This window comes from Oncorhynchus gorbuscha, linkage group LG15, assembly GCF_021184085.1.
Source record: "Oncorhynchus gorbuscha isolate QuinsamMale2020 ecotype Even-year linkage group LG15, OgorEven_v1.0, whole genome shotgun sequence".
NCBI classification, from domain to species: Eukaryota; Metazoa; Chordata; class Actinopteri; order Salmoniformes; family Salmonidae; genus Oncorhynchus; species Oncorhynchus gorbuscha.
In genome coordinates, this window is record NC_060187.1 from 45,183,415 (window position 1) to 45,255,503 (window position 72,089).

Sequence of the window (72,089 nt, forward strand, 5' to 3'; positions counted from 1 at the left end):
ACACAGTCTCTCATTAACTATGTACAAATAAGCACAATGTGTTTTATGTACTAATTAATAGAACACACTCATGACGCATCTCGCTCACAACTGTAACACCGAAGACCTCTGATGCCACGCCCATTCTGAATTTCTTTAAACTTGATGCGAGTTTGTGCTATTAGTACAAATAAACATAACTGCTTATTTGGATGTAGCTCGCTATTTTACTGTTAGAACGCAAGGTTCGCCATCGGACAAGAATTGAGCCGTAATATAGCATTTTCTGTATTTCGAACCGTATAACTCTAAACTTTTATTTCAACTAGTTACGCGGATTGGTTCACCTTGTAGACAAGTGATATTTATTCACTCTGGCCAACCGTATCTTGTATGCTAACGGTAGCTTTTTGGTTTAAAGTGAACATTTGGGGCTTTTTAGCTAGCTACTCGCTGTTATTAATTATGTAAAAAGACAATAATATCAATTGTTTAAGCACATGGAAATCATTGTTTTGTGAATTAATTGAGTTATTTATTTCATGACTTAAAAGTGGCGGGCTGTGAGTGACGGATTGTGAAACTCAATCTCCCGCGATTCCGTAGTACCGGAACTTACTATCATCATTTGTACCGGAACTGATAGTGTTGTGTTCGTTGTTATTACATTTCAGTGGTTGTGTGGAATACTTCACCCAACTTAAAATAATAAATGACTCTGCATATAATACATACCATATAATAAACATAATAAACTATTTTAATTAGATATTTGATGGTGTACTGTAGCTAGTTTATTGCCTGTATTTTTTATTTATTTTACAAGGCAAGTCAGTTAAGAACATATTCTTATTTTCAATGACGGCCTGGGAACAGTGGGTTAACTGCCTGTTCAGGGGCAGAACGACAGATTTGTACCTTGTCAGCTCGGGGGTTTGAACTCGCAACCGTTGCTAGTCCAACGCTCTAACCACTAGGCTACGCTGCCTAGTGTGTGTGTCCCATATAACTGATTCCATAGTTACACTGGTGTCTGCACATTTAAAACTGTAAACTAAGTCCCTTTTTGCTGCCTGTATATCAATTGTGCAAATGTGAATATACAAACATAGTTCATAAATAATAATACCAGGATTGCTCACACCTAATATTTGAGTGAATTAAAGCAGATCAATAAAAAAAATGAGTGTTAACTGTGGAGGCTTTTGCTTTTACACAATATAATGAAATCCCACAATAAGAAAATTCACCTATCTCCACAATAACGAATCCTTTTCCTTGTTGACTTAATTTTTATTTTAACCCAATAAGGGTTAAAACAAAAATGTAAAATGTGGTTGGGAAACCCTGCACTAAAGAAACTCCAAGAGAGATGCCAAGAGCGAGTTCTCCCTTGCGGGATTTCTTAACAGACTTATCAAGGCTAGTGTCGTTCAACTGTCAGGCAGCATGACTACCTTGTTAGGACATTTATAACGACTACTAAATGCTGTTGCAAAATACTAATGATTTTTTTGCTGGCTCACTGGCTTTTATTTCAATGTGGTATTAAATAGTAGTGATATAAAATGTTCAAATGCTCGGACCGATTGACTGTAACCTAAGCCTCTCTTGCAGGCATGAACTCTTAGGTATGTATTAAAAATAGATTAAAAATGTTATATCACTCCCAAAATAAGAGGAGCCATAGCTACGGTAAATTAAAACCATATAGTCATGGACTTGTAATTGAATGACATATGTATCTAATATAATGACCTTCAGTTTATATCATCATTTGATGACATATATCTGTCAAAGTGGATTCCTATCTCGTCACCCAAAAAACTCAGTTATACTAATGCATTACATTACATTACATTTAAGTCATTTAGCAGACGCTCTTATCCAGAGCGACTTACAAATGCCTTTAAGTTATTATTATTATATAAATAACACCATTTTTATTTAATAGTTTTCAGTACCAGTACCCATCCTCCTGCAGTACCCATGCTCTTGCACCTATCCCCACAAGATACAGGTACAGTATGCTAGAATGCCAAACATATGCATGCCAAACTTTTATAAAGTTAATACAGCCAAGCTATTCTTTTCATCAATTCTGTCATTACATTTTTATACTTTAAAAAAAAATCTCCACAAGACTCCCTGATGCAGGACCTAGAGCAGGTGCTGGGGAGTTTCACAGGGCCAGATTGTATGTAACCTCAAAGGTGACTTGGGCAGAGAGGCAGACCTTGTGGGCACAAAAGTGGGGGGAAAAGAGAGACAATGGTCGACAGCATGCTCTCTGCTGAAGGTACTGTATTGGGCCAGTGTCAGTTTGAAGGGTTTTATTGCCCCTTGTCCCCAAACAACCTTAATTCATCAGGATGATGAGGGGTCCCTTACCTTCCAGGAGCAAGGTGTGTGTTTATTTTTTAAGTGTTTCAATCTAATCTCTTAAATCTGATAGCACCTCCTTCGATACCCACTTTTACATCATGCTGCACAATTTTCAAATCATAAGTATCTACAGTCCAAATACACTGCTCAAAGAAATAAAGGGAACACTAAAATAACACATCCTAGATCTGAATGAATGAAATATTCTTATTAAATACTTTTTTCTTTACATAGTTGAATGTTCTGACATCAAAATCACACAAAAATGATCAATGGAAATCAAATTTATCAACCCATGGAGGTCTGGATTTGGAGTCACACTCAAAATTAAAGTGGAAAACCACACTACAGGCCGATCCAACTTTGATGTAATGTCCTTAAAACAAGTCAAAATGTGGCTCAGTAGTGTGTTTGGTCTCCACGTGCCTGTATGACCTCCCTACAATGCCTGGGCATGCTCCTGATGAGGTGGCGGATGGTCTCCTGAGGGATCTCCTCCCAGACCTGGACTAAAGCATCCGCCAACTCCTGGACAGTCTGTGGTGCAACGTGGCGTTGGTGGATGGAGCGAGTCATGATGTCCCAGATGTGCTCAATTGGATTCAGGTCTGGGGAACGGGCGGGCCAGTCCATAGCATCAATGCCTTCCTCTTGCAGGAACTGCTGACACACTCCAGCCACATGAGGTCTAGCATTGTCTTGCATTAGGAGGAACCCAGGGCCAACCGCACCAGCATATGGTCTCACAAGGGGGTCTGAGGATCTCATCTCGGTACCTAATGGCAGTCAGGCTACCTCTGGCGAGCAAATGGAGGGCTGTGCGGCCCCCCAAAGAAATGCCACCCCACACCATGACTGACCCACCGCCAAACCGGTCATGCTGGAAGATGTTGCAGGCAGCAGAACATTCTCCACGGCATCTCCAGACTCTGTCACGTCTGTCACGTGCTTAGTGTGAACCTGCTTTCATCTGTGAAGAGCACAGGGCGCCAGTGGCGAATTTGCCAATCTTGGTGTTCTCTGGCAAATGCCAAACGTCCTGCACGGTGATGGGCTGTAAGCACAACCCCCACCTGTGGACGCCGGGCCCTCATACCACCCTCATGGAGTCTGTTTCTGACTGTTTGAGCAGACACATGCACATTTGTGGCCTGCTGGAGGTCATTTTGCAGGGCTCTGGCAGTGCTCCTCCTTGCACCAAGGCGGAGGTAGCGGTCCTGCTGCTGGGTTGTTGCCCTCCTACGGCCTCCTCCACGTCTCCTGATGTACTGACCTATCTCCTGGTAGTGCTTCCATGCTCTGGACACTACGCTGACAGACACAGCAAACTTTCTTGCCACAGCTCGCATTGATGTACCATCCTGGATGAGCTGCACTATCTGAGCCACTTGTGTAGGTTGTAGACTCCGTCTCATGCTACCACTAGAGTGAAATTCACCGCCAGCATTCAAATGGTGACCAAAACATCAGCCAGGAAGCATAGGAACTGAGAAGTGGTCTGTGGTCACCACTCGCAGAATCACTCCGTTATTGGGGGTGTCTTGCTAATTGCCTATAATTTCCACCTGTTGTCTATTCCATTTGCACAACAGCATGTGAAATGTATTGTCAATCAGTGTTGCTTCCTAAGTGGACAGTTTGATTTCACAGAAATGTGATTGACTTGGAGTTACATTGTGTTGTTTAAGTGTTCCCTTAATATTTTTTCTCAAGGCTCCAATATCGATATAACAACGTTTTTTATAAGCATTTACATACATACACTTCTTTTCTGCCATGAAGCTCTATACACCACTAGGAAACGTTATATTTTAACAAGCCATGTCTGGTCATGGAATCCCCCCCAAAATGTTGTTTTGTTTTTTTGTAGCTCAGACTTGTGGCTTGGCATAAAATATATTTGGGATGAATCAAACATATTTGTGAAATCTCATACCCCTGCTGGCTATGGGGTGCAATGTAGTGCCCCCAAAGGTGCAATTTATCCAAACTTTAATGATTTGTAAGTCAAGAACAGATGAACATATCCAAACATTATTTGACATGAAGGTTTACTAAGGACCCTAATTAAATTATGAGGCTCCAATATTTAAAGCTTAAATATTAATGACAGAAAAACACATTTTAAAAAGTGCCCCAGTTCAAACATTGAGTTGGTATGTGCTGATACAGCATTATGTAGATTTTAATGGAGGTACATATGAATTTGCACGCATATTAGAATGATACTGGCAAAGATATTGATAAGCATCCGGTTAGGATTAGAAAAATAAACTACAAAATGGCAGCATATTTGTAGTTCAGAATTTATCTGGTTTAGGGAAGAAAATGTGTCATTATTTTTCCATAAATGATTTAATAAAGAGCCGATGGTGGAAGTAAAAATGAATGGGGGACACACCCAAAAAAAGATTTTCAAGTGTCTGTCCAATATCTAGGAGATATACGAAAGCTCAGGAAATATATATTTTTTGGACACATTTAATCCCTTATTTTTGTTGACACAAAATTGCCTCCATACTTCCAATTTATATATATTTTTGATATAATTTTTTAAACCCCTTTTTCTCCTCAATTGGTAGTTACAGTCCTGTCCCATCACTGCATCTCCCATATGGACTCAGGAGAGGCGAAGGTCGAGAGCTGTGCGTCCTCTGAAACACAACCGAGCCAAGCCGCACTGTTTCTTGACACAACGGCCGCTTAACCCGGAAACCAGCCGCACGCAGCGTGCATTGCGCCTTGTCCGTCACAGGAGTCTCTAGTGCGCGATGGGATAGGAACATCCCTGCCGTCCATACCTTCCCCTAACCCGGACGACACTTGGCCAATCGTGTGCTGCCTCATGGATCTCCCGGGCGACAGAGCCTGGACTCAAACAAGGTTCTCTAGTGGCACAGCTAGCACTGCAATGCAGTGCCTTAGACCACTGAGCCACTCGGGAGGCCCATTCTTCCATTTGTGTTTATGGGTTACCTTTAGAGGAGTCCTGTGACACTTGTGGGGGTTGTAGAGAAAACAGAGAACACCATCGTGTTCGTGAGAGTCTCCCATTTCCATAGAGTGGTCATAAAAGTTAGCACGGTCACGAACCGTTCGGACGCTACAGACATGAGAAGACCGATTTCCGGGATGTCTCATGGTCAGATAAACATCGCTGTAGCATGCCCACCTTCCACCGCAGATGCAAAAGGCCGACGGTGGATTGCAATGCAGCCCGTGAAAAAAACACAATATCTCTAGTTTAAACGGATACATTTTGATGGTGCGTCAATATACTCTTAATTAATCTGGTGTATCTTCAGCCATAGTGTAAATCTAAAGATAGATTTCTCAGGTGCTTGGTTAAATGAACAGTTAGAAAACAGAAAAAAATCTGCAAACTAATGCTCCCCAAAGAGTTTCATATTAATAAATTGACATTCTGATATCTATATATTTTTTAATAAGATGGGAACTACAGTAAGGTCTGGAATTATTGACACCCTTGATAAAGATGAGCAAAAATGACTGTACAAAATAAATTATTAAAATACTGAGCTATATGCTGTATGCTCAAAGAGATTTAGTTGAACAAGTATTACTTTTTTTCTCATTTACAATCAGTCTTGATATGCTACATTCCTTTCCATATCCTGTTTCTCTCGCTCCTAGACCCAACTATTATGCTCTCTTAAAAGGTGTACTTCTATCCTGAACGTCATTGTAAATAATAGATCCGTTTCATTTAATGTGTACGTACAGAACTAAAGTCTACATCCAAGACTAAAGTCTTCTCTATCTAGACTAAAAAGGGGCAGCTTTTTACCATTTTTCGTTTCACCACTAGCTGCTAATGTAGCATTAGCATGTGTGATATTCTTGACAAGTAAGATATGTGTGTGAACATAGAGATGTGTTCTATTGAATTATACGATTGTGAGGTACTCTCTCTTCTCATTTCTTAAACCTCTACGGGATTGGTGTCCCCCCCGGCGGGACGGTTGAGCTAAAGTGCGCTAATGTGGTTGGCATGGTGTAGCTCAGTTGGTAGAGCATGGCGCTTGTAACGCCAGGGTAGTGGGTTCGATCCCCGGGACCACCCATAAGTAGAATGTATGCACGCATGACTGTAAGTCGCTTTGGATAAAAGCGTCTGCTAAATGGCATATATTATTATTATTATATTATTGTAAGTAACAAGACAATTTCCCAGGACAGTTAGTTATGTACTTGAACATGTATCAATTGAACAAATCGGCACATTTGGGCAGACTTGATACAACATTTTGAACAGTAAGGCAATTGTTCATTGGATCAGTTTAAAACTTTGCACATACACTGCTGCCATCTAGTGGTCAAAATCTAAATTGTGCCAAGACTCCTAAGTTTTATAATGGCCTTTCTCTTGCATTTCAAAGATCATGGAACAAAAAATAAAATAAAAATGTTTTGCTATTGTATTGTGTTTTTTCTTTGTATGTTTTTTCTTTGTATTATCTTTTACCAGATCTTATGTGTTTTATTTTCCTACATTAATTTCACATTTCCATAAACTTCAAAGTGTTTGCTTTCAAATGGTATCAAGAATATGCATATCCTTGCTTCAGTTCCTGAGCTACAGGCAGTTAGATTTGGGTATGTCATTTTAGGCGAAAATGGAAAAAAGGGTCTGATCTTTAAGAGGTTTTAACTGTCTCTCATGCAGGCTACAGCGTGAAGGCTACAATAAATAAAATATGAGTGAACTGAATGAAGGTCATATACAGTATGAAAGTGGCTGATGTAACAAAGAAATCACTATGATGAATATAAGGAAAATGGTTTTCTAATACTATTTATGAGTATTTCTGTCACGTATACTCCCTCTCCGGCCTCTAGGTCATCAGGCTGCTGATTATCCCGCACACCTGTCACCATCGTCTCGCGCACCTGCGCCTCACCATTATCTTCCCTATATCTGTCACTCCCCTTGGTTCTTTCCTTAGGTGTTATTGGCTCTGTTTTCATGTCGGTGCATTGTTTGTGTTTCGTGTTCATTGTTTCTTTTATTAAACCACTCACTCTCCGAACTTGCTTCCTGACTCTCAGCGCACTCGTTACAGAGTTTAATTTTTTTTTATGTCAGAGTAATGACATCTGGTCCGGGAACTGCTACAGGCTCTTATGCCTCAGCCGGATCGCCAGGCCCCCCTGCCTCAGCCGATCTGTCAAGTTACCGCGCCCCAGCTGACTCGACAGGTTCCCGTACCTCTGCTGGCGTGACAGGTTCTCACGCATCAGCAAGTGTGACCGGTCCGCTCCTGAGCCCCGGGTTCGTCTCCTTTGACGGCGTCCAGCGGCTGGAACCGCGCGTCAAGGAGGGGGTACTGTCACGTATACTCCCTCTCCGGCCTCTAGGTCATCAGGCTGCTAATTATCCCGCACACCTGTCACCTGTCACCTGCACCTCATGACACTCAGCTGGACTCCATCATCTACTTCCCTATATCTGTCACTCCCCTTGGTTCTTTCCTCAGGTGTTATTAACTCTGTTTTCATATTGGTGCGTTGTTTGTGTTTTGTGTTCATTGTTTCTTTTATTTAAAAAAGCACTCACTCCCTGAACTTGCTTCCTGACTCTCAGCACACTCGTTACAATTTCAACAATAACATAGCATACAAAGCATCCAATGAGTACGACCCTGTGTGAGGCAGGGTCGTACTGTACATGTATGCATGTACAGTATACAAAAATACAAGTTTACATTACATTACATTACATTTAAGTCATTTAGCAGACGCTCTTATCCAGAGCGACTTACAAATTGGTGCATTCACCTTATGACATCCAGTAGAACAGTCACTTTACAATAGTGCATCTAAATCTTAAGGGGGGGGGGTGAGAAGGATTACTTATCCTATCCTAGGTATTCCTTAAAGAGGTGGGGTTTCAGGTGTCTCCGGAAGGTGGTGATTGACTCCGCTGTCCTGGCGTTGTGAGTGAGTTTGTTCCAGCATTGGGGGGCCAGAGCAGCGAACAGTTTTGACTGGGCTGAGCGGGAACTGTACTTCCTCAGTGGTAGGGAGGCGAGCAGGCCAGAGGTGGATGAACGCAGTGCCCTTGTTTGGGTGTAGGGCCTGATCAGAGCCTGGAGGTACTGAGGTGCCGTTCCCCTCACAGCTCCATAGGCAAGCACCATGGTCTTGTAGCGGATGCGAGCTTCAACTGGAAGCCAGTGGCCAGTGGAGAGAGTGGAGGAGCGGGGTGACGTGAGAGAACTTGGGAAGGTTGAACACCAGACGGGCTGCGGCGTTCTGGATGAGTTGTAGGGGTTTAATGGCACAGGCAGGGAGCCCAGCCAACAGCGAGTTGCAGTAATCCAGACGGGAGATGACAAGTGCCTAGATTAGGACCTGCGCCGCTTCCTGTGTGAGGCAGGGTCGTACTCTGCGGATGTTGTAGAGCATGAACCTACAGGAACGGGCCACTGACTTGATGTTAGTTGAGAACGACAGGGTGTTGTCCAGGATCACGCCAAGGTTCTTAGCGCTCTGGGAGGAGGACACAATGGAGTTGTCAACCGTGATGGCGAGATCATGGAACGGGCAGTCCTTCCCCGGGAGGAAGAGCAGCTCCGTCTTGCCGAGGTTCAGCTTGAGGTGGTGATCCGTCATCCACACTGATATGTCTGCCAGACATGCAGAGATGCGATTCGCCACCTGGTCATCAGAAGGGGGGAAGGAGAAGATTAATTGTGTGTCGTCTGCATAGCAATGATAGGGGAGACCATGTGAGGTTATGACAGAGCCAAGTGACTTGGTGTATAGCGAGAATAGGAGAGGGCCTAGAACAGAGCCCTGGGGGACACCAGTGGTGAGAGCGCGTGGTGAGGAGACAAATTCTCGCCACACCACCTGGTAGGAGCGACCTGTCAGGTAGGACGCAATCCAAGCGTGGGCCGCGCCGGAGATGCCCAACTCGGAGAGGGTGGAGAGGAGGATCTGATGGTTCACAGTATCGAAGGCAGCCGATAGGTCTAGAAGGATGAGAGCAGAGGAGAGAGAGTTAGCTTTAGCAGTGCGGAGCGCCTCCGTGATACAGAGAAGAGCAGTCTCAGTTGAATGACTAGTCTTGAAACCTGACTGATTTGGATCAAGAAGGTCATTCAGAGAGAGATAGCGGGAGAGCTGGCCAAGGACGGCACGTTCAAGAGTTTTGGAGAGAAAAGAAAGAAGGGATACTGGTCTGTAGTTGTTGACATCGGAGGGATCGAGTGTAGGTTTTTTCAGAAGGGGTACAACTCTCACTCTCTTGAAGACGGAAGGGACGTAGCCAGCGGTCAGGGATGAGTTGATGAGCGAGGTGAGGTAAGGGAGAAGGTCTCCGGAAATGGTCTGGAGAAGAGGGGAGGGGATAGGGTCAAGCGGGCAGGTTGTTGGGCGGCCGGCCGTCACAAGACGCGAGATTTCATCTGGAGAGAGAGGGGAGAAAGAGGTCAGAGCACAGGGTAGGGCAGTGTGAGCAGAACCAGCGGTGCCGTTTGACTTAGCAAACGAGGATCGGATGTCGTCGACCTTCTTTTCAAAATGGTTGACGAAGTCATCTGCAGAGAGGGAGGAGGGGGGGAGGAGGATTCAGGAGGGAGGAGAAGGTGGCAAAGAGCTTCCTAGGGTTAGAGGCAGATGCTTGGAATTTAGAGTGGTAGAAAGTGGCTTTAGCAGCAGAGACAGAGGAGGAAAATGTAGAGAGGAGGGAGTGAAAGGATGCCAGGTCCGCAGGGAGGCGAGTTTTCCTCCATTTCCGCTCGGCTGCCCGGAGCCCTGTTCTGTGAGCTCGCAATGAGTCATCGAGCCACGGAGCGGGAGGGGAGGACCGAGCCGGCCTGGAGGATAGGGGACATAGAGAGTCAAAGGATGCAGAAAGGGAGGAGAGGAGGGTTGAGGAGGCAGAATCAGGAGATAGGTTGGAGAAGGTTTGAGCAGAGGGAAGAGATGATAGGATGGAAGAGGAGAGAGTAGCGGGGGAGAGAAGGTTGGGACGGCGCGATACCATCCGAGTAGGGGCAGTGTGGGAGGTGTTGGATGAGAGCGAGAGGGAAAAGGATACAAGGTAGTGGTCGGAGACATTTACATTACATTTAAGTCATTTAGCAGACGCTCTTATCCAGAGCGACTTACAAATTGGTGCATTCACCTTATGACATCCAGTGGGACAGTCACTTAACAATAGTGCATCTAAAACTTAGGGGGGTGGGGTGAGAGGGATTACTTAACCTATCCTAGGTATTCCTTAAAGAGGTGGGGTTTCAGGTGTCTCCGGAAGGTGGTGATTGACTCCGCTGTCCTGGCGTCGTGAGGGAGTTTGTTCCACCATTGGGGGGCCAGGGCAGCGAACAGTTTTGACTGGGCTGAGCGGAAGCTGTACTTCCTCAGTGGTAGGGAGGCGAGCAGGCCAGAGGTGGATGAACGCAGTGCCCTTGTTTGGGTGTAGGGCCTGATCAGAGCCTGGAGGTACTGAGGTGCCGTTCCCCTCACAGCTCCGTAGGCAAGCACCATGGTCTTGTAGCGGATGCGAGCTTCAACTGGAAGCCAGTGGAGAGAACAGAGGAGCGGGGTGACGTGAGAGAACTTGGGAAGGTTGAACACCAGACGGGCTGCGGCGTTCTGGATGAGTTGAAGGGGTTTAATGGCACAGGCAGGGAGCCCAGCCAACAGCGAGTTGCAGTAATCCAGACGGGAGATGACAAGTGCCTGGATTAGGACCTGCGCCGCTTCCTGTGTGAGGCAGGGTCGTACTCTGCGGATGTTGTAGAGCATGAACCTACAGGAACGGGCCACCGCCTTGATGTTAGTTGAGAACGACAGGGTGTTGTCCAGGATCACGCCAAGGTTCTTGGCGCTCTGGGAGGAGGACACAATGGAGTTGTCAACCGTGATGGCGAGATCATGGAACGGGCAGTCCTTCCCCGGGAGGAAGAGCAGCTCCGTCTTGCCGAGGTTCAGCTTGAGGTGGTGATCCGTCATCCACACTGATATGTCTGCCAGACATGCAGAGATGCGATTCGCCACCTGGTCATCAGAAGGGGAAAGGAGAAGATTAATTGTGTGTCGTCTGCATAGCAATGATAAGAGAGACCATGTGAGGTTATGACAGAGCCAAGTGACTTGGTGTATAGCGAGAATAGGAGAGGGCCAAGAACAGAGCCCTGGGGGACACCAGTGGTGAGAGCGCGTGGTGAGGAGACAGATTCTCGCCACGCCACCTGGTAGGAGCGACCTGTCAGGTAGGACGCAATCCAAGCGTGGGCCGCGCCGGAGATGCCCAACTCGGAGAGGGTGGAGAGGAGGATCTGATGGTTCACAGTATCGAAGGCAGCCGATAGATCTAGAAGGATGAGAGCAGAGGAGAGAGAGTTAGCTTTAGCAGTGCGGAGCGCCTCCGTGATACAGAGGAGAGCAGTCTCAGTTGAATGACTAGTCTTGAAACCTGACTGATTTGGATCAAGAAGGTCATTCAGAGAGAGATAGCGGGAGAGCTGGCCAAGGACGGCACGTTCAAGAGTTTTGGAGAGAAAAGAAAGAAGGGATACTGGTCTGTAATTGTTGACATCGGAGGGATCGAGTGTAGGTTTTTTCAGAAGGGGTGCAACTCTCGCTCTCTTGAAGACGGAAGGGACGTAGCCAACGGTCAGGGATGAGTTGATGAGCGAGGTGAGGTAAGGGAGAAGGTCTCCGGAAATGGTCTGGAGAAGAGAGGAGGGGATAGGGTCAAGCGGGCAGGTTGTTGGGCGGCCGGCCGTCACAAGACGCGAGATTTCATCTGGAGAGAGAGGGGAGAAAGAGGTCAGAGCACAGGGTAGGGCAGTGTGAGCAGAACCAGCGGTGTCGTTTGACTTAGCAAACGAGGATCGGATGTCGTCGACCTTCTTTTCAAAATGGTTGACGAAGTCATCTGCAGAGAGGGAGGAGGGGGGGGGAGGGGGCGGAGGATTCAGGAGGGAGGAGAAGGTGGCAAAGAGCTTCCTAGGGTTAGAGGCAGATGCTTGGAATTTAGCGTGGTAGAAAGTGGCTTTAGCAGCAGAGACAGAGGAGGAAAATGTAGAGAGGAGGGAGTGAAAGGATGCCAGGTCCGCAGGGAGGCGAGTTTTCCTCCATTTCCGCTCGGCTGCCCGGAGCCCTGTTCTGTGAGCTCGCAATGAGTCATCGAGCCACGGAGCGGGAGGGAGGACCGAGCCGGCCTGGAGGATAGGGGACATAGAGAGTCAAGGGATGCAGAGAGGGAGGAGAGGAGGGTTGAGGAGGCAGAATCAGGAGATAGGTGGGAGAAGGTTTGAGCGGAGGGAAGAGATGATAGGATGGAAGAGGAGAGAGTAGCGGGGAGAGAGAGCGAAGGTTGGGACGGCGCGATACCATCCGAGTAGGGGCAGTGTGGGAGGTGTTGGATGAGAGCGAGAGGGAAAAGGATACAAGGCAGTGGTCGGAGACTTGGAGGGGAGTTGCAATGAGGTTAGTGGAAGAACAGCATCTAGTAAAGATGAGGTCGAGCGTATTGCCTGCCTTGTGAGTAGGGGGGAAGGTGAGAGGGTGAGGTCAAAAGAGGAGAGGAGTGGAAAGAAGGAGGCAGAGAGGAAAGAGTCAAAGGTAGACGTGGGGAGGTTAAAGTCGCCCAGAACTGTGAGAGGTGAGCCGTCCTCAGGAAAGGAGCTTATCAAGGCATCAAGCTCATTGATGAACTCTCCGAGGGAACCTGGAGGGCGATAAATGATAAGGATGTTAAGCTTGAAAGGGCTAGTAACTGTGACAGCATGGAATTCAAAGGAGGCGATAGACAGATGGGTAAGGGGAGAAAGAGAGAATGACCACTTGGGAGAGATGAGGATCCCGGTGCCACCACCCCGCTGACCAGACGCTCTCGGGGTGTGCGAGAACACGTGGGCGGACGAAGAGAGAGCAGTAGGAGTAGCAGTGTTGTCTGTGGTGATCCATGTTTCCGTCAGTGCCAAGAAGTCGAGGGACTGGAGGGAGGCATAGGCTGAGATGAACTCTGCCTTGTTGACCGCAGATTGGCAGTTCCAGAGGCTACCGGAGACCTGGAACTCCACGTGGGTCGTGCGCGCTGGGACCACCAGAGTAGGGTGGCCGCGGCCACGCGGTGAGGAGCGTTTGTATGGTCTGTGCAGAGAGGAGAGAACAGGGATAAACAGACACATAGTTGACAGGCTACAGAAGAGGCTACGCTAATGCAAAGGAGATTGGAATGACAAGTGGACTACACGTCTCGAATGTTCAGAAAGTTGAGCTACGTAGCAAGAATCTTATTGACTAAAATGATTAAAATGATACAGTACTGCTGAAGTAGGCCAGCTGGCAGTGGGTGCGTTGTTGACACTACACTACACCTTGTGAGTAGGGGGGGAAGGTGAGAGGGTGAGGTCAAAAGAGGAGAGGAGTGGAAAGAAGGAGGCAGAGAGGAATGAGTCAAAGGTAGACGTGGGGAGGTTAAAGTCGCCCAGCACTGTGAGAGGTGAGCCTTCCTCAGGAAAGGAGCTTATCAAGGCATCAAGCTCATTGATGAACTCTCCGAGGGAACCTGGAGGGCGATAAATGATAAGGATGTTAAGCTTGAAAGGGCTGGTAACTGTGACAGCATGGAATTCAAAGGAGGCGATAGACAGATGGGTAAGGGGAGAAAGAGAGAATGACCACTTGGGAGAGATGAGGATCCCGGTGCCACCACCCCGCTGACCAGAAGCTCTCGGGGTGTGCGAGAACACGTGGGCGGACGAAGAGAGAGCAGTAGGAGTAGCAGTGTTGTCTGTGGTGATCCACGTTTCCGTCAGTGCCAAGAAGTCGAGGGACTGGAGGGAGGCATAGGCTGAGATGAACTCTGCCTTGTTGGCCGCAGATCGGCAGTTCCAGAGGCTACCGGAGACCTGGAACTCCACGTGGGTCGTGCGCGCTGGGACCACCAGATTAGGGTGGCCGCGGCCACGCGGTGTGGAGCGTTTGTATGGTCTGTGCAGAGAGGAGAGAACAGGGATAGACAGACACATAGTTGACAGGCTACAGAAGAGGCTACGCTAATGCAAAGGAGATTGGAATGACAAGTGGACTACACGTCTCGAATGTTCAGAAAGTTAAGCTTACGTAGCAAGAATCTTATTGACTAAAATGATTAAAATGATACAGTACTGCTGAAGTAGGCTAGCTGGCAGTGGCTGCGTTGTTGACTTTGTAGGCTAGCTGGCAGTGGCTGCATTGTTGACACTACACTAATCAAGTCGTTCCGTTGAGTGTAATAGTTTCTGCAGTGCTGCTATTCGGGGGCTAGCTGGCTAGCTAGCAGTGTTGTTTACGTTACGTTGCGTTAAAAGAACGACAATAGCTGGCTAGCTAACCTAGAAAATCGCTCTAGACTACACAATTATCTTTGATACAAAGACGGCTATGTAGCTAGCTATGTAGCTAGCTACGATCAAACAAATCAAACCGTTGTACTGTAATGAAATGAAATGAAAATGTGATACTACCTGTGAATGCGACCGGGTTGTTGAGTCCTATTCGGTAGACGTTGGCTAGCTGTTGGCTAGCTAGCAGAGTCTCCTACGTTAAGGACGACAAATAGCTGGCTAGCTAACCTCGGTAAATTAAGATAATCACTCTAAGACTACACACTCTAAACTACACAATTATCTTGGATACGAAGACAGCAAAGACAGCTATGTAGCTAGCTAACACTACACTAATCAAGTCGTTCAGTTGAGTGTAATAGTTACTACAGTGCTGCTAATCGGTGGGCGTTTGCTAGCTGGCTAGCTGGCTAGCTGCTGGGCAAATAGCAGTGAAGACTACGTTAGGACGATGAAATACGATAATTATGCAATTATCTTTGATACAAAGACGGCTATGTAGCTAGCTAAGAAGAAATTGCTAAGATTAGACAAATCAAACCGTTGTACTACAATGAAATGTAATGAAATGTAATGAAAAAGTTATACTACCTGAGGAGCGAATGTTCTTCTGTGTGACCAGCTCAGTTTTTTATTAATATATGGCTGCTGCCCTCTTATTACGAACGGACAGGATATGGTGGCTCAGAGCCTTGATAATCTTGTCCAGGCGAGGTTTGAGCATGGCTTGGCAATGGAACCAATAATCATACCAGGCCCCAGACTGGCTCAGTGGGCAACAATACATTGCATCAGTGGTGATCAGGTGGCTTCCAACGCGCTTGTATACATAGAGCTTGTAGTCCCGCAGAGGGCAGCGTTCTGGATCATCGGCCAGGCCGTGCATCCGTACGTGCCACTGGTCTGGGAAATGAATATTGTTCCACTCCAGGTATTCCAGTTTTCCCCCATCGCCTGACCACAAGTGGGTCTCCATGGTCATGTGGAAGTTAGAGATATGCCCGAGCCAGACTCCCTGAAGGTAGAACTTCCCAAAGGCTTTGAGATTGTTGAGCAGGACCAAGTTGAGCAGCCCGTCCGGTGTGGCTCTAGACAGGAACCTTGCCTGCCTTAGTGTCGCCTCCTCTTCTCTCCTCAAGCTCTGGATCACCCGGATGGCTCTGTCCCACTCCCTCTGCTTCAAGTGCTGACAGCAGTTATTCAGTTCCCTAATGGTGTTCGTGAACTCATCTGACTTCCAGATACTGAAGCTGCACCCATGTTCTGTAGATCACGATCCAGCATAAGGGGGCGTAAGTTGTAAGGGTGTTCCTGCTCAGGAACTCCTCCCACACGTACTGGAAAAAGGGGACCAATAACCTGTCTAGGTCGGCGATAGAAAGGCTGCCTGGGCAACGGGCCCCTGGATGGTTTTGAGAGTTTAGTCGTGGGACAAAGCTCATGATATTGCCCAGGTTGGGATTCACTTTATTTGGTCCGCCTGAAGAAAACATCACACATTACATACCTTGCCCACATACCATTTATATTGAAAGTAATAGTCATTGTGAGTAACTATAACCTACACAATTATAAACTCGGCAAAAAAAGGAATGTCCCGTTTTCAGGACCCTGTCTTTCAAAGATAATTCGTAAAAATACAAATAACTTCACAGATATTCAACACCGTTTCCCATGCTTGTTCAATGAACCATAAACAATTGATGAACATGCACCTGCGGGATGGTCGTTAAGACACTAACAGCTTACAGACGGTAGGCAATTAAGGTCACAGTTATGAAAACTTAGGACACTAAAGAGGCCTTTCTTCTGACTGAAAAACACCAAAAGAAAGATGCCCACGGTCCCTGCTCATCTGCGTGAACGTGCCTTAGGCATGCTGCAAGGGGGCATGAGGACTGCATATGTGGCCAGGGCAATAAATTGTGATGTCCGTACTGTGAGACATCTAAGACAGCGCAACAGGGAGACAGGACGGACAGCTAATCGTCCTCGCAGTGGTAGACCACGTTTAACAACACCTGCACAGGATTGGTACATCCGAACATCACACCTGCGGGAAAGGTAAAGGATGGCAACAACACCTGCCCGAATTACACCAGGAACGCACAATCCCTCCATCAGTGATCAGACTGTCCGTAATAGGCTGAGAGAGGCTGAACTGAGGGCTTGTAGGCCTGTTGTAGTAAGGCAGGTCCTCACCAGACATCACCGGCAGCAACGTTGCCTAAAGGCACAAACCCACCGTCGTTTGACTAGACAGGACTGGCAAAAAGTGCTCTTCACTGACAAGTCGCGGTTTTGTCTCACCAGGGGTGATGGTCGGATTCGCGTTTATCGTCGAAGGAATGAGCGTTACACCAAGGCCTGTACTCTGGAGCGGGATCGATTTGGAGGTGGAGGGTCCATCATGGTCTGGGGCGGTGTGTCACAACATCATCGGACTGAGGCAGGCAATCTCAACGCTGTGCGTTACAGGGAAGCCATCCTCCTCCCTCATGTGGTACCCTTCCTGCAGGCTCATCCTGACATGACCCTCCAGCATGACAATGCCACCAGCCATACGGCTCGTTCTGTGCGTGATTTCCTGCAAGACAGGAATGTCAGTGTTCTGCCATGGTCAGTGAAGAGCCCGGATCTCAATCCCATTGAGCACATCTGGGACCTGTTGGATCGGAGGGTGAGGGCTAGGGCCATTCCCCCCAGAAATGTCCGGGAACTTGCAAGTGCCTTGGTGGAAGAGTGGGGTAACATCTCACAGAAAGAAGGGCAAATCTGGTGAAGTCTATGAGGAAGAGATTCACTGCAGTACTTAATACAGCTGGTGGCCACACCAGATACTGATTGTTACTTTTGATTTTGTTCAGGGACACATTATTCAATTTCTGTTAGTCACATGTCTGTGGAACTTGTTCAGTTTATGTCTCAGTTATTGAATCTTGTTATGTTCATACAAATATTTACACATGTTAAGTTTGGAGAAAATAAACGCAGTTGGCAGTGAGAGGACGTTCCTTTTTTTGCTGAGTTTACTATTACCATGTTATTTATAACCTATTTATTCTGTGCTGCACTGTGAAGTGCAACACACATACACATATAATTGCTGTAACCTCTGGACAATGCAGGTGCAAAAGTAATTCTGCCCAATAATAATGTCGAAAATAATTTCTGCAGCAGATATAGTATGCTCACTTTTCTCTGCTAGTTTCTTGGGTATTGCCTTCACTTTGCATTTATCAGAAGCAGGGTGCACTGCGGCCGCACCAGACCTCTGGGATGTAGGAGGGAAGAGGACAGCACTACCGGAGCACTGCCTGTGGGGTTCACCCTGGCCATATTCCCTGTGAATGGTGCATAATCAATCTCCCCTTCCTCCTCCTCATCTGAGGATAGGCATTGTATCATTTCCCTCTGGCTCCTATGACCCACATCCTCCTCTCTTCCTCCTCAACTTTCACCTCTGTGGCAAGTGTGAATTCCCAATAGTAGCCATGGCCATCCTCACATCTCCAATTAATTTTGTGTGAGAGCTTGTGGGGACAGTGGGAGCCATGGCAGTGAGCCCAGGTGATTAATTTGCTCAAAAGTTCAAGCATTGCACTTGCTTAGACATGGCAGATGGGCCATTTTAAAAATATAGTTAAAAAAAAAGACAAATATAAGATTTGAGTGTCTGAAAACCAGTGACAGTTTTATAAACTATTTGAACTGGCCAAATAGTCCTCTCAGGATCTGTTGGTTTTCAAAGTGTCCTCGGATAACTGGGAAAAATACACAGATTATACAAAAGATTAAGAACACCTGTTCGTTCCATGACACAAACTGACCAGGTGAATCCAGGTGAAAGCTCTGATCCCTTATTGATGTCACTAATTAAATACACTTCAATCAGTGTAGATGAAGGGGAAACAACTGTGGGAAGCATTGGAGACAAGGGCCAGCATCCCTGTAGAACCCTTTCGACAATCTTGTAGAGTCCATGCCCCGTCCTTTTGAGCTTGCTCTGAAGGCAAAAGGCGCAACTCAATATGAGGAAGGTGTTCCTAATGTTTGGTATACTCCGTGTACATTATAGCCGAGCAAAATGAACCTTAGTCTGAAAACTCAAACTAGTCTATAGCTGTATAGAAGAGAAAATGTAGCCTAAATGCAAAATAGATCAGTGGAAAAACACTTCAATTTCTCCTAATGCCCTTTACAATAGAGTGGTAATTCAAATCAATGACCAAACGTATTCTCTCATTTAAAACACAATTCTAGCCTATGCAATGTTGAGCACGAGTCGGTGCACTTGCTTTTGAAACATCAACAAGCAATCATAGAACATTGTGACAACACTCTACGTTGAATGTCATTACATACAATCTGTCATTGGAATGAGAATGTTAGAACACTCAAATAAAACAGAAAAGTATGGAACGTTTTCACCACGCAACAATGCATCAGTTAACCACATGGTGTCGCTCACGCTTAGTGTATATAAAAAGAGCAGTCCACATGAACCTGTCTCAAAATGAAGTCAATCGACATGACAAAAATGTGTGCCACTGGAATAATAATACACTACATTACCAGAGGTATGTGGACACCTGCTCGTCCAACATCTCATTCCAAAATCATGAGCATTATAAGGGAGTTGGTCCACCTTTGCTGCTATAACAGCCTCAACTCATCTGAGAAGGCTTTCAACTAGATATTGGAGCATTTCTGTGTGGACTTGCTTCCATTCAGCCACAAGAGCATTAGTGAGGTCAGGCACTGATGTTGGGCAATTAGGCCTGGCTCGTAGTAGACGTTCCGATTCATCCCAAAGGTGTTTGATAGGGTTGAGGTCAGGGTTCTGTGCAGGCCAGTCAAGTTCTGCAACACGATCTTAACAAACTATTTCTCTATGGACCTCGCTTTGGGCACGGGGGCATTGTCATGCTGAAACAGGAAAGGGCCTTCCCCAAACTGTTATCACAAAGTTGGAGGCACAGAATCGTCAAGAATGTAATTTTAAGTTGTATTGTTAAGATTTCCCTTCACTGGAACTAAGGGGTCTAGCCCGAACCATGAAAAACAGCCCTAGACTATTACTCCTCCACCAAACCTTACAGTTGGCACTATCCTTTGGGGCAGGTAGCTTTCTTCTGGCATCCGCCAAACCCAGATTCATCAGTCGGGTATGGTGAAATGGGATTCATCACTCCAGAGAACGGGTTTCCACTGCTCCAGAGTCTAATGGTGGCGAGCTTTACACCACTCCAGCCGACACTTGGCATTGCGCATGGTGATATTAGGCTTGCTCCCAGGCGAACTGTTCTTGTGCTGATGTTGCTTCCAGAGGCAGTTTAGAACTCGGTAATGAGTGTTGCAACCGAGGACAGACGATTTTTACACGCTACGCGCTTCAGCACTTGGTGGTCCCGTTCTGTGAGCTTGTGTGGCCTACCTCTTCGTAGCTGAGCAGTTGTTGCTCCTAGATGTTTCCACTTCACAATGACAGCACTTACAGTTACCTGGGGCCGCTCTAGCAGGGCAGAAATTTTACAAACTGACTTGTTGGAAAGGTGGCATTTTGAAAGTCACTGAGTTCTTCAGTAAGGCCATTCTACTGACAATGTTTGTGTATGGAGATTGCATGGCTATGTGCTCGATATTATACACCTATCAGCAACGGGTGTGGCTGAAATAGCCGAATCGACTAATTTGAAGGGGTGTCCACATACATTTGTATATATTGTGTATAATAACCTGCACATGCTAAACATTTCAGATGGAATCAGCCATGATTTGGATGCAATGTAAATTTACTGCAGCATATTTCCATAAAAAAAGATCAAGCCTAAAGTCTATGTTACTTGTATGTTACTTGAATGTGGACAGATTCAAACATTATCAAGAGTAATTTAATATCACAAAACTAATATAAATATGTGTTGAAATGCCATAAATATCCTTTATTTGTTGTACTCATCAGGTAGCCTAATAACAGCTGTCATGTAGGACTATAGGCCTATGTTGAACTATGTTTGTATTGGTTGGCTATAAATAGAAGCTACTATGATGTCTTAGTGTATTCTTACTCGTATGTATTATTTCAAACTATTAGGTAAGGGTACATTACCTATATACAAAATATTATTTAGAACTTTTAAGAATGAATACAGCCTAATTGTTCATATATTCCCCTTCAGTGCATGATTCCCAAGCCCAGAGAGACATACATACCTGTGGCCTAATGTATTTTGGCTGTGTAATGATGAGTGCTGTAGGCTAAGCCTAGAGAGACAATGGGCTTCAGTCTGGTCGATGTGGGCCCCATCAATTATTCATCTATGGGCAGGTGTGTCACCTGCACCCAAACAGAAAAGTAATTTCCTGAAAGGGAGCATGTGAGGTAATTATTTATGGTGTGTTACCTGATACAGAAAGATCCTTGTGATATACTGAGTCCAGGAGCTTCAACTGCATATTTGCTCCATTCAGATTACGTTTATTTCATTCTCGCAGTATTTGTTCAATGTGAATATACAGAGGCAAATCTGCTGTAGTGTAGCCTAGCCATTTTGCATCAAATTGCACTCAACCCATCTCCATATGTTGTCTTATTGTTTTTTTTATGAAGGGTAGAGGAATTTTGCTATTTTTTCAGGATGTTGCCATAGCAGTGAGGAGGAGTCTTGGGACCAGGTGGTACAGGAGGCTCGATCTCCCTCTGTCTCACTCCAGAAGCTTTCCCACATCAAAGGAGTCCCATAACCTTTGATGCCAGACAAGGTTGAAATTCGAACGACGGCAATCCGACTAGATAAGGGTCTGATTAGGCAGCTGTTACGGAACAGAGGGTATGCCACTGACACGGCAAAGAGAAGTAAGGGTTTCAATGTATACAATCTATTCCATACTGTTTTTGTCTTCCCAGTACATCTCCTATATTTGTCAAGGCCATGCTCACGGATTTAGGCCATCTTGTGAAACAATAATTTGTTTTACTGTGCCCATAGGCCTAAAGCTGAATCTGTTTCTTGGAAATCGTAGCAACGCATTTGGATAAATTGTCAAAATTTATCTGCATATTTGATAGCGTCTTTGCCCTTAATTTGTTCTTTAGACCAATGAAGAATAATGTATTGCCTATTTTCCTTTACAGTCGTCCACGAACTTACTGTGTTGGAAGCACAGGTTCAGCCATGCAATAACAGGATATGCCATTCTTTCAACGTATATGTAGACAGTTGTATCACAAATTCATTCTGCATTTAAAAAAAAATGAAAATAACTATATTTTCATGGTCACGCGGATTTAATTTGCGACTGACAATTGACCATTTACAATCAAAGTCCATGGCCAACTTCTTTAAGACCGCCCTTCTCTAACAACTCTCATCTTGTCCTATCAGCACCCACTTCTCGTCTCAGACGCCCACAATTGTTCTGTTCTCCCCAATCGTTGGGTTTTACTAGGCTAATCACATTTCGCTTCTCTGTTCTCCGCCATTTTGTAAGGGTATAAGAAAAGTCAGCCAGGCTACAGACTTGTTGGTCTAACTTGTGTAGCTAGTTCCGTGTTGTGCAATGGACGGGTAAGTTCAAGGAAGAAGTTATGCTCTCGAGAAAAGAGCAACAAACTAACATGCTTTATTAAATATATCTTGTAACGAAAATGCGCTAGTTAACCTAGTATTGTGTTATTGTATTTTGGTTGCGATGGAAACATGGTAAAGCTTATTTGCTGAGCATCCGTGAGATACTCCGAGATGCTTAACGTCGTTAACGTTAGTTACCAACCAACGTGGTTGCTTTGGCGTTGTAGTTAACACTATCAGGCTTCCTTTTTGTTTTTGTCTAGACTAAATTGCTCTTTGGTTAATATAAAGTAAGACTGACGCATTTTGAGTGGACTAGCTAGCTTTTCTGTGGTATGGATGCTAGCTTGGCTAAGGCACTAGTTCTAGCAACTGAAAATTGGAACCACCTGTGGCAGTACGGCGTTGGATTAGTGTGTGTGTTGCAAGAATGTTTGCCAGGATATTGCATTGTAGATGGTCCTATCTACCTACCGTATTGTCTAGCTTTGCTGACTGTTAAACTATAGCTTTTTACTTAGTTTTAGAAGTATTTCCATGACGTTACTAACGTGGCTATCCAACCATGCGTGTTGTACACAAGTAATATTTCTGCTTGAATTTCAGAGTAAACAGTGAAAATATAATATTATAGGCTTGTTGTTAACCCCACATTTCTTCCAGCCGTCTAGAGACTGATTTGTATCCTATGGGATCTACTTACGTCACTGAACTAGAGTAAGTTCTTATTTTCATATACATTTTTAAATGCAAGGTACCAGTTCATTAGTTGTGAATATCGGATAATAAACATGATTTTTAGACTATTTTCATATCACCTAAATTTTTCGTTGTATATTTGAATCAATTTTTACGTCTAATTAATGTAGCACTGTGAGATGCGCGTTGATGCTAAGTAACCTCCATAATTGTGGTGATCAGGTTTCTCAGCATGCAATGACTTGGTGTGAGAATTGAGGGAGAATTGAGGGAGTGATTTGAACTGGTGCATTGTCTTGCTTATCCTCCCCCTTGCAGTCAATGTACCCTTAATTTGTGTACTTTGTAGTCTACTCCTAAAAGATGGAATTTAGTTTGATTTTTCAGTAGATTCCAACGTGTTAAATGAAGCATTTAGCTTTTTTTGTTGTAAAATTGTCATGTGGGCTTAGAAACCACAAGGAATTTGTCATGGCTGCAGATATTTATCTTAAGGGAGTTTGAGGGGCATATTTGCCACAAAAGACCATTTTGCATATGTGTATTCCTTTTGTCCTAAAGAATGGCACATACTTATGTTACTGCTTTTTTTCAGCCACTGGTCAAATTATTTATATTGATCAGTGGTTGATCAATCTAATTCTGATTGAGAAAGGGTGGTAGATGGGAGGAAGGCTTGAGAGAGCTTTTGGGCTGAGTTTCCTGGCTGTCTCACATGAGAAACAGGATGTGGAGGTTAATCTTCAACCGAGTGTCCGCCAAATACCACTCATTTTTCATGGGCAAAGCTGTGGGAAAGGGCACTGTTTGCTCTTTCCACCTTTAACATTAGGGGGTATCAAGGAAATGCTTTGCCTTAAATGCAATTTAGACAATTGGTCAATGTTTTCTAATTGATCTTGGTAGAATTATACATTCTAACTTTTTACTTTCTAGCAATTCCTATTATGGACATTCAACATACATTTAGAAGTGGCAATTGGCAATCTCCTAAGTCTTAGTTTAATCTTTTAACACAAATATCTGTAACACAAATATCTGTAACATATCTAGCACCCGACCTTACTGGTGGCAGAACCGCTCCAGATGTCCAATGCTATTGCGAATTCGGTTTATGAAACTTAACAATTGTATGTTCTGCATGGTTCCTTTGAGGGGCAGCGGGTAGCCTAGTGGTTAGAGCGTTGGGCCAGTAACCGAAAGGTTGCTAGATCGAATCCCCGAGCTGAGAAGGTAAAACGTTTGTCGTTCTGCCCCTGAACATGGCAGTTAACCAACTGTTCCTAGGCTGCCATTGTAAATAAGAGTTTCTTCTTAACTGACTTTCCTAGTTAAATAAAGCTTAAATAAAAATGAGATGTCATTAGCTACTTTTCCATGAACTTGTCCAGGGATTTTTTGTCAACATTTAGAAGGATTGCATAGAAAATAAACATTGCAACATTGTTTTTGTAGTATAAACCTGGGTCCATGGAAACCTGCCTATTAACTTTAGTTCAGGCCTAAGTGCAAAGCACGTTTATTTTGGTAGTGTTTTTGGAAGTGTTTGGTCTTAAGTTAGCTTTTTCTGAGGTTACATCCTGCTCTTATTTTGACATAATTTTTTATTGTTGGCTAGGCAGCCCATATGGCGGTTTTGCTTCATGTTAAGGTTAGACACTTGGACAATAAAATGCACTTTACAAAGTTGAGTAGCCTAATTGTACCAGTAACTGACTGTCTGCTTTCCAACTTTTCTGCATATGATAAATAAATCTAGTTAGCTTTTCTCTACCTTTTGGGGTTTCTGGATCTTTTAACTTTAATTTGGGCATTTTAATTTTTCATCCTTTACTGCTTCTAACATTCCTGTCTTCTCTTTTCTTCACAGCAGTGTCCACGATATTACAGTTGGTACAAAGGTAGGCACCCTCTTTTCTCCTTTCGCTTTTCCCCTGCTTCAACATGTCAAGAGGTGTTTGAGAAGGGCTTCAGATTATAATGACCTATGGATGTAGCCGTGTGTGGATTTGACCAATTGTTGCTCAGGCTGCATTTGTTATTACGGCAGCCATGCAAACTATTTGCTCCATGAGAAATGAAAGCTTTCAAAGAAGCTAGCATGTGAAGGCACACCTACAACCAGTTTGGATCTGGCAGTGGGAAATCCTGTTTGCTTAGGTTGCAAGGTTTTAATTGGCTCCAAGTCACCCAACAGGTTCCTTTTGTTAGTGTTTTTTCATGGTAGTTGACTGATTAAACCGTGTTGTGGAACTGTAGAGGAGGCATGCACCAAGTAAAGGATACAATTAAGTGGAGAGGCCTCCCTAATGTTTTCCTTCGTGACACTTGGCTACATTTTTATGGGGGCAAGCAAAAGTAAAACACTCTGCCTTGTCACTGGTAACCAGTTACCAAGCTTACATTACTCAAACTGTTTTCATCCTGTGTGGCGAGTATATTGCTGTGGAAACAGTCGAGCCTAATTATTGGTTGGCTTTGGCATTGTGCCGGGAATGCTCTTGCTACATTCCAGTTTTCTGGCTCCTCCAAGCGCTAGTCTCGCTTAAGGACTTTTTGTCTCTTCGCTGATACACCAGCACATGTCCCAGTAAGTGTTAGCCAATTGTAATGCTGTACCACTCATAGGCTGGTCCCATACTTCCCTTGAGTCATTTCTCAAGAAAATGTCTACTTTTACCATCAAATGGCCCCTGCAGTCTATTGGCCAGGGCTAGCTAACTTGAGCAAAAGCAGATGTTTCTAGATGGTGGAAATTTGAGGAATTTTATGCTCTACGCAGCAGATATGCAGTTAGTGCCATCTCATTCCCCTGATGGATGTTGAGTGACTCCAGGATATGTGGTTTTGGGATGGTGAGCAAACACACGGAGCCGGTGTTCCTGACTCGGTGCGTGTTGCAGGTCTATGCTCTACAGGCTGTTACTATCGCTTCCCAGCTTGGTCTTCAAAGGCCACCCCACAGTAACAGCATTCCTCGCATCTCTTTTTCGCAGAGATAATCGTCTGTGGTATGTACCACACAGCACAAAGACTGATTCTTACAGGTACCATGTGCAAATGAGAAGGTCATTTTGTTACACGCAAGCCAGCGCACATCGGTAACCTTAAGGTGGTGGTAATACATAGCCAGGTTATCTTCACAGGAAAAGGGAGCAGTTTGCTGGAATGCGGATGTTTTTTTTTTTTTTTTTTTTTTTTTTCTAATTGCTTCTTGTGTTTCCTGTTCTCCCCCTGGGGTGTGTCATTACAAACTGCTGGCCTCAAAGAATGGCCTGTTGACTGTTTCAAAATGGTTGGGAGGATCTTGGGTGGAACTGTGTAATTTGGATCAGTACAAATTGTTGCCCCTTACATTTAGAAAGCAAAATTGTAACCAGGCGAGTGCAACATTTTTATTACTTTGATATAAAAGGCCTATATTTTTTGTAAGTGATAGTTATCCTGGAGAAGACTGCAGCTATTTTAGGCCGATGTAATAGTTATGTCATGTTCTTGAAATGTACAATATGGAGGTGTAGTGAACAGGTTCAATCCTCAAATGTAATTTTGGGGTTTTTCCATAGGCTTGGAAAACTGTTGTGAGCTATCTTAAAAAAAATATATATAGATTTTAAAGATGAGAAATAGGTCATTAAATGTAACGACTAGGCCTATTTACCTTGGCTGTGGAGATGGCCCCTCAATCTCATTCCTTAAAGTTGGGAGATGGTGGTGGGGTGAATGGAACCAATTGACCACATGCAAATGTGTGTGCCCCCATTTTCAACATGCATGTTTTTCCTCTGGCCTTTGTTTCCCCCCACACCATCTTTTTAGGGAAAGGATGGTATGGTAAAGGGCTGGGTGGCCTGTGTTTGATCATGTCAGTCGCCATTGGAAAAAGTTTCTAGGTAGCCAGCATATAGGCTACGAAGTAGATTAAAACTCACGGCAGCCGCGACTTAGTGACTTTAAGGGGTTCAGATACACCATTAGTGTTTGCTGGCCGAGAGTACTAGCACTTCTGAACATAACTCTCCAAGTGCGCAACGATTTTTACATGGCATGAAACATTTCGTCAGTCCGATGTATACAGCAGGTGGTCCCTAAAACACAGGGCTGTGAAGGATAGGGATACGAATGCTAGATCCAACTTCGGCGCAATGTGCATGAGCTTTAAGAGGCAGAGGATTGAATTGCCGTTCAATAATTTACATGTTGATAAGTGACAAGCTCTCACTTGGCCACCTCCAAGGCTCCCCTATTTTTATCGGAACTGGCCTTTTAAACTTGTTTTGTGAACATTTGTGTGCGACAGGGTAATTGCCAGGAGAATTTTAAACCTGGCTGTGGGTCTGAAGAGAATCAGTCTTGTGTATTTAGGCTAAGAGTCACGGGTGTGGCTTAGCAGCGCACCTCACCTGGAGCCACAGTCTAGGGTTTCTATGGGGACGGAGTGACATTCAGTGCTGCCCTGGTAACGACCCCATTCTTGCGGTGCATTGTCTCCTGCTTGCCTACTCGGTCTTTTTCACCCCCACTGCTTTCCCTCTCCACACCTTTCTAATCTTTTAATTTAGGCCCTCTGAAAACTCCATTAGAAAACCACTCACTTCATTAACATTGCTAACCAACTGAAAGCCTTGGCACAGCTTTTTAAAGCATTGCGGCTTAACTGAGTTTTCTAACAAGTCTTGTTCTATCGCACAGTTATTTTATAGGACATAATACTTAAAGGGCTTAACTTTTGACAACTGAATACATATCAAGTGTTATGTCTTTAATCGATAAGTTACATATTTTTTAACCGAACAGTCTGGCCAATTAAGTAGAAAGTTCTCCTTACCCTTGTAAAAGCCATTTGAGTGTTAGTGGCAGACAAAGCCTGCTCTGTGACTTGGCGTGCCAGTCCTGTTAAGCGTTATTTTTTTATTTTTAGTCTGTAGCAGGACCTTTTGCTACCAAACATCTTTTGCAGACCTTTACACAAAATTTACACTCGCCCCCATACCCCTTACATATGGTTTTCATTGAGTCCCGCACCAGTGGAATTTTGGAGGGGTTGGTGGGGAGAGGAGAGCACATTCTGTTGCCATCTCAGCACTGCGGAAGGCTGTTTAGCTGTGTACTCCTTGTGTTAACCAGAGCAAGCTTCCCGTCCACATTGTTGATTACATGAAAAGCGCTGGCTGGCTGGTGGTGAATCATTTCCTTGAGAGTTGTCTCTGTTTCCCCCTATTGTTGGTGTTATAGACTATAGAGGACAGATGGTGTTCAGCCTTGTTTTACACATGCTGTAAAGCATACTACCTCTGTTTTATAGGGTATTGTATGTTTGTTTATGGCTCTGTATTTGTTTAAATCAGGTTTTACTATAGTTTTCGCTTTTCTTTATCAGTGTAGGCTCATAGTTCAAGGAAAATATAGTTGGGCTATGTAGGTGATATAAGAAACTTATAAGTTTGTTTCAAGCAAAATTGGGTTGAGGCTTTAAGATAATTTTGATTTTTGGGGGATTGGTCCATCGACTATGGGGGGAGTGTGTGAGCAGGTCACCATTTGCGCCATCACCCCCTACCAGTACCCACCTGAGTTGTGCCAGACTGCAAAGTGATGTACCACCAGGCCCATGACTTGGGTTTCTGCTCCCCCGTCCCTCCCCCGCCCTCTCATTCCTGCTGCTTGGCGACCCAGAAACCGAGTTGTTTTTTTCCTCCCTTCCCACTGAATTCTCTGGTTCCCTCCCTTAAACCTATGCCAATACGGATGACCCCAACATGCATACAAGCGCATGCATGCACATGAAATGCAAGGGCAGTGGGGGTTGGGATGGAGAGGGATTGGGTTGTGTCCATTTACACCCCCCCCCCCCCCCACCTTAGGCCATAGAGGACTTAACGAGGTTAGCAAGTCCGGTCATTGGATCCCTGTCAGTCTGCGTATGGTCTTATCTATGCGCATTCCTCTCGTCTTTCTTTGTCTGCTTCTTCTACTTGTAGCTCGCGGGCTGTAGACTCAGGTTCACATAACTTTTCATGTTAGCTAAGCAGCTGACCTTCTCCTGTTCCCGTTGTCACAAGACAATGGGTCACCCGGTACCTTCATACAGGTCCACGGGAAAGGCTAGTAAAAGGGACAGGCTAGTAGTCCATCTGTTTGTTTTGGCTGTGATGGGGGGAACCTGTGCCAAGATTGGTGATTGTCAATATTGTTCTTCCCATTATTTTGATAGGTCAAAGTGGGTGGTTTTACCTGTGGCTGTTAAGAGTTTATTTTTTTGGTCCCAATGCATACGCGACGAGATGTTCCTCCCGTTTCCATTGTAAACCATAGGTCTTACCTAAAAATAAAATGTGAGAAGTGTGCTATTCAGTCATTGGGCTGGTCATGTCTTTAAAATGATGCTGGTGGTGCAATTCTGCATTGGTCTCAATAGCATGTCCTTCTCCCTTTGCAGAGAGGATCAGACGAGCTTTTCTCCTGCGTGGCAAACGGACCCTATATAATGACCAGCGCAGCAGGTCAGTGTTTAAACCTCCGTTTGTATTAATATCAACCAAGTAAACTTTTGAATACACTGAGCGACGTTTGAGCACCACCTCTTCCAATTCTGATCTACTTCGGGCTGATTTATCAAAAGGGTGTACATCCCAACAGTAGGCTCTCTCTTGCTCCCTCTCCTCCACAGCCAATGGCAACGACAGCAAGAAGTTCAAAGGTGACATAAGGGGCCCGGGCATCCCGTCGCGTGTCATTCACGTGCGCAAGCTCCCCAACGACATAAACGAGGCAGAGGTCATCTCCCTGGGCCTGCCCTTTGGCAAAGTCACCAACCTGCTCATGCTCAAAGGAAAAAACCAGGTAAGTGGTCTCACATGACAACCCTAGCTCATTCGCTATAGCAGGGTTGTCTTGCCCTCCACTCAGAGGGGAGGGGTGTATTAGTTACCATTTCATAAGCTAGTAGTAACCAACTGTCACCAGAGTGGAGCATACAACTGTTGTAGTAGTAGAGTGAATGATATCCGTAGCTGGACTTGTGTTCTTATGGCATTCTCCTGTGTCCAGGCCTTCATAGAGATGAACACCGAGGATGCAGCTCAGACCATGGTCAGCTACTACTCCTCAGTGACGCCGGTCATCCGCAACCACCCCATCTTCATGCAGTACTCCAACCACAAGGAGCTCAAGACTGACAACTCCCCCAACCAAGTGGTGAGTCACTCTGCTGCAGCTACTTCTCAACAGTTGCATAACCCTTTATCTGTGCAGGCTTACTACTTCTGGAAGGCCATGTTTTCAACATTACTTGGACAAAGGAGCATGTCTACAAAACACATCAACAAGGGATTTCAGCTGCCACCCAGAACCTTTCATAATTACTCTTCATTCATTTTGACTTTCATTTTGTAGTTTTCTCTGAGCAATTAGTGCGTTTGATGCTTAGAGCCAACATGAAGTGGGTTTCCTCCACAGCGGACTAGTTTGCTGTGGTAGTGTTCCAAATTTTTTTTGGTTTTTATTTTGATTTGGCGTCTTGCGCTCTCCTCTGTTTCCTGTATTGCTGGGTCAAAATGACTCATTTGGAAACATTCTGTTCTTGCCAGGACTTGTGTGGTTGCACAAACAAACCACCAGTCTACTTGTCAGCTGACTTGAGCCAATCAGAATTAACCTATATTCTGCTGTGTTGCTGAAAATGGAGCCGTCTGCATTCGACTGCTAATTTGTTCAACTTACACTCTGCGGAATAAAGTAGGTCTCAAGTTTACCTTTTCCTGAATATTTTGCAGGGGTTGGACCCGGTTCAGGGAACACAACTGAAAACCAGAAAATATATTTTTTTTCAAGGAACTGAAATGCTTCCTGGAACAAAAGTGATCCATAATGTTCCAGAACAGAAGCATTACTTTAAAAGCACGGGAACAGATTAATACTTTGCATCCCAGGCACACCAAAAACAATTGTCCCCCAACAAAGTGCATGTATGCAAAGTCCTCACTCAGACTTATTCCAGTGTCTACCTGCATGCTAAAAAAATCTTTGCCCGTGCGTGTTTAGGCTACCCGCCCCTCCCCTGTCTGACACATAGGCTACTGCACTGACCTTACAAGCTTGATTCAGAAGATGGGGAGTGATTTTCTTTAATTAGCAAGAACAGGAACTTTTCCCCAATGCTTGTCAAGGATACTATAGGCCTAGTGATCGGGTTTCACGTTGGATTTATTAACTACGGTAAGATGTGTTTTTAGCTTATGTTGGTTACCTAGTTGTCTCAAAGAACATTCAAAGTTACTCTATAGGAGCCGCTCCTCGTAGGTATAATTCTGTGGCTAAGATACCCAGCGCTTTATGACTCCTCGACCCTCGCTCTCCCCACCCGCAAAATCTGTTGCATCTTGGGCCTTATTAAGCTACACTTGTCTGTTCGTCATGTAGGTAAACAACTAGCTTGCCTGCTCCATCCTCACTGATTGGTGAAGTAATTTAATGAGATAAAGGCAAAAATAATTGACTTCGCATGTAAAAAAAAAAATAAGAAAAATAAAAGTATAATATAACCCCCCAGAAGGAATGATCTAAACCAGTACTTTTTGGGGGGTTTGAACCGGTTCACAACTTTTTTGCTGGTCAGAACAGTGGAATGAATGGGGAAAAAATGGTGGTTGTGTTCAGACCCGACGTGATAGGAAAATAATTTTGGTTCCAACTGATATCTTATGGTCTAGTGTGTACCACGCACCCTCCCAACAAGACCCTCCCTTTTTCTAAACACTTTCCTGGGAGAGCGCATGCCAATGGCGACCAATGGAAGCTTCAGCTGTCCACTCTACTCCCCCTTCAAATGACTCTACTCTGGTCTTATCTGCTAATAGGTCAATGAAGGTAACATAAACACTGCTGCAGTGTAGATGAACATTCCCAGATGTTTGGGTATTGCTGGTAGAAACTAGGTTTCCCTCCATGTTGTTCCTCTGTGTTTTTCTTCCCACCAGGTGTTTTACACTCAAACGGGCCCCAGAGTTTCCACTGTGTATACAAACATGTCACGGACAGAGTGGTCAGCAGCACCCTGGAATGTAATCTTTTACTTCCCAAAATAGTTATTTTTACAGGCATTTTATTGTAAATGTCCAGCAACTTTACCCGAGGCTGTTCAATAAGAACATTCGGAACATTGAAACGTATTGACTCTGTGTGGGAGTCAGGTCAGCTCTACCTGAGTGTTTGTAGATTCTCTTGCTTCTTGCCACTTCCATTGAACCATCTTCCTCTCTTCAGAGAGCCCAGGCGGCACTGCAGGCAGTGAACGCAGTCCAGGCAGGGGGCATGCCCATGGCAGGGGGCATGCCCATGGCAGGGGGCATGCCCATGGCAGGGGGCATGCCCATGGCAGGGGGCATGCCCATGGCAGGGGGCATGCCCATGGCAGGGGTGGATGCCTCTGGGGGCATGGGCGGGCACAGCCCTGTGCTGCGCGTTATAGTGGAGAACCTGTTCTACCCAGTCACCCTGGACGTGCTGCACCAGGTAAAACACACTTTTCAATACATTAATGACTGTATAGTGGTCTGAGCTTGTATTCCCCTTGACCATACCCTCCTTGCATGCAGATCTTCTCTAAGCTCGGCACAGTGCTGAAGATTATCACCTTTACCAAAAACAACCAGTTCCAGGCCCTGCTGCAGTACTCGGACGGTCTGACCGCACAGCACGCTAAACTGGTAAGTAGTGCCATCTACCTGTCACAATAATATACAGCAGTTCTTATTCCCCTCCCATTTTTCTTCATTGTGTTTAACCTTAATGTGTTCTAAGTGTGGAGTGTGGGGAAAAGAATAGTCTGAAAGATGAATGAGCAAATCCTTGGATGCAGTCGAATGTGAAGGTAACCTGCCAAAATGACTAAGGCCCCATAGCACTCACATCAGTAGCCATTTTGTGCTTTGAAAGGCTGTTCATGACTCAAATCAACACCACCATCCCAGAAACCCTAGACCTACTCCAATTTGCATACCGCCCCAACAGATCCACAGATGACGCAGTCTCAATCGATCCACACTGCCCTTTCCCACCTGGACAAAAGGAACACCTATGTGAGAATGCTGTTCATTGACTACAGCTCAATGTTCAACACCATAGTGCCCATGAAGCTCATCAATAAGCTAAGGACTCTGAGACTAAATGCCTCCCTCTGCAACTGGATCCTGGACTTGCTGACACGCCGCCACCCCCCCAGGTGGTAAGAGTAGGCAACAACACATCTTCCACGCTGATCCTTAACGTTGGTGCCCATCGGGGTGTGTACTTCGTTCCCTCCCGTATTCCCTGTTCACTGCGTGGCCAAACAACTCCAACGCTATCATTAAGTTTGCTGACAACGATGAGACGGCCAATAGGGAGAGTTTGTCAGAGAACTGGCTGTGTGGTGCCAGGACAACCTCTCAATGGGAGCAAGACAAAGGAACTGATCGTGGACTACAGATAAAGGTGGGCCAAACAGGCCCCATTAACATTAACGGAACTGTATTGGAGCGGGTCGAGTGTTTCAAGATCCTTGGTGTCCACATCACCAACGAACTATCATGGTCCAAACATACCAAGACAGTCAGGAGACTGATAAGATTTGGCTTGGGTCCCCAGATCCTCAGTTCTACAGCCGTACCATTACCCAGTCCATCACTGGGGTCAAGCTTCCTGCCATCCAGGACCTATATACATGGCGGTGCCCCCCCTCCCTGGTTTTACACAGCTGCTACTCACTGATTATTAATGCATAGTTACTTTACCCCTACCTACATGTACAAATTACCCCGGCTATCCTGTACCTCTGCACATTCACTTGGTACTCTATATAGCTTACCCACTCTATATTACCCACTCTATATAGCCTCATTTAATTGAGTTTTATTGTTATTAAAACATTTTTACTTTAGTTTTTGTTAAATATTTTCTTAACTTCTTGAACTGTGTTGTTGGATAAGGGTTTGTCAGTAAGCATTTCACGGTAAGGCATACATACACCTGTTGTATTTGGCGCATGTGAGAAATCAGAATTGATTTAATGCTGAAACTGTTGCCCTGTGGTGAAGTCTTTAGATGGGCAGAACATCTACAATGCCTGCTGCACCCTCCGCATCAACTTCTCCAAGCTGACCAGCCTGAACGTGAAGTACAACAACGACAAAAGCCGCGACTACACGCGGCCTGACCTGCCCACGGGAGACAGCCAGCCCTCCATCGACCACCAGGCCATGGCTGCAGCCTTCGGTGAGTACTATGGTGAATACAATTTAAATTTACCTCCCTCCTTCTTCCCTTCTCATTTAGACATGATTGGACCTGTCCATTCATTTTCAACATGTAGTAATAGAATATTTTACAACAAACTAAAGGTAACTAATCAATTAACACTCCTCTATCCATGTGTGTTTCTCCAGGTGCTCCCGGGATCATCTCAGCCAACCCATACGCAGGAGCTCATGCCTTTCCCCCGGCATTCGCCATTCAGCAAGCTACAGGTGAGTCTGATCGTCCTCTTTCTGACACCTGCCTCGCTCCTGACCAACATTGATGGATTGTAGTTACACGGACATTTTCACTAACTTTACACTTCAAGGGGGAAGCTGGCCTCATCCACTACCATTGAGTGGCAACACTACAACTTTTAAACTTTTGCGGACCTTGACCTATTAGCAGTCGTGCTCAGCGGCTTCCAGTCCGGCCTTTACTCTATCAACCCATTCACGGAGTTAAAAAATAAAAATAAATAAAAGAATATGTCTGCCTCCCGTTTGCTTCCCTCTGCAGGCCTGACGATGCACGGTGTCCCTGGAGGCCTGGCTCAACTGACCATGCCCGTGGCTGCAGCCGCGGCGGCTGCAGGCAGAATGGGCTTCCACCAACTCTCCGGTGGCCACTGTGTCATGCTGGTCAGCAACCTCAACCCAGAGGTTAGTCCTTCCTTGACTCCCTCTCGACCCATAGTGGCCCAGATGGGCTGAGTTGAGCTGTGAAGCCTCTGTGGACGTGGGTTTTTATTCCTGTTCCCTACCCTGCGCCCCAAAGTGTGCACTTGCTCACTCACCCCTAGGAGTTGCTTGTCGTAAGCATGGGCTACCTCGTGAGTTTTCACAATTTCTCGCACCAGTACATTTCTTGTAATTTCATGCAGGGGAGTGAATGAGAGCACACTTTGGGGAGAGAATTGGACTGCAGCACATATTCAAAGATGTCGGTTTCAGTTGGCCCACATGACACGCCAAGTAAATTGGGCTGTGTATTATATGCTGGCTCTCCATGTAACAACATTGCTGTTAATGTATCCACTTCTATTGAATGTTTTTCAGGCCTTTCCCTTTACCCACACACAAACAAACCTTGCGTTAAGTCATGCCTAGGTGATATAGAGCCCCCATTACTGTCAACTTCCTGCAATAATGCAATGCGTGCAGTGTAGCAGAGCTCTTGACTTTTCCCTAGTGTTTTTCTTTACTCCTGTTCTCCCCTGAAAGTGTTGTACCATCCCCCGTTACTGAAGTTTCGCTAGCAGTAGATGCAAACACTTAGGATACACTAACTTCATGAATATTAATTTGTTTACTCATTCAATCACTATTATTCCAAATATTTGCAAGTTCGTTCAATTTGAAGATTAGCTTTAGGTTATTTGCACCCTCATACATGGCTATTATTTACCATACATCCAGTTGGACCTATATATTGTATGTTAACTGTGTGGAATTTCTGAACATTATATTCATCAACATAATTGTACCAGTCCCTCTTAATCTACTGAGCATGTTAAAACTTTAAATTATTGGACAGCTCATTCCGTAACCTCCGTACATGCAGTGAGATTTTTCATCAGATTTAGAGGAAATATTGCTTTTATAACATGGCCTTCAGCTTAAGCCCAACAAATATTTCTAGAATCATTTAAAGAATGTATCTCTTCAATAGTAATGGTGCATGTCAACACAGACAGAATTATAGAAGTATTGTCTCAGCCTCATGTGGATCATTCCTCCTAGTTTCATTGTTGGTTTGTAATCTTCACTCTGATTTTAAAGCACATTCTATACTGGATGGAACACTTCATATTTCTTTGTATACTGACCTTGTTTTTTACCTCCTTTTCTTGTTTCTCTCCCTCCCATTCCCCCTCCCCCTCATTTTTGGTTTTAATACCTTTACCTGGAAACTTTTTTTTTTGCCAAACTGACTGCACGCCCCATGAATTCCCTCTCCCACTTTCTTCTCTCAACCATGATACCACATCATCCATTGTGTACACATCACATTCATATAAACAAACACGTAAACATATACATTTATCTTTGCTCATATCATGTTACCTATACCACCCCCCCCACCACTGCCACATCTCCTCCCATTCTTTGCTCCTGTCCAATTTATTAACCCTCATGATCCAACCACCGTTTTTTTTGTTTTTGCCATTCCCCGTGGAACTGCCTCCGCTGTGGATGATATGTTGAACCTCCACTCTCCTGCCTCCGATCTTTTTCCTGTCCCTTCCTCCCTCCGCTGCCTTCCTCTGCTGTCTTATAAAGAGAGTTACGCCCCAATGCCTCTTTATTCTTTTCGGTATGTTATCATTAGCACCTTTTTTATTATTACTACTTGTTTGTTCTGTTTTCTTTTTCTTAACTAATTTGTTTCAGTTTTTGTTTTAGTTTTCAAATATTTTGTGTGTTGATTTGAGACACTTGGCAAAAAGTTGCAGCATTTTCATGGGGTTTGTCCACAGCTGTCTTTAAAGGGATACTGATTTGACTATTTATCAAACTGTTTTCTTTCTCTGAAAATGGTCTATAGTTATGCTTTTGAGTCTCAACTTAAGCCTAATTGGTCAAGAACACGTGGACCTTAAATTCACTTTTGGGCCGATGTCTCAATGCTGCAATTTTCGGTCCCACGCTATATGAATATTGCAGACTTGTCTTTTTAATACTATGGACCAATTTCATATGAAGAGAACTTATGAATAATTTCCAGATCACAGTTGAATATTCCTTTAAATATAGTGCAAATGACAAGAATATAAGAATATCTTGTGGGAAGTTCAGTGAGATGCTTTAACTTTGCCACTGTACATTTAGATTTATCATCTGTCTATTGTCATAGTTTGCATGCTTGATTTGTCATCTTGCATGCCCTTTATGAACGCTGTATCAATTGCTTTTGGTTAATGGTCAAGACTCCCATTTGTGCAGAGTACATATGGCCAATTTTGCATTCCTTCTGATCCTTATTCTAAATTTCTGACTTGCAGTCTGTTTTTTTTAACCATGAAGTGCCTTACTTTTCCTAAATGTTTTTTACCAATTTATCAGGGAGGTGCCCCTTTGTAGACACAAAAGTAATATCCTCCTTGATAAACTACATAAGTCCCTTATTTTACCTTTTCTGTCCAAGTATAGTGACATTAAGTCTGAGACAGGCTGTGGAACTATTTCAATTCTTTGAATGTATTAAAACCGATGTACAAACGGTAGCCTACACTTTGATATTTTTTAAATGGGCTTTTATGGTGTAGTAGTCACAAGTACCTCTGAGATGGTAAATGACCAATTCCCACTAGTGGCCATGATGCAATATTGCAATGATCAGTGGCTTCAGTCACTCTTGCTAGAATGTATTTTGCCCCCCTTATAATTTAGATAAATGGAGGAGCATCTTGATTATGAACTGAAGTTATTCATATACACAAGCTTCCCTGTGGTGTGTAGATGGGTGTTAACCAAATCTTAAGTGCCCAAAGACATGGTTTTGATTGTATGGTCTGGTTTAGAGTTAAATTGATTTTCAAATGGTTGTCTCCCCCCTTTGAATCTTTGTGAAGGTGTATATGGTGACGTGATGAGAGTGAAGATCCTGTTCAACAAGAAGGAGAACGCTCTGATCCAGATGTCTGATGGGACTCAGGCGCAGCTAGGTAAGGCCCAGCTTAACTTTCCTGGTAAGGAATACCTCCAACTACCATCTAAGAATATAGGGAGTAATAGGGAGCAATATGTAGGGAGTGATGTGCATCTGAGAATGATGCTAAAGGGATAAAAAATAAATAATCTGAGGTTATTTAGCGATGGAAATTGAATATAAGACTCACTGCTTAACCTCTGTTTTCAACAGCAATGAGCCACCTAAATGGCCAGAGGCTCCACGGGAAAGCGCTGCGTGTCACCCTGTCCAAACACACCAATGTCCAGCTGCCCCGCGAGGGCCATGAGGACCAGGGCCTGACAAAGGACTACAGCAACTCACCCCTGCACCGCTTTAAGAAGCCCGGCTCCAAGAACTACTCTAACATATTCCCTCCCTCAGCCACCCTGCACCTCTCAAACATCCCGTAAGTAGACTAGAGGGGTTTCTCCCTTGCAATGATTCCCCTGACCCTTTTGATAGCTGCTAATCCTGAGGTACCACTTTCGTGGTCTGAAAAGAATTCTACATGTATTGGTAAACTACTGCTAAAATCTTATCAAGTTTTACAATGTCTGTCTTTGTAGTCCCTCTGTGGTTGAGGATGACCTCAAGATGCTCTTTGCGAGCTCCGGTGCAATGGTCAAGGCCTTCAAGTTCTTCCAGTAAGTTGTCTTTTTCCCCTCTCAAACAGCCATTTTAAACTTTATTTATCTGCTCATGTGTATGTCTTTAGGAAAGTCTGTATTTGAAAAGTATTTAGATCCCTAGACTTTTTCCACATTTTGTTATGTTACAGCCACACTATAAAATAGCGTCATCAATCTGCACATAATACCGCATAATGACACAGCATAAGCATGTTTTAGATTTTTTTCCCCAAAGTTTGTGTATACATTTTTAAAAGTACAAATATTCAGACCCTTTACTCAGTACTTTGAAGCACATTTGGCAATGATTACAGCCTTGAGTCATCTTGGGTATGACTCTAAAAGCTAGGCACACCTCTATTTGGGGAGTTTCTTCTCTGCAGATCCTCAAGCGCTGTCAGGTTGGATGAGGAGCGAAGCTGCACAGCTATTTTTAAGTTATTTCCAGATGTTCGATTGGGTTCAAGTCCGGCCTCTGGCAGGGCTACGCAAGGACATTCAGAGATTTGTCCAGAAGCCACTCTTGCGGCATCTTAGACTCGTTGTCCTGTTGGAAGGTGAACCTTTTCCCCAGTCTGATGTACTGAGTGCTCTGGAGCGGGTTTCCATCAAGGATCTCTGTACTTTGCTCTGTTCTTTTTCCCTTGATCCTGACTAGTCTCCCAGTCCCTGTCGCTGTAAAACATCCCCACAGCATGATGCTGCCGCCACTACGCTTCACTGTAGGGATGGTGCCAGGTTTCCTCCAGACATAACGCTTGGCATTCAGGCCAAAGTTCAATCTTGGTTTCATCAGACCAGCAAATCTTGTTTCTCATGGTCAGTCCTTTAGGTGCCTTTTGACAAACTCCAAGAGGGTTGTCATGTGGTTTTTACTGAAGAGTGGCTTCCGTCCAGCCACTCTACCATAAAGGCCTGATTGGTGCTACAGAGATGGTTGTCCTTGTGGAAGATCTCCATCATCTCCACAGAGGAGCTTTGTCAGTGACCATCAGGTTCTTGGTCACTTCCCTGACCAAGGCCCTTCTCACCTGATTGCTCAGTTTGGCTGGGTAGCCAGCTCTAGGTAGTTTGGTGGTTCCAAACTTCTTCCATTTAAGAATGATGGAGGCCACTGCGTTCTTGGACCTTCAATGATGCAGAAATATTTGAGTACCCTTCTCCAGATCTGTGCCTCAACACAATTGTCTCGGAGCTCTACGGACAATTCCTTCGACCTCCTATGCTTAGTTTCTGCTCTGACATGCACTGTCAACTGTAGGACCTTTATATAGACAGGTTTGACATTACAAATCAAGTCCAATAAATACAAATTACCACAGGTGGACTCCCAAGTAGTAGGATCTCAAGGATCAATGGAAACGGGATGCACCTGAGCTCAATTTTGAGTCTCATAGCAAAGGGTGTGAATACTTATGTAAATATGGAATTTGTTTCTATTTTGTTATAATTGTGCAAAAATGTTCAAACCTGTTCACTTTGTCATTATGGGGTGTGGAGCTTGAGGACATGTGAATAAATAAAAAATAAGGCTGTAATGCAACAAAATGTGGGGAAGGGAAAGGGTCTGAATCCTTGCCGAATGCACTGTATCTGACCGTGTGAGAAAGGAGTAGTTCACCCAAATAACAAATTACATTGGTTTCCCTACCCTGTAAGCAGTCTATGAACAAGGTATGCTAGCAATCCACGCTTCGGTTTAGGTTCCCTGGCACAGTTTCCAAATTCAGAAATGTTAGAATGTGTGTCATGAATCCCATTCAAATCATTTGGGCATCATGTACAAATCTAAAAGTATTTAAAATTGATTGAAGCTCAACAGAGGGTTGGTAATCTAGCCAACTTCTGGAAAGTGGTCAAATCTTTGAAACAAAACTTCACCCCTTGGTTGCCCCAGCAGGTTATGACAGCCTCTTGTCCCATGCTAGACAAAATTGACATTTTGTGGGGCTTTTAATAACCATTTTGCTTCAGCTGGCCACCTATTTGAGAGGATAGCCTTTGAAAATGCCTCATTCTGGAGTACTTTAGTCAACTCTGCATCATTCTGTACAATATTTTCTAACACTCGCATACTTTATTTTCCTTTCTACCATTTGTCTGATGTACTAAGTGCTTTTCTAAAGATTGTTTTAAAATCCATAGGGTCTGATTCACTTAATCCTGTTTTTAATGCAGCTTTCTGCCCCACATATTTCAGAGCCTTTGCCCTATTTTTAATTTGTTTTGTCTTATCCTGAAGACCTGGAAAGCGGCACATGTCGTCCCCCAACATAAGATGAGATCCTTCTGACTTAGATAACTGCTGTCCAATTTCCAAATAAATAATCCCTAGAAACTCACAGCTTCTCACTCTATTCTTAATGTGCACCAGTCTGGTTTTAGACCTGAACATGGCATCATTTTAGATCATACTTTTTTATTTTTGCTGCCTTTCAAGGTCTTCAACATGGTTGACCATCACATTATCATTTAAAAAGTTGACTGATATAGACCTGGATCAGGCTTCTTTCAAGTGGTTTGAAAATTGTCAGACGGAACACTTCCATTTCTGATGGCGTTAAGTCTAGTTTTCTGGCTATTACTTTGTGTACCGCAGGGGTTGGTATTGGGACCTGTCCTCTTTACTATTTATATAAATAATATTTGTCTAGCGGTTAAAGTGTAATATTAATTTGTATGCAGACGTTTCTGTCATGTATGCAATCTCCCAAACTAGACCAGTCTTTAGTTACAATCTGACTTTTTTGCCTTTATAAAAACTTGTACTTCAAGTGGGCAAGACTAAATGTTCTTGAATTCTGGCAAAAATGTTTGCCGTGCTACATATTTATTGAATGGTTCCCCCATCGATTGGGTTCTGGACTATATATTTTGGATTGAGTTTTAAACACTGAGCAAGGAAACTAAGATTTAAAGTGGAATTTTTCCTAAATTAATCTTGCCTCTCCCTGAAAAGCAGATTGTACGGTCAATTTTCCTGCCAGTTCTGGATTAGGGTGACACCATTTACCAGAATGCAGCAGCTGCTACTCTGAAACCTTTTGAATGCAGTCTACCATAGTACCTCCCTGATTTCTTGAATAGAAATCCATTCTAGATCGTCTGACTGGATCCAGAAACCAATGGGTTGGCCAGAACACGCATGGGTAATGCAGCGTTTGAACATTTATTTGGCTTTGGTACTCTGATTGGTTCGAGTTAATTCAAACGCTTTGTTTTGTACAACACCCCTCATTTTGACATTACCACAAACAATTTCAATGATGGCAGTCTGACAAAGTGTGTTCAGAAAGTATTCTTACCCTTTAAACTTGTTCCACATTTTGTTACAACTTGAATTCAAAATGGACAGTGAAAACACATTTAAAGAAATACAGAAATATCTGGTTTACTTACATAAGTATGCACATGCCTGAGTCTATGCTTTCTAGAAGCACCTTTGGCAGCGATTACAGCTGAGTCTTTCTGGATATTGTGCAACATCCCATTTTATTTATTTTTTAATTCAAGAATTCTGTCAAATTAGTTGTTGATCACTGCTAGACAACCATTTTCAGGTTTTGCTGTAGATTTAAGACAACTAACTTGACCACTCTTGGTAAGCGACTCTAGTGTAGATTTGGCATTGTTTTAGGTGATTGTCCTGCTGTAAGGTGAAATCTCAGTCTGGTGGAAAGCAAACCGTAGCAGGTTTTCCTCTAGGATTTTGCCTGTGGTTATTTCATTGTTTTTTATTTTTATCCTGAAACACTCCCCAGTCCTTAACGATTACACATAACATGATGCAGCCACCTCTATGCTTGAAAATATGGATAGTTGTACTCTGTAATGTGTATTGGATTTACCCTGACCATAATTGGTATCCAGGACAAAGTTAATTGCTTTGCCACATTTTTTGCAATATTACTTTAGTGCCTTGTTGTAAGCAGGATGCTTGTTTTGGAATATTTTTTTATTCTGTACAGGCTTCCTTTCACTCAGTCAATTCAGTTAGTATTGTGGAGTAACTACAATGTTGAGCCATCCCTCAGTTTAATGGCTGTGATAGGAAAAAACTGTCGCTGTTTTAGTCTCCATTGGCTTAATGATATCCCTTAGCGGTTTCATTCCTCTCCGGCAACTGAGTTAGGAAGGACGCTTGTATCCTTGTGACTGGGTGTATTGATACGCCATCCAAAATGTATTAACTTAATGCTCAAAATCATATTCAATGTCTGCTTAAACATATATTTTTTTTTTACCCATCTACCTGTAGGTGCCCTTAGTGAGGCATTGGAAAACGACCCTGGTCTTTGTGGTTGAAATATGTTTGACTGAGGGTCCTTTTTAGATTGTTTGTGGGGTACAGAGGTGACTCAATCATTAAAGTCATGTTAACTATTGCACACAGTGAGTCCATGCTTATGTGACTTAAGCACATTTTTACACCTGAACCTATTTAGGCTTGCCATAAGTGGTTGAATACTTATTGAAGACATTTTAGCTTTCAATTTTGTATTAATTTGTAAAAAATAAATCCACTTTGACATTATGGGGTATTGTGTGTAGGCCAGTGACAAATCATGTTAATCTATTTTAAATGCAGGATGTAACACAACATAATTGCGGAAAAAAATCCAAGGGTGTGAATACCTTAAGGCACTGTATGTAGCGAACGATAGAGCAGCGTAATTAAGTTTGAGTTGTCTGACTTGCCTAACAGCCAATTTGGTAACTCATGTTAATGGAGTTTCCTCGGGTGTCCACCGACTTGGGTAATTCAACTTTGGTTTTAATGCATATCACTGCTGGAACAATTTACAAAACTCATAAGTGAATGTTCCGGTGCTGCTCTGGCAATTTTAGTGTTGAGGACCCAGTAGATGAGGAATGTAACTTTTTTTTTTTTTTAACATCGTATTGATTGTACTCTTTTCAAAATGAATTGATTTGTTGTATTACAGTGATTGGGGCACCCTTGAGAATGAGGCCCTGGTCTCAATGGGTTTCCCCTGAATGAATAAATAAATGCTAATATTGGTCCTATGACTTGAATGAGATTTGTGCCATAAATGCTAAAACATTAGCACTGTGAAACAGTGCCAGTGAAACATAACTTAGTTTAAGCCATGGATTGTTGCCACACCTTGTCCCATATACTGCAACAGGGTAAGGAAACCAAAATGTCATTTTGGATGAACTATCCCTTTGAATGTTTAATGAAGGGCCGCATATCTGACCGTGTGAAATGTTTATTTTTTAGGAAAGACCGCAAGATGGCCTTGGTCCAGATGAGCTCAGTTGAGGAGGCCATAGAGTCCCTCATCGAGTTCCACAATCACGACCTGGGTGAGAACCACCACCTGAGGGTCTCCTTCTCCAAATCTACCATCTGAGGGGTGCAGCCCAAAACACTACTGTGAATGGGCTGCCCACATCCCTTCACAGCCTCTACTATGTCAAGTTGTGGTGAAGCGACTCTTCAGTCGTGAAGTAGCATCCAACACAGCAATCACTTCCATCATTCCTAGTATATTTATATACGCATATCTACACATGTCGACCTATAAACCATATGGAAAAGAAACATGCACACCCGATTTTACTGGGTAAAAAAAGAAAGTTTTATATTTCTAGCATCTTGCCTTTGCGAGGTAAATGCATTCCTTGCTCTCTGTACCGACAGAAGTAGTTTACACTTGCCTGTCTAAGTCTGATTTAAGAGATTGGCGTAGCCTAAACTTCAGTCTTTTGGTAAATTCCATTTGCCCTTGGGTTCCAACACCACTAGGTTCTGAGGTACTTCTGTGACGCCTCATCCTCTTTGCCTTCAGATGTTTTCTGTGCCTTATTCCAGAAGTCTTATGTCCTTCAATTTGATACGTTGGCATTTTACAGCCAAAACAAAATTTAGCTCATCTTCCTCTCCCCAATCCTTGCTTGCGAAGACCAGGTTTACAGCTGATATGGGTTTACCATTTGTATAAAATGTATTACAACGTGGTTCATTCCCCCCAATGTATTATGAAGGTTTTCTTTTTAGTCTTATTTTAAAAGTAAGAAGAGCTAGTTAGTTGAAGATGAAATCCACAACTCATTATCTAGCTTTTTTATTTTTTAAATATGTAAACCCCTTGTACCAGGGTTTGTGATTATTAGTCTTGTTTACTCTATTTCTAGATGTAGGTTTGCATTTTTTATGAAATTTATGCAATACGTTTTGTACAAATCCAGTATTGTACACATTGTTATTCCTATATACTGTTGGTTGTAGCTTATTGGTCAGTGGTTGCCTTAACGACTGTGCCTTAGCAAAAGGTCTTATTAGAAATGTCCTGATAAGTATGGCTTACAATGTCTTATGATTTTTGTCTTAATGGCTTGCCTCTCCTGATGCAGTGGCTGTCAATTTACTATATTTATACAATTTTGTGATACACTACAGCATAAAACCAAATAAGGTCTTTTTGCAAGTTATTTTAGCAAACCTGTATACACAGCTTTATTCATAATGCACTGCCACAGAGTTGTGGTAGTCTGCCTGCCCATTATAGCACATTTTACAAGGCTCTTACGGGGATCAGACAGAAGCGGACTATTGTGACTCTGCTGCTGTGAATTATAAAATAAACATAAGAATTGGAAGAGTCTCTCAGTTGCATGCCAAGATGAATGATGGTTATTTGATATTTACATGTGGGGTTAGTAACCTTTATTGTACAGGGCTGTGACTTTACCTTAACGCAGTCATTGCTAACGGCAATACGGCACCCTCTTTCATGTAGTCTATGGACGGGACTTGTGGATCTGGACAAATTTCATCTTAAATTGAGATCCATTTTGCGTTTTTGGGGAAGTGCCTTTCAAATGAAGCCTTTTTTTGGTCTGTTTATACACGTATGTTTATGTAATGAACGTATGTTCCGCCTCAAGTGCCCTCAGGCTCATAGGAAATGCACACATCCGGCATAAATGTAAAGGTCTGCAGTGATTCTGGGCGCTTGCTACAGTGAAGGTGTACACTTTGTTGTAGATCACATTTTTAAAAGGTAATTATCAGTCTTAATACTTGGACATTCCACATGTGCATTTTATATTGGGCAAATGTTGAGGTTCTTTTCTCAATTAATTGTGCATCAAGTTCCTTATTTTAAATTGGTGCAAAGCAATAGAATTTCAGGGTCATGTGAGGAACCACAGTGCTCAGACATTGTTCGATCACTAGTTTTCTTGAACACCAGTTTATTACATGCTAACCTATTAATTGGATTCCAGCAATGCAGAAGAATGACAATTTGTTTGTAGATAACTCAAGAGGAGACACTTGTCTCCAATATGTAGCATGTATTGCTATTAAAGGTATTTTACTTGCTTTGCATACCCCAGGCCAGGAGTGGATTTCCCAATTATGCAAAATTGCACAGCATTTAAAATCATTACAACCTCTATCACTTAACATTAAGATGGCAGGATTTCTTCAAGTGAGGTGATTGTCAGGGGAGGGGGTGAAAAGCGGTATATTCATTTTTTTTTTTGTACCACAAAGTAGGTATTCTAAAACGATAGGCTTTATATCTATGAAACATGTATATTTTGATTACAATTAGCTTGGGACCTTTTCTCTTGGGCCCCCAGGTAAAGAAAAAACATCACAATTAAGTTGTTAGAAAACAAACAAAATGGGTCCCTTTTTTGGTCATTAGTGTTCCGTGTAGCTTAAATGTTTCTTAATTGTGCCTTCAATAAATATGTTCACTGCTTTCAATTTGTAATTTCCTTTTTTTGGGTTCTGCCATTTTTTTTAAAGATTTGCCTCCTTGCTCATCAGTTGGTTTCCTTCCTTCTCCTGCATACCATTGGATCTAAAGGCAACTTATTGTTTGAGCCAAATACTTAGACTACACTATTGATTTGAAATGATAAAACGTGCATAAAAATACTTTAGAGTATAGCGCCCAAGCTTTTTGGTTTCCAACTACTCTTGGAAAGCGCTGTCGGGTGTGCGTTTTGGGGTTCACTGGTGGTCAAATATGGTATTTTCGCATGAATTTCAATGAAATGTAAGTACTGGCAATTTGGGGAGCAATCTAACTGCGTTGTGTAGTTGCTTGAAAGTTGTATTTGATGTAATAGTGTTTTTCACTGACCAGGAAAATGTGTGGCTATAACAACCCAGAGTTTTTCCTGGTTAGACGGACCAAACAAATAAACTCAACATGCAACGATTTCAAAGAGTTACAGCAGTTAATGGAAATTGTGAATTCCAATAAATTAATTAGGCCCATATCTATGGATTTCACATGACTGGGAATAAAGATATGCATCTGTTGCCCACAAAAAAAGTAGGGCCATGGGATCAGAAAACCAGTCCGTATCGTGACCATTTACCTCACGCAGCGTGACTTCGCATCCGGCTGTTGATTGTGGACTGTTGTCCCACTCCTCTTCCCTGCCTGTGCGAAGTTCCTGGATGTTGGCAGGAACTGGAACACGCTGTCATACATGTCGATCCAGAGCATCCCAAATGTGCTCAATGGGGGACATGTCTGGTGAGTATGCAGGCCATGGAAGAACCGGGACATTTTCAGCTAAAATAGTCATTAACGTCTACAGTGTATTTCTGATCAATTTGCTTTTCTTTCTAAAAACAAGTTCATTGCTAAGTGACCCCAAACTTTTGAATGGTAGTGTGTATATATATATATATATATATAAATAAAATAAACTTTATTAGTATAAGGATTTCTCCGTTTTAAAGCCACTTTTTGGTGAGCCTACAAAACCTATTAGATCATCTTGAAGTTCTGTGCTGATTGGATTTTATAGTTGAAATTATAAGCTATTTTATTAAATTTTTATGTCCCCAAACATTGTACACGAAGGTACCTCACAGTAAAATAGAGGTACAACCATAGAGGTATGTGTTCTATATATATGCAAGTATATTTATGAGTAAGAATATGTATTAAGTATTTGTTCTTTCCGGACACGAACACCCGTGACCATAGAAATAGGAATTCATTGAGTCCGATATCAATGCCCGTGACACTGTACACGTCACTAACAGGAACTTGGCATTTCCTGGTTGTACTTATCGAAACCACTTATGCTTACAACAAAATGCTCGTGTGAAGTTGCTGTTTTCTCCATTGAAACGACGACACGGTTTAATTGTAGTGTGCTAGTCCGTTTTTACAGTGTAAGGCGACAACGAAAATGACATTTCAAGCAGTCATGAGGATCCTTTTACCGACGTTGTGGGCTATTTCAACCTTCGCAGACGAAAGAACGAAGTCGCCAACAACAACAGGCATTACTGCTGCTGGCAACACCAAGCATGTCACGAATTCGAGTGCCAGTAACACGACGTCCAAGAACAATCATAGCAGCATTTTCAACTCCTTCGACGTTGATAGTTCAATGATACAACGGGCCTTGTACGTCCTTATTGGAGTCACCACCATTGGCGTGTTCTATTTCCTCGTGAGAGCTGTGCGGTGAGTAGAACAAGCTAATGATGTTGATGAAGACAGACCATTATCTATTGGTAGCAATCGTTGAGTCATTACATTTTTTTTCTTCACTTGAGCTTTCAATGTCCGTGACTTTTAAAATGAATTACGTTATGTTTAGGCAGAAGAAAAGAACAACCTCTAAGAAGAAGTATGGGCTGTTGTCAAACTATGATGACAGTGTTGAGATGGCTGTGCTGGAGAGTGATGAGGAGGATGACACTGTATATGAGGCCAGGTCCCTGAGAAGGTGAGTGAGATCTAATGACAAGAAGGTGCATCATCCACTAGTGTTGCTCATCATATACAAATCCCAGTCTTTTGCAAGTTTACATTGTAAATTTGTACGACACTGAGACTAGGGATTGCGAAAGTGCAAACTTGAAATACCTCAAACACAAGAACAGTAAGCCTACCTCAAATAACCTTAAAGGACAGTTGTTATTATGTACCATCCATATTTAACATGTTATTGTGTGAATGTGCAGTGAATCAGTTTCACCTTTTAACCTTAGTGTCGTCATTGATCATTGGGCTCCTGAGTGGCGCAGCGGTTTAAGGCACTGCATCTCAGTGCTAGAGGCGTCACTACAGACCCTGGTTTGATTCCAGGCTGTATCACAACCAGCCGTGATTGGGAGTCCCATAGGGCGGCGCATAATTGGCCCAGCGTCGTCCGGGTTTGGCCGGAGTAGGCCGTCATTGTAAATAATAATTTGTTCTTAACTGACTTGCCTAGTTAAATAAAGGTTAAATAAAATAAATAAGAAATGTATTTATTTAACTTCTCTGTTTGTCTCTGTCTTGTATTTATCAGATGAGTCTGGATCTTTTCAAATAACACACATTGGACTGGGGAAAGAATGGAGACATTCCTAAGGTGCATTTTTCAACTGTTATTAAGGCATCTTTTTCTCTTGCACCTGAAAAATGAAAAACTGGCTTTCAAAATGACTGCTCTATCCTCCGGTGAACACTTATTTTGTCTAGCTGCCTGGGTATGAAAAAGACATGGTGTTTTTGGTGACCAAATAAACTTACCTTTTGATTCTAACTATGAAGAGGAGGAAATAGGATTTGTAACATAACAGGAGTCTAATGCCAAAGTTGCTTAAGTGAATGTGCGTGGGATAATTCTTCAAATCCCCTTGTGCCCACCTTGAACTGTGCATAACAAACAACGAAAGATCTCTTCTAATCATCAACACGGATCCTCAATTTCCCTGTCAATGTGGTGTTGCCAAGGTTTTGTTTCTTTGTCTCTTGACAATATTCTGTTGCCATGGCATCCTATATATTTTATGATGTCTACCTTGAATCATACCTGGACCATTAGAGTTAGGCTAGTAGCTAATAGCCTGATTAGTGAGTGTGCTTACAAACTACTGTAAACTAAGCTACCCTACCAATATCCCCATCTGATTTTGTACTATGCACCCACACATGAATGTTGTACTGTTGCATATACCTGCTCTATTTGGTAAGCTAGACCTAATAAGTTTGTAATATTTTCAAGAAGTTAGTTGCTGAAAAAGCAAGACTTAAGCCAAAACTTTTGACAATCTTAGACAGTATGGAATGTGTCTGTAATTATCGCCCCATTTTTATGCAGACTAATCAATATGCAATTCCACTGGAGATTGAACGATCCATCCCTTCCCCTCTGTTTTGGCTACTTGTAACTCTGTAGAAGAAGCACCTATAATAATTTGTTAGGCCTACTCATATCAGTTCAACTGTAATTTCAGGTTTTGGTTACCAGTAATTTCCCAATGCCCAACCCATTGTTTTCAAATCCAGCTAACTGTAAATTATCTCATGTGTTCTGAGAACCTTTGCTTCTTTTTATTTTTCAAAAACAACACATTTCAGAGCTGGTTCTTTCTCCTAAATACATGGTTGCTCTTGACTGTAAAATCTCCTGTAATTTGTCCAGAGACAGTTTGCTGTTGCATTTACACAAGCTACTAAATGAACAAAGAAGAGTCCACACAATCTATATATTTTTTACATAGCTTTTTCCAACCTGCTTTGTCAAATTAAGGTTTTGAATTTATTGTGGTGTCTTAATTTTCCATGCTATACTCAAGTTGCAGAAAGAGGATCCCTGCATAAGTATTTGTCACTACTGTGCTTGCTTCATAGCAATACCCAGGGGAAAATGAATACAATGTCACACATTGATTTATTAATTGAAACATCTTGGTTAATTGTGCCTCCATTTCCGAGAGGTAACTGCATTATAGGTTACGTTCCTGATAATCAGAAGAAACACACAGGCAAGAGATTTATCTTAAATGAGCATCAACCCCACTGAAAATCCTCCCAGGTGTCCTTCTGGATTTAGCCTATTGGAAATGGATTGTAAACCTTCAAACAATGTCAATGTCTGTACTAGAAATAGATCTTTTCTAAGAATTTTAATGCCAGCTGGTCCTGAGCTCAAAACAACTTCCAAATCACTCCTTTCCCTCGTCATATGATTTGTTTCCCGAAGGTGGTTTTCTGTCTGCATTCCTTTGTCTGTGCAAATCTTGTATTTAACGGGAGCAAGGTCAGTCATATGATAAAGACCTCGGCGAACAAAGGCTCCAGTAAAACAATATGCTTTGACTGGCTCTAACAAATATCATGATTGTTTTCATGGTCTATTTCTTGCCTTCGTCTATGAACTGTATGTACGTTCTGATCAGCAATACTGTTCCTTTGTCAATACTGTGGCCTGTGTGATAGAGAAGTCCCAGTCGTGTTTTGAATGAGGCCAAAGTGTATGTACTGTATCTGTGTGTGTGTGTGTATTGAGTCTTGTATTCTCTGTTGATTTAATGACTAGTAGTGCTGTGTTGGTGCTGCAGGTCTGAGGCCTTCTGGTTGGTTGGTGGTGGGATCCTTAGGCTGTTACGGTGGGCTCTTTTCACATCATGTTGAAAAGGAAAAATAAATCAAAGTGAGACTTTGAGCAAGACAAGCTTGGTGTGAAGGTTTTAACTCTCTTTCCATTCTTTGTTGTATGCCATTTGAGATTATAACAAACTGTATACACGACAGGACAGGAGGCATTGAAACTGCTGCAATTTAGGAGATGTATTGAATGCAGTGTCAATTAGACTCATTCACATAATATGGTGAATTCACATGGTGTGGTCCCCAATTCTCCTTCACATTGTCAGTTATTTCGTGTGTTCATTACAAAGAATTGCCACCAGGTGGTATCCTAACTCCACTAGTTCCAGTTACAATACCTAAAACTGCCAAGCTTCCGCTTTGCGCCAGCTCTGCTCAGACAGGCCTAGAAGTTAAGAATGTTACCACGTTCGTGTGTGTCATATGTTCTCTAATGGGGTATATTTTCTCTACTCCCATTAGTCCTCTCTGACCCATCATCATTATAGCAGTTCATCCTACTGCTCAGAAAATTCTCATCTGAATATCCAAAGCATCATTTGGCTGTTTTTTTACAAGGATGTAATGATTTACTTTCTTTACAGATATATTTTTAGGTAGGCACAAAATTGTTTTGGGAGGCAATCACACAAAATGTATTTTGAAAAATGTTTTAAGTTTTATCCTTACATCAGAACTTGAGGAAATAAGAGTATTGTTTCACTTACTTTCCCTTTAACTGTTTGAAGAAAGTTGTATGGCTGGTTCACAGGACAACAGATAATGGTGTTGTAAAGAGGCCAGGTATTACAAGTAGCCTAAGTGTAGGAGGAAATGGTGTGTGTAACAGGCAATATACCCTATATTCACAAATGGATAATCTCCCTCTCTCCTCCTTGTCAGTCCCTCTGTGTATCAGTTGGAGAGGAGTCGAGCAATGCCAGGTGCACCCAGTGTGTGTCATCCTGGCCTGGGCTGCATATGCTTTTCCAATTACCTCTGTTAAACTCCACTGTGACATCCTCGCTCGATGCAAACATCCGAGACCCGGGCCCGGCCCAGAAGAGGATTTGCATTGGGTAATTCCGGTTGACTCGTGTCAACGGCAATTTGCCGCACTCCAAAAAATGTGGAGAAGCGAGCCAACAAGGGGAACGAATGCCATTGAGTGGCACAGCTGGAGCTGCGAGAAATTGTCTCCAAGAAATTTCACTGGAAATCCAATGACTGAAGCATGAAAATCTGATATTTAAAAGGGAGCGGAAGGGAAGAAAGAAGAGCAAAGACAGAAATGAATTTATTCCAAATCCAACTGTGGGACCGTATGGCCTGGGCTGGATCCTCTCTGCATTTCAATGAAGAGAAACCGACCAAGTGATGTTGATCATTCTTATTTTCTTTATCCTGCATCATTCTGCACTCCATCTCCTTTCAGAATCTTCAGTGTCGGCTTTCTGCTTACTTTTCACCAGCCGTTTTCAACACAGCAGAAATCATTTAAAGCAACTTTTTGAGCCTGTAATACATGAGGTGGGGGGGGAATACATTGTGCTTTTGGATGCACTCCATACTGAGTTACTTCTGTAAGGCCCACTTCAGTGCCTCAGCTTTTGGCTGTAGCACACTGGCTAAGAGGGAACACTGTTCCTATCAGATTATGCTGAATCTTATACAATGTCCTACAGCCTACACTCATTGATTGTCCTGTTTTCTCCTCAAGAGAGGGGGTTGATAAGAGAGAGAGAGAGACTTTTCCTAGAGCAGGGGTAACCACGGGCTGATTTTTGTCAGAGCGGATGTTTGCGGGGTTGGAAACATAATTATAATTGTACACTGCAAATTGACCACAACTAAGCCCAATAAGAGATTGTATTTTAAAATACCAATAATTTCATACCTTGATTCATACCTTGAGACATTACCATCATTTTTTAATCGAGTGAACACTTGGGAGCAGATTTCTCTCCCAAAAATGTCAAACTTTTTAGGGTGCCCCCAATAAATCACTTGCGTGCCAGCAATGGCACGCGGGCCGCTTGTTGCCGACCCGTCCTAGAGTGATTGGTGACATCCTGAGAACTAAATTATGTTACTGTATTTCTCATTCTTCCTATGATTATAGTATAGGTATGATTAGTCATTTCAATAATATTTCATCTGCTGTGAAAGTGAGTTTAGAAAACCTGTTTACAGAATTAGGGATCGGGCCTACCTCCTCGAGTTCTCAAACTGAAACCAGAAGCTTACTGTATCTATGGTACATTTGGGGATAATGTCTGGCTGTATCCATTTATACAATATTGGTCCTGTTGAACTTGTGTGTGATATTCTGTCTTGCTACGGAAACTGTAGCAGAAAAAGCTTCAGTGAATTTCACAAGCAGTGTCGCCCCCAATATCTTATGTGGCTCCTACTGTGTGGCCCAAGGCACAGCTCTACCAGCTGGCACTGTGTGTGATGAGACTAGACGTGAGATGATAGTCCTTTCTCCACTCACTCAGAGGTCATTCCCAGCCACAGGAAAAGCCTCCTCAGAAGCAAGAGATGCAGAGGTAGAACTTAAGCACTCTCTCTTTCCTCTTCCTTTACATTCTATTGAACCCTCTCTCTCTCCTTCTCTGCCCCCCTCCCCATCTCCCTCCACTGTCTCCTGCCCACACACTCTCGCTCCCCATCTCGCTCCCCATCTTTCTCCCCTTTCCACACACTTTTTCAAGTCAGAGGAGACGCTCGCTCCTGACCTTGCTCAATGCTTGAGTGGCTAGGCTGCTCCTGGCTGCTGGAGCGCTACTGGGAGACATAATAAACGGCGCCCTTTTCATCTCCGACACAAAGAACGGAGAGAAGAAGATTCCGGGGGCCTCAAAGGAAGTCTCCCGAACAAAGGAGACCTGAACTGAATAGATCTGCAAAGAGGAGAGTGGCAGGATGGGAGGTAGGGGAGGGGGAGCAAACTTTACTTCCATAAACACACACACTCACAAAAGGGGGTAATGGTGATGATTGGCTATATTAATTGTTTTGGTTGGTGGTATTTCGGGGTTTGTTCTCGAGGCTTATTCACACTGGGGTTGGCCGATAGAAGCACAGAGGCTAAACTTCAAAGGGTACAGCCTACATTTCAGGAGCATCATTTATCCACCCAGTACTCCCCCTATAATGTTCCATGTGCAGTAAGCCATATTTGGTTCTTGGTGTGAGGATAGGGAAATCAACCCTTAATAATTGGATTGATTCATTGTAAAGGTGTAATGCTCACTCCCGGACCTGGTGGATATTGTTCAGCATCCGGGATGCCACGGTGGAGTTGAACACACTATCAATGGTTCTTTATTCATGGCACAGAGCGATTGGTGTGGCACTTTAACTCCTGTTTTTTGGGGGGCTGAGATTTAGGGCCTGCTAGCGACAGCTTGGGAATAACTGGAACCGGGATGTGTGAAGGACTAGAATCAGTTTGAATATCCACGGGGCCTGTATGCCTACCTGTATTTGCTCATGTCACGTTCTCTCCACAAAAGGAGTGACAGGAGGGGCGAGTGGGATCCTGAGCAAACTTCACTTCCATAAACACACACAAAATGGGGGGGTGATTTATCTTTTTACCATTTTGTTTTTCCACAGCACCCCACGAATAACACCACACACACACAAAAGCCCACGATACAACACATTGCCCAAGATGATTACCTTCAGAAACTATTCAAACCCCTTGACCTTTTCCACATTTTGTTACATTAGTCTTACTCTAAAATTCAATAGTTTTTTTTCATCATTCTACACACAATACCCCATTTTAGAAATGTTTGCAAATGTATTTTTAAAAAACGATCACATTTTCATACCCTTTACTCAGTACTATGTTGAAGCACCTTTGACAGCGATTACAACCTCCAGTCTTCTTGGGTCTGATGCTTCAAGCTTGGCACACCCGTATTTGGAGTTTCTTCCATTCTCTGCAGATCCTCTCAAGCTCTGTCAGGTTGGATGGGGAGCGTCGCCGCACAGCTATTTTCAGGTCTCTCCAGAGATGTTAGATCGGTTTCAAGTCCGGGCTCTGGCTGGGCCACTCAAGGACATTCAGAGACTTGTCCCGAAGCCACTCCTGCATGGTCTTGGCTGTGTGCTTAGGGTCATTGTCCTGTTGGAAGGGGAATTTTTGCCCAAGTCTAAGGTCCTGAGTGCTCTGGAGCAGGTTTTCATGAAGGATCTCTGTACTTTGCTCCATTCATCTTTCCCTCGACCCTGACTAGTCTCCCAGTCCCTGCTGCTGAAAAACATCCCCACAGCATGATGTCGCCACCACCATGCTTCACCGTAGGGATGATGCCAGGTTTCCTCCAGACGTGACGCTTGGCATTCAGGCCAAAGAGTTATATCTGGGTTTCATCAGACCAGAGAATCTTGTTTCTCATGGTCCGAGAGTCCCTTAGGTGCCTTTTGGCAAACTTCAAGCGGCCTGCACTAGGAAGGATCTTGGTGGTTTCAAACTTCTTCCATTTAAAGATGATGGAGGCCACTGTGTTCTTAGACCTTCAATGCTGCAGAATATTCAAGAGCTCTGAATACTTTCCAAATGCACTGTATGGTTTCCAGATTTTGTCAACCAATCCTCCAGTTTGTTATAGAGGGTGAATAGTTTTTAATTGATGTCTATAAAATGTTTTTGTAATAATTAGAACTAGATTACAAAACATTCTCTATTGATCACCACGGTGAATGTAAATGTAAATCACCAATATATTAATTTCCCAAAAGAGATAATCGTGGAGATGGATGGGTTTAAATTCCTAGACAAAATGAAATGATAGCACGTGCATTATCCCAAAATGGTGTCAGTTTATTACAGGACCACAGCATGTGTAATAGGGTTCCTTTCTGTATCTCCAACAGAGATGTGACATTTCTGGGTGTATTACATGCATTCTGGCAGGAGTGTAGTAAGTCCAATGAATTCACTTCAATTGCAGTATTTTGTCTTAGGTTGTGGGAGCAGGTGACCAATGGTTCTCCTCAATCTCTTCCTTTTAGATCTGTTGTCAATTCTTTCCTTGTAGGTTCTGAACCGTCGGGTAGAGTTTCAATCAACCCTTGATCTAACTTGGCAATTCACTTATTTGGAGTAGCAGCTTTTTTCAGTATTTTTTTTCTGTGCTAGATGCTTTAGATTCATCCAGATTCTGTTGAAGAGATTGAATGACATTTCGGAGTTGTACGAACATAAAGAAGTCGGCTTCGGAAAATCCCAATCTTTCTTGGAATTGAGTGAATGACAAGTTGAGATCCATCACAGTACACATGTTAAACAGTCATGATGCCACTAGGACTTAAAGGTGTTGTCATTAAACATTGGAAATAAGGTGGGGTTATTCCAAGATGGGGGGCCTGGCAATATTAGTTCATTCCACCTTGTGAATTGATGTACATTTAGCCAAATACGAATGGAATTGAGAATCACTGGAATGTCTGTCTTTTTTCTTCAACTCCTTGGACCCGGGGTAGTGAATATATTTGAGATCTTAAGGTATTACATTGGTTGCTTCGATTCTCCTCCATGCACAAGGTTAGGCATCTGTGCATTGTTTAAGTGAACGCAGTTGTGCAGCCCAGTAATACATCTCCATATGAGGTAGCCTAGTTCAAGACCTCCAGCTTTATAGCGTAGTGTAAAACAGACAATTAGAGTCTTGTGGTCTTTCCATTCCAAATAAAGAGAGTAGGCCATTTTTTACTTTAAAAAGTTGGATGGAATTTCAACTGTCAGGGCCTGCAATAAATACATCAACCTTGGTAATATATTAATTTTGATTATGTTCACCCTACCTAACATATAGATAGGGAGAGATCTCCATCTCTGAACGTCAGATTCATTCTTATCTTAAATTAAAAATCATTGACTTCATATGCCTCCTCCAGAATGCATGGTGTCAGAACACTCAGGTACTTTAAATGTGTCTGTCCATTTCCACTTAAATATACTTTCTAAGCCTGAGAAGGGCTGATTAGAAATTAGAATTCTCCCAATTCACTTTGAATCCTCATACAGCACCATATGTGTTCAAAAGTATTAAAATAAATAACAGAATGTTCTATTTCAGATAAAGTCAAATGTAATCTGCATGCAATGATATCACATGATCTCCACCAATCTCGATGCTCCAGATTGAGCCATGAGTTCTAAGTATTGATGCAAGGGGTCCTGTTGCTAATGAAAATAAATAACTAAACAAAGAGCATCCCTGTCTTGTCCCTCTTGATTCAGAGATCTGTCCATTTGTTCATATAGATGCTTTTGGGGATTTGTACAATAGCTTAATCCAGGAAATAAATACCGTACCAAAACCAAAACCTTTTTAAGACTGCCACCAAATATGCCTATTCCAACCTATCGAATGCTTTTTCAGAATCTATTGATACGGCCACTTGTGGAGCGTTCAAGTTCTTGGTATGGTGGATTATATTGAAAAAAAACGGCAGAGATTGTCTGCAGATGTCCTGTTCTGAGTGAATCAACTTTTGTATCACTGTTTCTATGCGAAAAGCCAATACCTCAGCAATTATTTTGTATTCCACATACAAGAGTGATACTGGGTGGAAGGATCCGCATGACAATGGATCCTTAAGTAACTGAACTGAATGACTACCGACCTGTAGCACTCCAATCATCATGAAGTGCTTCGAGAGGCTAATCAAAGACCACATCACCTCATCCCTCCCCAATTTACCTACCACCCTGACAGATCCATGGACAAGGCAATCGCCATTGCACTACACACTACCCTCACCCACCTGGACAAAAGGAATGCATATGTGAGTATGCTGTTCATTGACTACAGCTCAGCCTTCAATACCATATTGTCCTCCAAGCTCCTCAAAGGTCACGGCCCTGGGCCTGAGCTCCTCCCTATGCCACTTGGTCCTGGACTTCCTAATAGGCCGTGCCCAGGTGGTGAAGGTAGGCAACATTACCTCCTCCACACTGATCCTCAACACGGGGCCCCACAAGAATGTGTCTCCCTGTATACCAACTGCATGGCCTCACACAATTCGATCTCATTTATCAAGTTAGCTGACGACATGACAGTAGTAGGACTGATCACCAACAACAACGAGAAAGCCTACAGAGAGGAGGTAGGCACTCTTGATGGCATGGGGCCAGGTAAACAACCTCGCCTCAACGTCGGCAAAACAAAGGAGCTGATTGTGGACTTCAGGATGAACCAGTCTGGGCATGCCCCCATCCTCAACAACAGGGCTGGTGTGGAGACGGTCAAAAACTTCCTCGGCGTATCCCATTTCGGAGAAGCAGAAATTGTCAAACCACACGGACACCGTGGTGAAGAAGGCACGACAGTGAATCTGCAACCTCAGGAGGCTGAAGAAATTCGTCCTGTCCCCAAGGGCCCTCGGTGTTCTACAGCTGCTCCATCACAGCCTGGTACGGCAACTCCACCGACACCAACTGCAAGGCTCTACAGAAGGTGATACGCTCAGCCAAACGCACCATTGGTTGCACACTGCCCGCCCTCCAGGACACCTGCAAGACCTCAAGGACCTCAGCCACCTGAGCCACGGCCTGTTCTCCCGCTTCCATCACTCAGACGCGGGCAGTATAGGAGAATTATGGGAAAAAAATAGACTGGCCAATAGCTTCTAGCCCCAGACCATCAGGCTGCCGAATAGCCACCACCAGGCAGCTACCTACCCCCCCCCCCCCCCCCATAAAAATGTAACAGTGTTACATTCACTTGTTGACCTGCACTGTTGGAGCTCAGAGCTTAAGAATTTCACTGTACCTTGCATTATATCTTCAAAACCTTGTGCATGTGATTACTAAACTAATCTAATCTAATCATTACCAGGAGAGATGGTTCACTTTAGGGATGGGCATTAGACATTTTTGGACTGTTTGAGTACTCAGTGTTTTTTTGTTTATTTTTTAGAACACAAGGCCTACGCTGGAAGACAAAAAGACAAATGTGCTCATTATTTATATGGTAAGTGTGCATTGATGCATAATTTATCATAACCATTACAGATAACAAATCCTAATTGCTAAATTGCCCGATATATATTCAGTCAATATAAAAACAAGTTCCATTTTAACATGAATTTATTGAAAGCGTAATATCAACTGGATATATTATATCGTGGAGCACAATCTTTAAAAAGGCAGTAACCTCAGCAGTGGCGCTTGCTTGTAGAAGCCTATGGCTGTGCAATGGCATAGCCTTGTTTTGTTCATTTAGCAGACCAGACACCTTTACTTTCCCAGCCCTTATTACAGTCAAGACACACCTGTTATATTGTAAAAGAAAAACATGATGCACTGTAACAGAATAAAAATAGACAATCTGTCTTTTTGATATACAGATGTTTGATTTAGTTTATTCTTCCTGTTCTTTGGGATTTCCTAATTGAATGAAGAATTGCACATTGAACACAGCATGAGGATGAATTACGGCCACGACATCTGTTTGGTGAGTAAGCCTAGGCATGAAAATATTGCCCTTTTGTCTTTATCAAACAAATGTTTTTGCATATAGCCTAGGCTAACCAATTCTAAATGTCACTAGCAGTTTGCAAATGACCCTAAGTGGAAAATAGACAGGACACAGTTATTCCAAAACCGCAGTGCTCATTGTTGGAACACAAATTTACTTACTTCAGTCAACCAGTCCATTTTGAATTTGTGATGAAAGTGTTGTCATTTGGCAAGGAATGTAGCTTCTTCTTCTTATTATTATTATTCTGTATCCCATCAGTTAGATATGTTTTTGTAGGCATTTATTTATGTAGGTCTTAAGGGAGCTTGTGTGTGCAATCAGCGTATAGATGGAGCGATCAGAACGCAATTGAGTGAGTGAGACATGGATGAGAAAGGGAATTTAGGGAGAACTGTGTGATGTTTGGCTTAGTTTCTTTTTTGTTGTGCCCCGCAAATGCACATATACAAATGGAACACTAGAGTCAAAGCAAATTAACGTTGTCTTCAAGACAAAATTACTATCTCTGGTTAAAGATCGGGTTTTGACGTCCATTCAAGGACTTGATTACTCATGTCCATCCCTAGTTCACTATATCCTCCCTTGAACTTTTGTTTTTGGATTGATACAGTTTGTATCAATACAGTTTGTGATCAAATGTTTTAAAGACTGAGTTGATTTCAGAAGGATCCATTGTTATGCTACCATCTGGGTGGGTTGAATGTTGTGAATGGTACGTTCCTCTTCCTCTTAATTTCCAAGCAAGCATTTTCCCTGCACTTTCACCTCGCTCAACTTATTGTTGGTTGGATTTCATGGCAGCAATCTCTGCAGATCTGGTGTTTTGTTGTGTTATATTCAAAGCGTCAAAGTGTTCAACTGTTTATCTGAACTGTGTTTGCTTTCTGTCGTGGATTTTCTGTTCTAGTATTTCTAATTATTTATGGGTCTGTCTTTTATTATGTGAAGAGTAAGACAATAATACAACCTCTCATATATGCTTTAAGAGCTTCCCAGACGACAGTTGGGCATACTTCCTCTACATTTATTTCCTAAAACATGTCTATCTGTGTGTTGAGATATGAGGTTAACTCCTGGGCCCGGTTGTATAAAACATCTTTAGTGTTTCCCTTAAGGAATCATTTTCCCTTACCGAAGGGAATTGTTTAAGGGTGTTGCATAGAGCCCCTCAAATATTGGGTTTTTACAGTAGTTTGAAGGCGTATATGTTAGAAAGAGTGTCTGGTTACCATGGAGACAGGCTGATTTACTGACTAGAGGTCTCCTCAAAAAGATCGCTTTCATTTTGCGAGAAAATAGGACAGGATAACCAAATTGCTTCAGAAGATAAATCATCACGTTTCTTATAGTTACTTTTTTTCTCAACTTGTTTATATCACTTTCTAGTAAGTCAAGCTAGCTAACAGAGTACCTATAGCTACTAGCCAGCTAGCTTTGTAGCTAAGGATTGGGCACCTTCCATTTTTTTTTAGCTACGTAGCTAGCAGGCTGGTTGATTTTTTTCCTTTTGTAACTCTAGCAGATGAAAGCAATATTTACCTCCACAAATGCTGTTTACATTGATATCCATACTGAATGATGCTGTTAAGGGACCTCATCCTTACCTGTTTCACTTAATTTAAGGGGGAAATTCACCTTAAAATGTTTTGTGCAACTGACTTAAAGTTAAGAAAACTTTAAGGGAAAAGATAAGGGGGAAATTAACTTAAGGTGTTTTATGCTTAAGGTGTTTTAAGCTTTAACATTAATGGCAATAGGCTATGGTCCGTAATTATTATAGGAAGGTATTGACATTCATAAACAGTCAGTTAAAGAAAAGTTTACTATAAAAAAGTCCATTGTTGAATAAGAGTTGTGGAGGTGAGAGTAACGGGTTGTTGATCTCCACAGTTCATATAGACCCATCTCTTTGATTTTGTAGAGTCGAGTGGTATCCAGATTTTCATACTGTCATACCATTTCTGTACCATACCTGGGTATACAGTATTACCAATATTTAAAAAAAATCATAATTTTATATATATATATATATATGGTTTTTTTTTGGGGGTGCATAAAACAATTTAGGCAACAGTTGTAAGCAGTGGCGTAGCACACCCCCCCCGCTGTATTCCGAAATACCCCGATATATACAGTATAAATGGTATATCACCAAAGCCTAGTGGTTTAATACCTTAGACATGTTAGGAAGAGGATATAGTTTAGTTGATGACTTGTCTAGAGTTGCATCCCGCACACAATTAAAATCCCCTCCATATAACGTTCTGGAACACTCAAAAATAACTTATATATAAAACACACATATATACTATAGACTATATATATATATATATAGTCTTGGCCAGACTTAAATGTGCTCTAGTCAACCATAAATGTCTAATTTGAAGTAAGGTGCATTATGAAGGAGAAAATAAATCAAACATATTTATACTGTGTGATTATATGTGTATGTATATATATATTATATATAGTTATTTTCAAGTATTTTCAACTAAACTATATCCTCTTCCTAACATGTGTAAGGTATCAAACCACTAGTGATATACCATTTATACTGTATACCAGGGTATACAGTGTAAATATATATAATACGACTGATGATTCCATTGGTAAATCCAAAATACGTTTGTATATATAGTGTATGTGGACACCCCTTCAAATTAGCGGATTCAGCTATTTCAGCCACACCTGTTGCTGACAGGTGTATAAAATCGAGTACACAGCCATGCAATCTCCATAGACAAACATTGGCAGTAGAATGGTCCATACTGAAGAGCTCAGTGACTTTCAATGTGGCACCGTCATAGGATGCCACCTTTCCAGCAAATCTCCATGTGTCATTACAAAAAGAAACTGGAAGCATTTTGATATTCAAAGTTTTTTACATCATGTATCTAGCATTAAATGGAATAGAATGGAATTAATCCCTGATGTTGAACTAGCCTTTTCTTACTTCCACAACATATTCCAGGATGTATGCAATAGGCATGCCTCTTTTTTTAAAATTCAGAATTAAGGGCAGAGAGAACCCTTGGTTTACTGATGAACTTACTAGAATCATAAGAGAACGGAATGCTATGTGGGCTAAAGCAAGAGGGTCTGGTTCGGCGGATGATTGGATGTCTTTTAAACATCTTCGAAATATCGGTGTGGTTATGATCCGAAAATTGAAAACAGACAACAACCTGAAATCTACTTCGGATAATTTAAATAATCCCTCCAAATTTTGGCAATTAGTGAATGGTTTGGAGTGCAAAAAAGATGCACAGCTTCCAAAACAATTGTTGGTAGACACACAGATTGTAACTGAGAGAACCTCCATTGTGAAAGCCTTAAATCAGCATTTTCTAGATGCAGGAAGTTTATTTGAAAAGGTCAAAGGTATAATTGAGCCCCTTATGAATTTACCTGACACCCCTGTGCACTCCTTCACCAGGTTCTCCTTTTCATCCTTCTCTGTTTCAGAAGTGTGTAAAGCCCTGAAAGAAACTGATAGAAAAAAATCCCCTGGCCCTGATGATCTAGACCCCAGTTTCCTACACCTAGCTGCAGGCATCATTGCTCCCCCTTACCATGTATTTTTAACCTTACGCTTGATGTTAAGGAAATCCCCAATTTATGGAAATCTGCTTTTGTACTGCCTCTCCTGGAAGGTGGAGATCCTTCGCCACTTGACAACTATCGACCCATATCAACATTGTCTGTACTGTCAAAGATACTGGAGTCCTAAGTTAGTAGGCAGCTGAAGGCCTACCTCCAAGAAAATAACATCTTAAATGGAATGCAATCAGTCTTAGATCTGGCCACAGCACTGATTCAGCAACATTGAAGGTTTTAAATGACATCCACTGTGCTCTTGACAAGAAGTTACATTGTGTGTCTGTCTTTATTAATTTGACACTGTGGACCATGCTGTGTTAGTGCAAAGGTTAAAATGTTGTGGAATTACTGGTCATGGTCTAGATTGGTTTATAAATTACCTATCAAATTGTACACAATGTGTGTGTAATGGCGGATGGTTGAGTTGTGCTCAGGTGTTCCACAAGGGTCTTTTTTTGGCCCACTGTTGTTCATTGTGTATATCAACAACATTGGGGATCATATTGAAACAGCGGATGTTCATTTTTATGCAGATTATACTGTTCTTTTTTCAAGTGGTAGTAGTTTATCTTTATCTTTTGAAAATGCCCAAAGAGCATTTAAAATCATACAACAGAATCTGTATGATTCAAAGTTGGTTCTGAATTCAGGTAAAACAAAATGCCTGGTATTTTCAAATGCCAGGCATGTTACTAATCATGTCATTGCTACATTGGCTGGTCATACTATAGAGCAAGTCAAAGTGTACAAACATTTGGGTGTGTGAGTTGATGACAAGCTGAGCTTCACTTTTCATGTGGAGAACTTGATAAGGAAGCTCAAGCTAAGAATAGGTTTTTATTACGGGCATAAGGGTTGTTGAGAGCACTTGATTCAGTGTATCATGCGTCCCTCAGGTTCATTACCAATCAAAAACATCTAACTCATTATTGTGATCTCTACTGCGCTGTTACCTGTCCGAATGCATAGTGCCAATTATAAAGTTAGGTGGAGGAGGAATAATGGTCTCTGGCTGTTTTTCCTGGTTCGGGTTAGGCCCCTTTGTTCCAGTGAAGGGAAATCTTAATGCTGCAGAATACAATGACATTATAGATGACTCTGTGCTTCCAAGTTTGTGGCTACAGTTTGGGGAATGCCCTTTCCTGTGTACAAAACGAGGTCCATACAGAAATGGTTTGTTGAGATTGGTGTGAAAAAAAAACTTGACTTGCCTGCACAGATCCCTGACCCCATCGAACACTTTTGGGATGAATTGGAACGCCGACTAAGAGCCAGGCCTAATCGCCCCAACATCAGTACCCGACCTCACTAATGCTCTTGTGGTTGAATGGAAGCAAGTCCTCGCAACAATGTTCCAACATCGAGTGGAAAGCCTTCCCAGAAAAGTGGAGGCTGTTATAGCAACAAAGGGGTACCAACTCCATACTAATGCCCATGATTTTGGAATGAGATGTTCGAAGAGCAGGTGTCCACATACTTCTGGTCATGTAGTGTATATTGCCCAAGTAGGACTAAATGAAACACATTATTTTTGAATGAGTCTTTTTTAACAATTGTATTATAATTTATACAGATATATATATATATGTATGTATGTATGTATGTATGTATGTATGTATGTATGTATGTATGTATGTATGTGTGTGTGTGTGTGTGTGTGTGTGTGTGTGTGTGTGTGTGTGTGTGTGTGTGTGTGTGTGTGTGTGTGTGTGTGTGTGTGTGTGTGTGTGTGTGTGTATGTATGTACATGTATGTATGTATGTATGTATTTATTTATTTGAGTTAGTATGTGTAATCTCCGACAGTGGAGGGGTCTGTGTCGCTGCGTGTTCAGCACCCGTACCCATTCCCAACCACTGTGTCGCTGCGTGTTCAGCACCCGTACCCATTCCCAACCACTGTGTCGCTGCGTGTTCAGCACCCGTACCCATTCCCGACCACTGTGGAGTGAGTGTCAGTACTATGTGTCCATCCTATGTGTAGTCAACTAGTATAATTTGTGTTTGAAGTAAATATAGTGATTATAATTAAGGAGCCCTGTCTAGGGCTGGTTCTACCTTCTAAGATAGATGAGACCCTTCTGAAGTATACATTCATTATTTGTCCTGGCCAGCGTGATTGGCCTACTTCTTGTTTGTTTGTTTTTTTACGCCAAAGGAAAGGAATAGGTTAGCTCTCTCAGGGTCATAACAAGAGGGGGAAAAATGAAAAAGTACTTGCCATCCCAGTGTTAATTGAGAATAAAATGAATTAGACTATTTAGCCATTGGGCATCATTATAATATATTAAGGAGAGAAATTCATTCAACTATCCATATAATTGTCCAATGAAATAAATGCAAACATTTGTAGGCCTATAACTACTGGAGTAGCCTACAGTTCTGTTGTACTGCATGCAACCACACGTGGGTCGCACTGGTCTTGACCCACCGGGGAGCAGAGCTGGCAGATCACTAAGAGCTGATGGTGTAATGACTCTACTCTGGTCTGATTTTTCAGAGTTTCAGAGCGCCCGCATTGAACACATTTTTCAATTCATATATAAATGTCCCTGTTGTAAAATGCCTTAATTTTGGTAAAAGTAAATTACATTTTAAAAAAGGAAGGAAGGAAGGGAAAGATAGCAAAGGAAAATAAAAGTACTGTCTGCTTACAATTTCAGCGTCTTAGGCAGTATGACATGAAGTGTTTGATCTCTCCCAGTCTTTTTTTTTTGTTTTTTCGTTTTCCATTTAAATTATTAACACCCACTCAGGCCTTTGTCTGCTTGGGAGCATCCAAACATAATTATCCAGATTATAGCGATCAACATGTTGTCTTGTTGACTCATCAGTTTGTTTCTTAAACAAATAGATCATGCCTATAGCCTACCAATGAATGGGTTGTCATTACGGCTGCATAGCCATTAGTCATTAAAGCGTTATTCATTTGGACAGATCGACCTGGATGGTGCTGGGATTGTCTTTTCAATAGGTGTGTGAGTGAAGGCTTACCTTTCTCTTTTGTGCCTTTTGATGTGGTGGGGTGTAATAGTCCAGTGTCTCATCTGTCGTACATCGTCTGTTGAGAGGCTGTCCTGGTCTAAACAGTTCATTCATTGCCATTTCCATCATGTCCAGGTTATCCAGGAATCAGGTTGCTTATTTTGCTGATTTTAGTGTGATGTCTCTTTCCTTCCGTTTGACCGGTAGTTGTGCAGGGTAAACCAAAGACAACAGGATTCATTTTTCCCATAGCTTTTTCTGTATTCGGTCAAATGATCTGCCTTTCATGTAGAGGTCTCTGCTCATGTCATCGGCCCTCACACATCAAAGGTCCAACTCCTGACTTTTTGGCTTTGATGACCAGTCGTGGGAACTTAATCTTTGTCCCTATATTTAAGGAACTTGCCCTTTAGTTTGCTGCTTGTGTCCCCTCTCGGGCCGCCTGTTCAGTGTGCTCCTTCAATTGTGGGAGCCCGTGTGATGCTCTCCTGGCCCAGTAGTTGTGGTATTACCTCCTCCAGGAATTCCTCCATTCCAGTGTATCCACAGCTCTTGGGGAAATTCATGAAACAAAGACTTGAATGGTGACTGAAGTCCTCCATCTCGTCTAATCTTTAAGTAAGCCCCGTAATGATGTATTTTTGTTCATCCACGGTTTTCTGGAGCTTTTCTCATACGATATTCTCCAGGGTTAACCCGGTTTTGGCCTCAGTCATATCAGTTTAGACTGTTTTGACTAAATCTGTTTCTCATTGCCACTGTGAATTTCTATTAGAAGTGTCTCTAAACTCACTTCAGTCGAGTCGTCAGCAACTTGGTCCATGGTCGCCTCGTCAGCTACTTGGTCAATGGTCGCCTCGTCAGCTACTTGGTCCATGGTCGCCTCGTCAGCTACTTGGTCCATGGTCGCCTCGTCAGCTACTTGGTCCATGGTCGCCTCGTCAGCTACTTGGTCCATGGTCGCCTCGTCAGCTACTTGGTCCATGGTCGCCTCGTCAGCTACTTGGTCCATGGTCGCCTCTTGGTCCAGCTACTTGGTCCATGGTCGCCTCGTCAGCTACTTGGTCCATGGTCGCCTCGTCAGCTACTTGGTCCATGGTCACCTCGTCAGCTACTTGGTCCATGGTCGCCTCGTCAGCTACTTGGTCCATGGTCGCCTCGTCAGCTACTTGGTCCATGGTCGCCTTGTTTCACTGTGTTTATCACTGTGTTTGTTTTTCTCTATTTCTCAATCTAGTATTTGCCACAACATGTAGTTGCCAACATAACGTTTCAGTTATTTCTTAACTTTACAGTCGAGTTCTTTCCTAATTAGGAGGCATATTTTTACAAAAGAAACGGAATGCCAAACGGATCACCTTTTACCTGACTACCTCATGGTCGCCATACCGGAAATCTTGTTTCAAGCTAGAGTTTTATTACTGATTTCTGTTGATGGTATTAGGCAGTTTGACCGTTTGCATTCGATGGAGATACACTGTCTATGGGTTTGACTGATAAAACCACAGATGCTAAATGTCAAAAGGTATCGAGTTGGTCGGTATCCAGATTTTCATATCGTCATACCGTTCTTTGTTCATGCTGGGATTTACGGTATTACTGGCTTAGTACACAAGGGGGCACCAAAAACCTATTTTGTACCAGAAGTAATAGTGCATTTTCATGGAGGCTGATAGCTAAATATGCAAATGAAAATAAACAAATTGCATAGACAGGCAATCTAGCTGATAAAGTTATACATATATGGATGGATAGGAGCTACCGAGTGTCATTTTTGTGATTTTGACATTAATAGGTGAATGTGAAAGAGAGAGATTGTGCAAATGAACAAAGGAAGAACAGTACTGGCTCTCCAACAGCATGTGTACATGCTGTGTCTGTGTGGAGTCTGGAGTGCTTGGGCAATGGGCCTGCGTGCTCTGCTCAGAGAAGATGGGGGAGTATCAGACGGGCGAGAACAGAGAGGAGAAAAAATGCAAGGAAATTAAAAGATAGTAGTTGCAGCTGTACAGATAACTAATCCAAATGGCATTGACTTCTCAAACACGGCAGAAAGCTAACACAGTATGATGTCCAGTCACCTTATTACATTTTCTTAGATAACTAGCAAGTTAAACTTAGGGGTCATTTTAACAAATAATTATTTGTTTTTCACACAGGAAAAAAATATAAAACACAAGCAATATCTGGCTGCGTTTTGTAAGTACGGATTTAAAATGCTTCTTATTGTAATTTCTGCACTTCTCCACTCGGATGAGAATTCGTGAATGGGCATTCTATCAGCAGACCGCCTATGACTGATATGTAGTTTTTTGATACTTGAAAATGTATGCGAGCCCAACCATGTGAAAATAATTATGTAATTAACAGCCAATGTTTATTTGTATTATTTAGGGCTATGGCAGTCAATTGAAAAACATTCTAACAGTATTTCTGATTGTCTTCTCAACTCACCATCACATACTATTAATGTGGGTCAATTGCAAAGTAGTCTTATCGTGCCACCACTGATGAGATGGGTGTGGCTTGATACATGTCGCGCGTCAGAGCTTCTCAAAGTCAGGGGGCGTGATCGACAGGGCGCACCTCATCTCTGCTGTCTCATCCAACCTGGATCGATATTTGGTTTTGTAGACGAGAGCACTGAATCTAGCTTCACACAGATATGTGCTGGCGAAGGGTACCATATTTTTTTTTACGGTGCTTTCAAGACAACTGGAAAAATAAGAGGTCAAATCAGGATGTCAGTGATATTCAGGTTGGAAAGTCGGACCTCTAGAAAGAGGTCCGAGTTCCTGAGTTGGAATTCCGAGTTGGATGACTGTTCAAAACAATTTTTCCCAGTCGGAGCTAATTTTTTACCCCCGAGTTCCCAGTTGTCTTGAATACAATGAAGTCGGAGATTTCCGGGTTCCCAGTTGTTTTGAATGCGTAATTTTTGCTCAGAGGGAGACGGCAGGGCCCTTTTGAGTCAGGAACCGTAACTCCTCCGTAGTGGCCCGTGAATGTCACAAGACCGCTCGATCAGCTGTTCGATTACACTTACTGGCATGTAAACTGAGCTAGGATCATAGTCAAATGGTTAGGGAGGTATGTCCTAAAGTGCTCTTCCAAGCGCTGGAGGTGAGCAGTCGTCACTCATGTGGGACACTTACTGATGCTGTTTTCTGTTATGGCTCACTTTTGAAAGACTCTTTCCAATATGAATTATTTCTGAATCCACTGATTTGGTCACTCATCTGTAGAATGATTTTGTATTTCCCCTGCATGCTTGCGTTCAGTTCGTTCAGTTTCCCAAATATGTCTTTTCATTATACAGAAAGTCAACCAATGCTTTTTTAATTTTTTTTTTACTTTGTGAATGACAACATTTCCTCTCTCAATGTGAAAAATCTTTCCAGCACTCCCCCTCGATAACCACCAGGCCTCGCTGTGAAAGAGAGCATTGTCGTGCTCTGATCCCACATCTCCACATAGTTTTGTGAACAGGCGTGCGCGCAGTGGATGTGGTTGGATGTAGTTTACAATGGAAGTTACCTGCTGCAGTATATCTCTGAGTTCTGTGCTCTCTTTTGCTGCCACTTTCCTTCTTTGTTTCATACAATGAGTCCGTATGTCAGAGGGAGACACGTTCATAACTAGAGTGCAGTGGCCTGCCCGCTGTCCCGCCATAGATGGAGCCCCATCTGTGCAAAAACCCACCGCGGAATCTGTTTAAAAAAAAATCTATTTAGTCATTCAGCAAACTGAACATCCTCAGTACCTTTTTATGCTCGGGAATTGTGAGACAGAACCATTTGTTCCGGTGAATAACATCCCCCGATATGTATAGCGGACATAAAGTAAATGCAGGGCCATCTCGGGCCTCACAGCTAATGTCCGTTTGGAGGGCATAAGCTTGGGAATTTTTGAGTTGTTCAGTCAGTTTCCTCTTGATTGCTAGCAATAGCGTTAATTATTTGTTCAACAGTGTTATCTGACAAAGGTATTGATGTGAGTTTCTGTCCCTCCACACACATTGTTTTCACCCCATTTTCATTTCAGGTGACCCACATTGGGCCGTGAGCCCTATTTTGTGAACCGCTTCATTAGGAAATGTAGCTGGCTATATTCTTTCTATGATAAACATTCGAAATATGATAGCCATGCATCGTTTTTGCACTCCCGCTTTCTCCCGTTGTGCCTATTTACAAACAAACACGTGACTGGCTCAACTGTTCTGGGAAACTACAATAAGTTTCATAAGATAATGTGACAGGTGACCTGAAGAACACGATCTGTTTTATCTCCTAACTTATTGCACAAGTTGACTGCAGGTATTTACTTAAGTAGCTACAAATATGAAAATGTATTGAAAAACCTCAAATAAATGGCTTCAACGGTATTGTGGCCCAGCGGTCTAAGGCACTGCATCTCAGCGCAGGAGGTGTCTTGCTACACTCCCTGGTTTGAATCCAGGCTGTATCACATCCGGCCGCGATTGGGAGTCCCATAGGGCGGCGCACAATTTGGCCCAGCCTCGTCCGGGTTTGACCAGAGTAGGCCGTCATTGTAAATAAGAATTTGTTCTTAACTGACTTTTTTTTTTAACCTCTATTTTACTAGGCAAGTCAGTTAAGAACAAATTCTTATTTTCAATGACTGCCTAGGAACAGGGGCAGAACGACAGATTTGTACCTTGTCAGCTCGGGGATTTGAACTTGCAACCTTTCGGTTACTAGTCCAACGCTCTAACCACTAGGCTACCCTGCCGCCCCACTTGCCTAGTCAAATAAAAGGTTACATATTGACGGTATTGAAAAACCATCCCGTGACTATTTTCAAATACCCCAGTATGTGGTATACCACCCTAGCCTACCTTGTTCCCCCACACACAGTACTGCCCCCTTAACTTACCATGTTCAGGAGGCCAGACTTAATTCTTGGAGGATATGGAAGTCAACCCTAATGAAAAGGAGTCGTGTTCCCAAAGCGTCACATGACTGTATAGGAAACCCACTACACGGAGTCCCTGACTATGCTACTGCAAAGGTTGAATAGCTATTTTAGTCTATGGATGTCTCAGTGGAATAGACACAGTCAAATAGTTCTTTATTGACTGACCCAGGGCGTTCATGCACAGTTGTTACCCATCTCCACTGCTGTGGCAGTTGGCTACATAAAATAATTATACAAAATAATAGCAAATATTTTAGGTGGAAAAGTACACATTTCCTGACTCAAAACCTATAATACTTTTGACAAAAATAACTAATTTGACCATGCACTGTCAATAAAACAATGAGTTTGTCCAATTTGCGGATTTGTGAATCATCCATTCACTGACAACGGAGCAGAGCAAGGCCTGCAAACCAGCAACATCACAAGTTACGTGAACCATTTTTGCAGCTGTTTCAGTTCTGCACTCCAGGGAGAGACGGGGAGAAGGACAACACTGAACTAGTTGCAACGTATGGGACTTTCTGGATTTCAGGTAAACTTCTCCTTTAATTCCACTTTCAATGAAGATTCTCCATCAAGCATGCTTTTTAGTCCAGGAGTAGACTCAATCATGGTCTGGAAAACTGGTCCTCAAGGCGTAAATAATATGCTGGCGATAATAGAGCGTTGCCGTGAAAAGTCAGGTTGCGCATGTGTATCTCAAGTCCGGATTTGGCCGTCAGCCTCTCCACTGAAACCCCAGAGCCTGAACGCTGAGAGAACCTCAAAGCCCTCTAATCTAAACGAGTGACACTGTGAGGAGGGAAGGCGCTGGTCTTTAGAGAAGAGGACTGTGGAAGTTCATCACAGGCAAGGCCGACTAGATCAAAGACTACCGCCATGTACTCCTGCCCTTCAACTACAATGAGAATAATAAGAATCAAAGAAACAAGAAAGACAGGGCGGATAATAAAAAGAAGTGATGCATCTTGCCTTGAATTCAATCCCATGTAAATGAGATGGAGAGAATGGAGAGCCTTGTTGGATGGAGGAGAAGGGTCCATATCCGCTCCCCTCTATCACCCCCCCCCCTTTCCTCCTCACAGTGATCAGTG

At 42.9% G+C, this 72,089-nt stretch overlaps 3 protein-coding genes across 8 annotated transcripts in view; 2 read left to right on the forward strand and 1 right to left on the reverse strand.

The window, feature by feature from the left end:
• LOC123997374 (ELAV-like protein 1) overlaps positions 1-290 on the reverse strand; it is a 12,842-nt gene extending 12,552 nt beyond the window's left edge. The window contains exon 1 of one of the 2 annotated variants that reach the window (XM_046301529.1): positions 1-290. This exon is cut by the window's left edge and continues 172 nt beyond it. The gene's annotated coding sequence lies outside the window, so the exon portion shown is untranslated. The other variant, XM_046301528.1, reaches the window with a different exon arrangement.
• Positions 291-21,533: 21,243 nt separating this feature from the next.
• LOC123997376 (polypyrimidine tract-binding protein 1-like) lies at positions 21,534-46,328 on the forward strand. Of its 5 annotated transcripts, none has more exons than XM_046301535.1 (16): positions 21,534-21,594; positions 22,973-23,026; positions 24,879-24,909; positions 29,448-29,511; positions 29,679-29,851; positions 30,059-30,205; positions 32,273-32,521; positions 32,605-32,715; positions 34,084-34,273; positions 34,432-34,512; positions 34,802-34,944; positions 36,565-36,598; positions 37,857-37,949; positions 38,147-38,363; positions 38,524-38,601; positions 43,832-46,328. In XM_046301535.1, the coding sequence occupies exons 2-16, from the start codon at positions 22,998-23,000 to the stop codon at positions 43,962-43,964; spliced, it is 1,773 nt and encodes a 590-aa protein (XP_046157491.1). In that variant the 5' UTR covers positions 21,534-21,594; positions 22,973-22,997; the 3' UTR covers positions 43,965-46,328. The 5 variants fall into 5 exon arrangements, with proteins under 5 accessions (XP_046157491.1, XP_046157488.1, XP_046157489.1 ...); XM_046301532.1 differs by lacking the exon at positions 21,534-21,594 and adding an exon at positions 22,209-22,306; XM_046301533.1 differs by lacking the exon at positions 21,534-21,594 and adding an exon at positions 22,210-22,306 and having other exon boundaries at positions 34,084-34,261.
• Positions 46,329-47,606: 1,278 nt separating this feature from the next.
• Positions 47,607-49,958, forward strand: fam174c (family with sequence similarity 174 member C). The gene is made up of 3 exons (XM_046299866.1): positions 47,607-48,065; positions 48,202-48,330; positions 48,898-49,958. The coding sequence occupies exons 1-3, from the start codon at positions 47,785-47,787 to the stop codon at positions 48,899-48,901; spliced, it is 414 nt and encodes a 137-aa protein (XP_046155822.1). The 5' UTR covers positions 47,607-47,784; the 3' UTR covers positions 48,902-49,958.
• Positions 49,959-72,089: the final 22,131 nt, after the last annotated feature.

Coding starts and splice junctions, on each gene's coding strand:
- LOC123997376 (XM_046301532.1), top strand. Junction 24,910..29,447: donor ATATTACAGTTGGTACAAAG/GTAGGCACCCTC, acceptor CTCCCTTTGCAG/AGAGGATCAGACGAGCTTTT. Junction 36,599..37,856: donor ATGCCTCTTTATTCTTTTCG/GTATGTTATCAT, acceptor ATCTTTGTGAAG/GTGTATATGGTGACGTGATG.
- fam174c (XM_046299866.1), top strand. CDS start 47,785: ATGACATTTCAAGCAGTCATGAGGATCCTTTTACCGACGTTGTGGGCT. Junction 48,066..48,201: donor TTCCTCGTGAGAGCTGTGCG/GTGAGTAGAACA, acceptor CGTTATGTTTAG/GCAGAAGAAAAGAACAACCT.